Below are 72,089 nucleotides of genomic sequence, written 5' to 3'. Positions count from 1 at the left end.
TTTCCCTCAATTTCTGGTTTCCCCATAGTCCATGATTCTTGTTAACTACCATTTTTTTCGATTTTTCCTGTAACCGCTTCACCTTGGCTTCCCTGCCATTCGTATTTATTTCATTCCTAAGTGACTTAGATTGCTGCATTCCCGTCCTTTCCGAATCGTTTCTATACTTCATTCTTTAGTCGATTGAATGAAGTTTTTTTTTCTGTTAGCCAAGGATGGTTCGAAATCGAGCCCCTCGTACCTCTGTTTTTTATTTGGTCAACAAACCCAAACAGTAAACTCTAATCCTTTTGAATCACAAAATACATTATTGCTACATCGTACTTGTGTTGGTGCTATTGTCAGACAGTAAAATAACGGACCCGCGAAATTACAGACCAATCTGTAACATCGGTTTGCTTCAGAATTCCTAACCATGTTCTTGAGATGCATAAGCTTCTAACCACGAATCAGCATGGTTTTAGGAAGCACCTCTAGTGCGAGCCTCAGCTTGCCACTTTCTGACATCATATCCTGCAAACCATGGATGAAGGGAGACAGGCAAATTCGATATTATTACGCTTCCAAAAACATTAGACGTGGTGTCCCACTCTAGACTGTTAAGGAAGGTACGAGCTATGGAATAGGTTGTCAGATATGTGAGTGGCTCGAAGAATTCTTATGTAATAGAACCCAGTAAGGTGTCCTCGACGGCGAGTATGCATAAGACACAAGGGTATCGTCGGGAGTGCCCAGGGAAGTGTTGTAGAACCCCTGTTATTTTCCATGTACGTAAATGATCTGGCGGAAAAGGTGAGAATCAGTCTGCGGTTGTTTGATGATGATGCTGTTGTCTACGGGAAATGTCGTCGTTGAGTGACTGTAGGAGGATACAATATGATTTATTCAAAATTGTAGTCGCTTGGTAAATGACAGCTTCCTCTAAATATATCGTTCAAATCGCTGTGAGCGCTATGGGACTTAACATCTGAGGTCATCAGCCCCCCAGAACTAAGAACTACTGAAACCTAACTAACCTAAGGACATCACACCCTTCCATGCCCGAGGCAGGATTCGAACCTGCGACCGTAGCGGACACGCGGTTCCAGACTGAAGCGCTTAGAACCGCTGGGCCACAGTGGCCGGCCTCTAAATATAGAAAAAATGTATGTTAATGCTGGTGGGTAGGAAAAAAATCGTAATTTTCGAATACTGCGGTAGTAATGCCCCGCTTAACACAGCGATGCAGATTAAATATCTAGGCCTGACGTTACAAAGCGGTATGAAATGGAAACAGCATGTAAGGATTGTTGTAGGGAGGCTGAATTGTCGACTACGGTTTATTGGGAGGATTTTGGAAAACTGTGCTTCAGCTGTAGGAGAGCGCACACAGGAAAGTAATGCGACCCGTTCTTGAATATTGTTCGTGCCTTTCGAACCCGCACCAGGTCGGATTCAAGAAAGACATTGAAACAATTCAGACGCGGACTGCTACACTGATAGCGGTTGGTGTGAACCACACACAAGTATGACGGAGATGATTCGGGAATTCAAACGGAAATCGTTGTTGGGAAGGCGACGTTATTTTGACGAACATTGTTGAGAAAATTTAGATAACCAGTATTTGAAGCTGACGGCAGAACGATTCCACTGACACCAACGTAATTTCGCGTAAGGAACTCAAAGATAATAGAAATTAGGGCTCCTAGAACGTATACAAGTTGACGGAAAGAAATTGCAACATAAAAATCAATTAATTTAGAGTAATGAAATTTCGGAACTACGTTTGTTTACATATCATATTAAGTGATTAACACTGTAAGATTGCAGGTTAATCAAATGGTGAAATAAGGCATTAGAAATATGAAATACTGGTACATTAACAAACGGTCTAACCACGAGAATGTTGAATGCATGCTTGAAAACAGACATGCATTGTGTTGTACATGTGCCAAATGTCAGTTTGCGGGATGGAGGTCCATGCCTGTTGCAGTTGGTCAGTCGAAACAGGGACGTCTAATGCTACTTGAGAGATTGCGCTCGGGATGTCGCCAGATGATTTTTCATATGTGCTCAGTTGGAGGCAGGTTTGGTGATCGAACAGGTCAAGGCAACATGTCGACACTCTGTAGAACATTTTCGGTTATAACACCGGTATGTGAGCGAGCGTTATCCAGTCGGTGAACACCCCGTGGAATGATGTTTGGTAGCACAACAGGTCGAATCGCCGGACTGACGTAGAAATTTGCACTCAATGTGCGTGAGATAGCCGCGAGAAACTCCCACTGTCAGACGAAATCGCACTGCAAACCATAACTCCAGCTGTGGGTCCAGTGTGTCTAGCTCACAGACAGGCTGGTTGCAGATGGTGAAATGGTATCCTTCTAATCAACACAGCGAGGTCATTGGCATCGAAGTAGAAACGGTTTTTGTCAGGGAACACAACATACCTCCATCCTGCCCTCCCATGATGTCTTTCCATAGTAGCAGGTGGTGGTTGTTAGGGGGCAACGGAATGCACGCTACAGAGCATCTGGTTCGGAGCTGTCCTTGAAGAAAGGGACTTCTGTCATTTCTTTGCGTCGCTGTGGTGCCAAATGTTGCTCAAGTTGCTGCTGCAGATGCAGTGCTATGCCTCGTAGCCATTCGCCCAACACAGTGGTTTTCCCTCTTCGCAGTGGCACGTGACCTTCCAGAGCCCAGTCTTCTTGCAACCGTTCGTCCCGATGACCATCCTTGCCAGGAATAACGCACAGCGGATACATTCCAGCCAAGTCTTCTTGGAGTATCACAGAAGGAACATCCAGCTTCCCGTATCCCTATTACGCAACACCGTTGAAGGCGAGTGAGGTGTTAATATTGGCATCGCAGTACAGACACTCTTGACTATCAACAATTCATCACGTGCTATCTCAAAGGTAACCAACGCTCCCGACCGTTGCAGCTTGTACACTCATGCTCATAAATTAAGGATAATTGCAGAATGTGGTGCCACACAACGTGGCACTACACAAAACTGGCGTTTATAGCATAGGCACATAGGGAACACACACGATGTAGATCTGTAAGTCCACGGCATTGGTTGTAAGTTGAGAAAGCCGCCCCGAAACACATGTGCTACAAAACTCCACTGTTTCCGGCGTATGTGCCCCGACATCAATATGGGATATGATCACCATGCACACTTAGGCAGGCCGCACAACGGGTTGGCATAATCTGGATCAGGTGGTCGAGCAGCCTCTGGGTATAGCCACCCATTCTTGCACCAGTGCCTGTCGGAGCTTATGAAGTATGGTAGGGGTTTGAAGACGTGCAGCGATACGTCGACCGAGAGTATCACAGACGTGCTCGATGGGGCTTAGGTCTGGAGAACAGGCAGGCCACTCGCCTGATATCCTCTGTTTCAAGGTACTCCTCCACGATGGCAGATCGGTGGGGCTGTGCGTTATCATCCATCAGGAGGAAGGTGGGATCCACTGCACCCCAGAAAAAGCGGACATGCTGGTGCAAAATTACGTCCCGATACCCCTGACCTGCTACAGTTCTTCACTCAAAGACATGCAGGGGTGTACGTGAACCAATCATAATTCCACCGCATAGCATCAGACTACGCCCTCCATACCGGCCCCTTTCAAGGACATTAAGGGGTTGGTATCTGGTTCCTGGTTCACGCCAGATGAAACCCTGGTGGGAATCACTGTTCAGGCTATACCTGGACTCGTCCGTGAACATAACCTGGGACCCCTGTTCCAATGACCATGTACTGTATTCTTGACATATGGCATTACGGGCTCTCCTTTGACTAGTGGTCAGTGGAATGCACCTTGCAGATCTCCGAGTGAATAAACCATGTCTGTTCACTCGTATGTAGGCTGTGTGTCTGGAGACAACTGTTCCAGTGGCTGTGGTAAGGTCCCTTCCTCGGGACCAAGGCTACCTACAGTAGTCCGCGGCCGTCTGCGGGCACTGATGGTAAGATATCGTTTTGTGGTGTTGTACACTGTGGACGTTCCGTACTGTAGCGCCTGGACACGTTTCCTTTCTGCTGGAATCGTTGCCATAATCGTGAGTTCAAACTTTGTCACACACAGAGGGCCTGTGCTACGACCTGCTGTGTTTGACCAGTCTCCAGTCGTCCTGGTATTCTATCCCTCATAACGTCATCAATATGTCTTCTTTGAGCCATTTTCAACAGACAGTCCCCATTAGCAGGACTCAAAACGTCTGTACACTTACTCGCTGCACTGTACTCTGACAGGCACCAACACACCTCTGCGTATGTGGACTGCTGCCAGCGCCACCGTGCGACGACCGCAGGTCAAATGCACCGCATGGTCATACCCCGAGGTGATTTAAACCCGCAAACCACCCACCAGAGCGTTGTTTCACCATGTATCAGCATTGTCCTTAATTTATGAGTAATGAGTGTAGTTAAACAATACCTCATCTGCATTCTCACAGTGAAGAGAAATATGAATTGACGTCATCATGCAGAAACACGCCTGCCAACTTTCGTTAACGTCGCACAACTTGGTGTTGCGATTCTCTTTTTATTTCTTTTTTTCCATCAGGTAGGTCTCTAGAAGAGCGTAGCGTAGCGTTCCAAAGGACTGGAAAAGGGCACGGATCATCCCCGTTTTCAAAAAGGTAAATTGAACAGATGTGCAGAACTATAGACCTCTATCTCTAACGTCTATCAGTTGTAGAGTTTTGGAACACGTATTATGTTCGAGTATAATGACTTTTCTGGACACTAGAAATCTACTCTGTAGGAATCATCATGGGTTTCGAAAAAGACGATTGTGTGAAACCCAGCCCGCGCTATTCGTCCACGAGAATCAGAGGGCCATAGCCACGGGTTCCCAGGTGTTTCTTGACTTTCGCAAGGCGTTCGATAAAGTTCCCCACAGTCGTTTAATGAACAAAGTAAGAGCATATGGACTGTCGGACCAATTGTGTCATTGGATTGAAGAGTTCCTAGATAACAGAACGCAGCATTTCATTCTCAATGGAGAGAAGTCTTCCGAAGTAAGAGTGATTTCAGGTGTGCCGCAGGGGAGTGTTATAGGACCGTTGCTATTCACAATATACATAAATGACCTGGTGGATGACATCGGAAGTTCACTGAGGCTTTTTGCGGATGATGCTGTGGTGCGTCGAGAGATTGTAACAATGGAAAATTGTACTGAAATGCAGGAGAATCTGCAATGAATTGACGCATGGTGCAGGAATGGCAGTTGAATCTCAATGTAGACAAGTGTAATGTGCTGCGAATACATAGAATACATAGAAAGAAAGATCCTTTATCATTTAGCTACAATATAGCAGGTCAGCAACTGGAAGCAGTTAATTCCATAAATTATCTGGGAGTAGGCATTAGGAGTGATTTAAAATGGAATGATCATGTAAAGTTGATCGTCGGTAAAGCAGCTGCCAGACTGAGATTCATTAGAAGAATCGTAAGGAAATGCAATCAGAAAACGAAGGGAGTAGGTTACAGTACGCTTGTTCGCCCACTGCTTGAATACTGCTTAGCAGTGTGGGATCCGTACCAGATAGGGTTGATAGAAGAGATAGGGAAGATCCAACGGAGAGCGGCGCGCTTCGTTACAGGATCATTTAGTAGTCGCGAAAGCGTTACGGAGATGATAGATAAACTCCAGTGGAAGACTCTGCAGGAGAGACGCTCAGTAGCTCGGTACAGGCTTTTGTTGAAGTTCCGAGAACAAACCTTCACTGAAGAGTCAAGCAGTATATTGCTCCCTCCTACGTATATCTCAAGAAGAGACTATGAGGATAAAATCAGAGAGATTAGAGACCACACAGAGGCATACCGACAATTCTTCTTTCCACGAACAATGCGAGACTGGAATAGAAGGGAGAAGCGATAGAGGTACTCGAGGTACCCTCCGCTACACACCGTCAGGTGGCTTGCGGAGTATGGATGTAGATGTAGATGTAGACAGTCGCTTTCCCCTCGCTCTATTTGCGAGTGAGGCAGTAAAAGATGTGATTAGCCAGTAGTGTGGTGAGATTTCATCGACAGGATTCCGTTTCCTTTTAGAGTTTAGCACCCGCCTAGCGCTGAAGCCACTGCTCCTGCTGGGAGGGGAGACTAGGCACACTCTGGCGTAGCTCGCACGCTTGTGAAAGCGCCCCTGTGTGGCGCTGCGCAGGGCGCGGGCGGCCGCTGACATTTCCCGTGGCCGGCACCCCCGCGTTTGGCAGCGTTCCACCGCGTCCGGCCGGCCGGCCACCCTGGGCTGCGCTGCGCGAAATGCCCGCCTGCCCGCGGGCCAGCGGCAGGGGTCACACACAGCCCACACTGCACGGCGTCCAGCGTCCAGCGTCCGCCCTACCTCTTACTGCATCTGCACTGGTGGCGGCGGCTGCTGTATAAGGCCACAAGTGCTCGTGAACACCCTCTAATGACCCTCCCTTGGCCACTAGACGAATTATTAAATATCCCTGATAAGAGTAAGAAGAACAAGAAGACAAGCAACCTCGAAAATTTCCGCTAAAAAATTAATTATTACTACTGTTCTACATCTACATCTACATCTACATCCATACTGCGCAAGCCACCTAGTCCATCACCAACATTTTATTGAAGTCGCTCTTATATTCTGTTGAGACTGTCATGGTCTTTATAAATCTCAATGGCTTCTCAATACAAGTGTACAGGATGGAGGTATCGATCGGAAAGTGAAACTTGCCTTTCAGCTGATGAGAACATTCTGATATTTTATGAAGCGATTTAAACTTAGTGTCGCATTCTACTCTGTACGTAAGGCGCCCTGTACGTGTTGATTAATTGGTCACTCTTAATTTCAGTTGTCTTCTTCATCATATCTCGACGGCTGATAGTAATTACATAATCAGTTTACAGCGTGAATCAGCTAAAATTACTGACGCATGTGTTTCCAAGTGAATTCTGCAATTGATATGGTACAGTCGCAAAGTAAACATATATAATGATGGAGTTAAAAGGTGTATTATTGTTGGTTTCTTAAATAGAGCAGTGACAATTTTTATTGTTTAAAAAATGTGAATCCTCTGTTTGCATTTTCATCGAATGAAAACAGCACATTTGCACACCCAAAATACAGCTGCTTTAGCTGAATCACCTTGCGACCTCAGAACGTACGAAGGTTGCCCAGAAAATAATGCACCGCATTTTTTTTTCCTCAGATGGAAACAATGCTACGAATGCGAAATGTTACACTTGGTATGTCGTCAGCTCTGACAGCTGGCAGCGCAGTTGCCAGTATTCGACACGGACGGGCAGCGAGGCAGCAGCGGTCGCGCAGCACTATGTTAACACTGGGGCGTTGCCACCGTAACGTAAACAAAAGCTCACGATCTGATAGGCCGTCGTGGATGCTCGAAGCACGTGCGCCAAGGCCGCGTCAACTACCAGAGCTCTTCTATCATTGTGTAAATTATTCGTATTATTTGAAGTCTGAGCGCGCCAAGTTTTCGTCACTTCCGACAGATAGCGTATATATCGATATGTTTACGAAATGTGTATATATAAACATATAGTTATAAATGTAGCTGTTCGTAGTCGCTAATTATAACAATATGTTTACTTTTGTGCTGTAACATATAGCTATAATCAGCGATGGAAACATATTTGCGAACGCCGACGGTGTGCGGCTGTCTCTCGTTCGATCGTGTAATCAGTCGGAAGTTGCATTGCAGAGGAGAGTAAATGCCTATTCAAAATGTAATTTTTGGATAGCTCAACATGAATTTCCTATGGGACCGTAGTTTATCATGCATTTACCAGTAGAATATGGCGGGGAGAAAATATTTCGCCGCATGCAACTTCCGTCCGATCTCGACAAAAAAATTCGTGACTGTCAACTCTCTATTTGGCAGAAACATAAAGAAAATTAAATAACTTCATAAAGGAGTGAGACATAGATTCTATGCTAAATAAATACTCCATACGCCAGTTCCATTTAACTCTGAATTTATCGCAATTAATAGATGAAGTTACACTGCAATGAAGGATTTAACATGGTTGCCGTTTTAACTGGCACTTCTCTTCTTGTAATGAAAATAACTCCTTTGACGTTTTCACATACACGTCGCACAATAAATCTGCTGCTATGCAGTATTGCACTTTTAGTATTGCACTTTTACTTTACACTAAAACAATATTATTTTTAACAATAATAATACGGCGGCAAGACATGCGCGTCCGACACAAGTTACAAGAGACAAGTGAAAAATAAGTAACTGAGTAACTGTTCATCGAAAACATCTCGTACATGAAAAGAATTTGTAAAAGTGTTCTTCTGTCCATTTTTCACGCCGCGGTTTTCAAAGTCAGTAACTCAGTCCATCTCTGACGGCGCCACGACAATAAACACGTTACATCACAGGTCGTTCACCTTTTACATTTTCACAACATTATTTGCTAACTGTAGCTGTGTCCGAGCGACTGCTCGATTAGTGAATGATTTAAAATGATAAGACAATCACATATGACAGAGCTCTTCTCTCACCGTACGGTCTGGAATTATGTGTTGTTCGTATTATTTGAAGTCTCCTGAGTGAGAGCGCCAAGTTTCTGTCACTTCCGACAGATAGCGTAGCTGCAGGACAGTTTCAAAATGGCGTTTGTAGGTGATGTACGTTACAAGCAACGTGCTGGCATTGAATTTATCATTGTGCGGAAAGAAACTGTGGGGAATATTCACAAACGATTGTGCTAAGTCTGTGGAGCATCTGCTGTCGACAGAAGTACAGTTAGTCGCTGGGCACGGAAGGTGAGGTCCTAAGCAGGCGGTTCGGCGGAGCTCAACGATTTGCAGCAGTTGGTGAGACAATCCCCGGCTGTCACACCTGACACACGCCGCGCGGGATTAACCGAGCGGTTTTGGGCGCTACAGTCATGGATTGTGCTGCTGGTCCCGACGGAGGTTCGAGTCCTCCCTCGGGCATGGGTGTGTGTGTTTGTCCTTGGGATAATTTAGGTTAAGTAGTGTGTAAGCTTAGGGACTGATGACCTTATCAGGTAAGTCCCATAAGATTTCACACGCATTTGAACATTTTTTGTACTTGACACACCTGACGTAGCTCCCTCAGACTTCCACTTGTTTGGGCCATTAAAGGATGCCATTCGTGGAAGATATTTTGAGAAAAATAAGGAGGGGTTTCACACAGTGAAACATTGGCTAGCCACCAGAACAAGGATTGGTGTAATTGTTTTGCGCTCTAGGACAGCTATTGAAATTTTTGGTATATTGCTATGAGACCAAACTGCCGAGGTCATCGGTCCCTAGGCTTACACATTACTTAATCTAACTTAGCTAACTTACGCTAAGGCAACACACACACCCATGCCCGAGGGAGGACTCGAACCTCCGACGGGGGCAACCGGAAGGCCATAGAACGGGATGGAATTCATGTGGAAAAATAGAATGTATAGATAAAACACCACTCTCTCATGTCTGTAATTGTCATTATGTTCAATAAAGAATTGTTGAAGAAAAAAATGTGGTGCATTACTTTCTGGGCAACCCTCGTAATATTCAACGAATACACAACACTGATGCACCATATTTCTCAAAAAGTGAACCATAAAAACTATTCTACTTGCGTGCCACGCAAATTCAAAGTACATCCTGCGGAGCGAATTAAGTAAAGAAATATGGAAGACTGTAAGTTGAATAATGTATGAACGACCCACACAAAATTGAAAGAATCGTAAGAAAGAAGAAACGAACGTTCAAGTTTCTGTAGTAGGCGTCGCACATCAACTCTAGCACGATGTGCGTTCTTAATATCACTAATCTCTTTTGTGAAATCTGTGTTCCACTTTGGTAACAAGAATTCATTGCATTATAAGAACCGGTACATTATGTGTAACCATTCTTCAGAAGTATCTGTTACCTGATTTTATCAGATATATGACGACGCGAAACAGAAGACTACTTGCATTACACAGTACAAAAATCGCCAATTAGGCAATATGCAATTTCCGTCAAGTGACCAATATCTATGGAAAGTTGCTCGAAGAGGTTAATATGTTTCCATACGTCATTGTTTCTTCCTGTTGGGATGCAGTCCGCCACACTGGAACCAACGCGGCATTAACTTTCTCCAGCGATTTCACCTTTGAGTGCGACGCTGATTCGAATGAGATCCTCTAAGCACCTTGTCGTAAGATGTACATTAAAGTTCCATTAGTTGGCTACTAGGCAAACCTGAACCAGTAAGCAGATTAAGACCCACCAGTTGTCCAAATGCGTGATTGATTTACAAACACAACGTATTTCTGGAAGAGTATTATGCCACTATGTATAGCCAAAAACAATTTGAAGAAGTTGTTAGTGGGAAAACGTGTTTATAAATTAATCACACATTTGTCCAACTGATTCATCATACTCTCCGCAGCGACATCGTCACATAGTTACGCTAAGTAAGGCTTCATTTTTTTCCTGGTCAGTCGTTATGAAAAATCTTTATTTCGATTATCAAATTATCATAAACGCTCCATAACCCGTTGTATAGACATAAGACCGTTGAGGCGCGTGTCAAAAACTGTAATTTTATGAAGGATGCTGTGACTCCTTACTGTATATGGATATTAACTTATTTCAACGTTTCGAAGACGTAAGCAGTTTTAAGGATCTTCTGCAAATGGCGTACGATGTTAAATCAGCGGATTTCGTTTGCAGACTTGAAGTTAAATTACATTCTCGAAGCTCCCTCAATTTGGAAGAAGATTACTCAGAAATTGTTCCTCTTCGCGTTCTCAGCAGGTAAGTCGCACAGTATGGCAACAGAGAAATGAGACTTGAAACAATGACTTCTGTTAGCTATAGCTGTTGATTCCCTCACCCTTATGATACCAAAGATTTTAGCGTTTCCTACATGCAATCATTATTGGTCGTTGGATTCAGACAAAGTGCTCTGAAGCAAGAAATTTACGTTCATGGAAATAAATATTCTAGACACGTATAAATCAAAATCGTCAACACAAATACCATAATGAACTACTGAAAGACAGACTAAGGCATCCAAAAGTTACACAGTTGAAAAATATTGTATTGAAATAGAGTACTGATGGCAACATTTTAATTTTGAAAACATTTAGGTTAACGTATGTGACATACCTTTATTTCGACGTTTGTTATTGTAATGTGAGAAAGGAAAAAAATCAGAAATCTGCACCTTCACACAATATACAACTTAAGCATGTGACACAGCAGCAATACTTGATTGTAAAATAATATCGCATATAAGAATTTGGACGACATAAAACATGACACAAAACGTCAGCTTTCATTACTAACAAAAGAATGCAAACAAATTGTTCACATCTTGAATAACTTTTGTGCAGATGTAATGTAATTTTAAGAGCAAAAGCTTTCGTTTAAAAATACAACAGAATTAGGGTAAAAGTAAATCACTCGTGTCTTGAATATCTCTGTGGAAATATAGCAATAAAAGTTAGGGGTCACTTGATTAAAAAATGGAAATTTTTCTACTACTGACGAACTAAAACTATCATTAGGAAAGGAAGACGAAAAGGGATTATTTTATAAAAAAAGCACTATTGAATGTACCCCGAGTAGGGGTATCAGATGAAAGGTGGATATTTTATAAGAAATTATACTTCGATGCCGAAATATTGGACAAGCATGGGCTGCCTTGTGCAAATCATAAGGTCCTGCAGTCACAACCTACTGGACTCATATGGAATTTCAGGCTTGATAGAATGTTATTCACCTATTAAAAACAGTAATATTGATTACATGTGCAACGGGTGTCTTTGAAGTTTACGCAGGAGCTCGGTGCTCGTGTTAACGCAAGAACTGCACCGGAATGCATTTTCGCTCCCGTTTTTTTATCCTTTAATAGGAAGCACGCCATCGGATCTGATTAAACATGTAGAAGCGGAATAATTTTGGCATCATACTGGGTATTTACAAAAGATGGTTACCATAATTACATAGAATGGCAATTTATTAGAATATAAGATTCACCAAGATGTCCACGTAGGCGGGACGAATGATTTTAGGACACAAAACTTCAGTTTACGAACAAAGGTAATACAATTACAATTAAATTGTCCCTTAACACAGATCATAAAGTAACATGCTGTGTTTAGGGAAGTTACAGCAGGTAAGGTTGGCTACAGGTACCTGACGGTTGCGTAGTGGATGGAAACCGGGCAAAGACACTAGGCTTAATTAACACGTAGGCTCATATATACGTTTTCTCATATGCTAATTGCCCTAAACTACTGCAGTTAAACACATTAGAGCGTATACAGTAGGAACACAGGCACTTTACTGTTCAGGTACTGAATCAGCAAAAGTTCATTTTAGTCTATAAATAGAAAATGAGAAAAAATTACTTATGCATGTTGGTAGTCGCTCTTCCCGTAATTTTATCTATTACGAAATGGGTCATGGGGCTATTTCATTGATACAAACTGATCAACAAGCAGCGTAGGCTGCCCACAAAAACTACGTTCACCAAGGTAAAAAAAAAAATAATTATGCGAGATCTTCACAAACAGCAAATTAGAGCCTTGAAGGTACTAGTGTAACCATAAACAATTTAGAATGGAAATAAACTAATCATGGCACACTCACAAAGGACCAAGCCCGATGGTGCTGGATAACATGCTGAAAAATAACGAATAATCCCTATAACTCTCATGAACAAATACGTGTACGAATTACGAACTGAATAACGCAGGGGAGACTAAATACCACAGGCTATCGAGAAACGTAGTTGCATTTCGTCATGGATAAATACACACAATACCCCTGTTTCTGTACGTAAAGTTAAAAGAAAAGTCAGCAAAAAATATCACGAAATGCACTATCGAACTATATTTTTAACTGAAACAGATTAAAATTTACTACATGTTGAAATGAAAGAAGTCGTTAGTAAGAGTCAAATTATACAGGCACCAAGGTGCTCCACGCTGATAGTGATATTGCAACAAGAGCGCCGCTCCGCTCATTTATTCTTCCAATCAGAAGGATAGACTCCAGAGAATGTGGGTTAAATTGGTCCAGTTAAACTCATTCTTCTCTGAAGGTTCATCAACAAAGCGGAAGAGTAACATATGTGTGAGATTTGCGTACCGTAAACATGGTGGAAAATCCTAAACGATGGATCGTATGAGGCGAAAGTGGCCGTACCGCTTCAACATACTTTTACGAAAAAAAATTATGAATCTTTACCGAATAACAGTAATACTTACAGCTAAAACTGCAAGTGAACAACAAAAAACAGAATTTTATGTAGTAGCCGTTGCTACTATGTCACCGATTTCGTCCAAAATAGAGATCATTGAGGAGAACTCCGAACATGCTATTCGAATTTTCATAACTAAGCGGATATATATACTTGTTTAGCCTACTCTTCCGCTACCGAAAAGAAGAGTATCAAAGTAATTTTATATTTTCTTAAAATTATAAGTTCTTGTGAGGCATAGCATTGGTACGATACAAAATTTCATCCATTTGCAAGTATCTTCATCTGTGCACAAATGTTGAAACCTCGCATCTACATCAAACTATTTCTTGTGTTCAGACATAAGTCTCTCTCTCTCTCTCTCTCTCTCTCTCTCTCTCTCTCTCTCTCTCTCTCTCTCTCGCTATATATATATATATATATATATATATATATATATATATATATATATATATATATATATAAATCTTCAATGACAGCCCTCGTTTTTTTACTGCAGATTACGATTATACGGCAAAAGCTATTTACGTTTTGTCTGACGAATGTTCTCTGTTTCGCTGATAGCGCTGTAATTGGAGGAATATAAATGGGTACAGAACAGTAGTTTAAGGCCCTTGAATATCCAATGGCACGCGGGATCCCACCTCCATGATGCGAGGGTAGGACCGGCCAATATATCATAACGTCTAATTGGAAGCCCCATTCGCAACACTGTAGTGATGTGACATTCTGAACAAGGTACTACTCGACGCGCCACCGTGGCCGTGTAGCGAAATACGACGTATCATAGCTGCGTCGGCAGCTCACGTATCGTGCAGACGTAGAAAATGTAGCGCCTCTAGGCATTACAGTACTCACTCATTGTATATTGCCTTCTCACCTTCTCTTCATTTAGACAACAGATAAGCAATCAATCATGAATGTTGTAACCACAGAGGAAAAAATTGAAATTATCCTGATATATCTTTTTATTTGGGTCATCAGTCTTTAGGCTGGTTTCACGTGGCCACCACGAATTCCTCTCCTGTGCCAACCTCTTCATCTTAGAGTAGCAGTCGGCTGCGGTGGGCAAGCGGTTCTAGGCCCTTCAGTCCGAAACTACGCGACTGCTACGGTCGCAGATTCGAATCCTGCCTCGGGCATGGATGTGCGTGATGTCCTTAGGTTAGTTAGGTGTAAGTAGTTCTAAGTCCAGGGGACCGATGACCTCAATTGTTAAGCCCCATTTTTTCAGAGTAGCACTTGCAACCTACGTCCTCAATTACTTGCTGGATGTATCCCAATCTCGGTTTTCCTCTACAGTTTTTTGCCCCCTACAGCTCCCTCTAATACCATGGAAGTCACTCCCTGATGTCTTAACAGATGTTCTATTATCCTGTCCCTTCTCCTTGTCAGTATTTTCCACATATCCCTTTCCTCTCCGATTGTGTACAGAACATCATTTCTTACTTTATCAGTCCATCTCATTTTCAACATTCGCTTGTAGTTCCACATTTTAAATTCTTCGATTCTCTTCTGTTCCCGTTTGCCCACAGTCCATGTTACACTACTATGCAATGCTGTGCTCCGGACGTACATTCTCAGACATTTCTTCCGCAAATTAAGGCCTGTGTTAGATACTAGTAGACTTCTCCATTTTCCCAGTGCTAGTCTGATTTTGATATTCCTCTTGCTCCGTGCGTCACTGATTACTTTGCTGCCTAGGTAGAAGAATTCCTAAACTTCATTCACTTCGTGACCATCAATCCTGATGTTAAGTTTCTCGCTGTTCTCATTTCTGCTGCTTTTCATTACTTACGTCTTATTTATTTACCATCAAAAATAGTCTTGATCACAATTTATTTATTATGGTAACAGGTTTCGACCACTACTGTGGTCATCTTCAGACCTAACTCATTGGTCTAAACGGCAATTTTCTTTTTCATTCTTCTGTACGCTATTCTTGTCAGCAACTTAGATGCATGAGCTATTAACCTGATTGTACGATAATTCTCGTACTTGTTAGCTCTTTCTGTCTTCGCAAATGGGGTGGGTGACATTTTTTCTCAAAGTCAGGCGGTACGGTGCCAGACTCAGGCATTCTACATACCAACGTGAATAGTCGTTTTGATGCCACTTCACTCAGTGATTTTAGAAATTCTGATCCTAATGTTACCGATTCATTCTGCATTATTTGGTCGTAAGTCCTCCAAATCTCTCTTAAATTCTGCTACAGGATCCCCTATCTGTTCTGAATCGACTCCTGTTTCTTCTTCTATCACATCAGACAAATTTTCCCCCTCACAAATGCCTTCCATGTACTCTTTCCACCTATCCACTCCCTTCTCTGCATTTACCGGTGGAATTCCCGTTGCAATGTTAATGTTGCCGCCATTGCTTTTAATATCAGTGAAGGTTATTTGACTTTCTTGTACGCTGAGTCAGTCCTTTCGACAATCGTTTCCTTTTCGATTTCTTCACATTTTTCATGCAGCCGTTTTGTCTTTGCTTCCCTTCACTTCCTATTTATTTCATTCCTCAGTGCCTTGAATATGTGTATTCCTGAATTTCGCTGAACATTTTTCTACTTCATCCTTTCATCAATCAACTAAAGTATTTCTTCTGTTACCCACTGTTTCTTCGCAGTTACGTTCTTTGTACCTATGTATTTCTTTGCAACTTCTGTGACTGCCCTTTTTGGAGATATACACTCCTCTTCACCTGAACTACTCCTTATTGCTGTACCCCTAGCGTTAGAGAATTTCAAGCCTATCTCGTCGATCCTCAGTACTTAGCGTAGTCCATGCCACGTCGTGTTGTGGCACTTCTCCGTGATCGCCCTGGCCCTACACAATATAAGGCAGTTGTCCCAATTACTTCAAATGGTTCAATGGCTCTGAGCACTATGGGACTTAACACCTGAGGTCATCAGTCCCCTAGACTTTAGAACTACTTAAACCTAACTAACCTAAGGACATCACACAAATCCATGCCCGAGGCAGGATTCGAACCTGCGACCGTAGCGGTCGCGCGGTTCCAGACTGAAGCGCCTAGAACCGCTTTGCCACACCGGCCGGCTCAATTTCTTAGGCTCTTCAGTGTATAAGAGCACAGAAGTTACCTGATCATCTAAGTTTTATTTCTTTTAAAATGCATTTTATATTCTATAACGCTGTAACATACACAATGCACTAACACTCAATGATGTGCGGTTCTAATTATGTGCAAACCTAACAACCAAACAAACAACATTATGTTTCTTTCCCTACCAATGCTGCCAATGTTACCGATAATCCTACCACTTACTTCATCATATATGTACTGCACTAAAACTACCGAAACGATGTTTTGATAGAACGCAACTGTACTACACAGTATACATACAAAAAAGCAAAATTTCGTTCCCATTCTTCGTGCTGCTGCATTTTAGTGGCAAGCAGTCTATTTTCCAGTCGTTGTCGAAACATGTTGATTTTGGCTGAAAATTCAAGCAAATTCTCACTTACCGGAATGAAGCACAAAACAGCATTTTTTCCCCTTTTCAGATATCATTGCCAACAGCCATGATAATTTTCGCCACGTCCTCTTTTTCTTTTTCAAGTACTAAGTACCGTGTTGCGTATAATAAATTTCAGGCGCACTGTTCTTCATGTTCGCCTGGGGAGCAGTTAGTGAGAGTCTTTTCTGTCAGCAACGTAGTAGAAGCGCCCGCTTTCCGCCCGTTACAGCGCACTGCGTCGCCAGTGGCACCGTTCCCGTATTGTTCCTCGGAGGCGTGTCGAAGTCGACGACCGCGAGCTACCCGCTAACATCGTTTCGCCAGCCGTAGAACGCACACAATGTTAGCAACTCTAGGTACATTTGGGGGCTTATTTAATGCCAATGTTTTTTTCTTGTTCTACATAAGGTACATCATGGTTCCTCTTCAAATGTATTGGTTTTTTACTACAAACCTCATGAGCGAATAAATATACTGTGAAATGTACTGGTCAGATGTTCATAAATTGTTCGTGAGCACTATACAGGGTGTTACAAAAAGGTACGGCCAAACTTTCAGGAAACATTCCTCGCCCACAAAGAAAGAAAATATGTTATGTGGACATGTGTCCAGAAATGTTTACTTTCCATGGTAGAACTCATTTTATTACTTCTCTTCAAATCACATTAATCATGGAATGGAAACACACAGCAACAGAACGTACCAGCGTGACTTCAAACACTTTGTTACAGGAAATGTTCAAAATGTCCTCCGTTAGCGAGGATACATGCATCAACCCTCCGTCGCATGGAATCCCTGATGCGCTGATGCAGCACTGGAGAATGGCGTATTGTATCACAGCCGTCCACAATACGAGCACGAAGAGTCAATATATTTGGTACCGGGGTTGCGTAGACAAGAGCTTTCAAATGCCCCCATAAATGAAAGTCAAGAGGGTTGAAGTCAGGAGAGCGTGGAGGCCATGGAATTGGTCCACCTCTACCTATCCATCGGTCACCGAATCTGTTGTTGATATGCGTACGAACACTTCGACTGAAATGTGCAGGCGTTCCATCGTGCATGAACCACATGTTGTGTCGTACTTGTAAAGGCACATGTTCTAGCAGCACAGGTAGAGTATCCCGTATGAAATCATGATAACGTGCTCCATTGAGCGTAGGCGGAAGAACATGGGGCCCAATCAAGTTGTGCTTGATGCTAGTACTGTAGAGCAATGAGTCGCATGTCAACACAAGCACCGAAGTCAACATTACCTTCCTTCAAATGGGCCAACTGGCGGTGAAATGAGTAAGTACAGTACATACTGACGAAACTAAAATGAGCTCTAACAAAGAAATTAAGCGTTTCCGGACACATGTCCACATAACATCTTTTCTTTGTTTTTGTGTGAGGAATGTTTCCTGGAAGTTTGGCACTACCTTTTTGTAACACTCTGTATATCATTCTTACAACATTTTTGAGCAATGAAACGTTCTTTCTGAAAAATGACCTACCTTAGAGCATTATTCCATGCAACATTACTGAATGAAATTGCGCGGAATATGTTAACTTGCTGATTAGCCTCTCTCCACGATTTGTAATAATTCGAGGAGTAAACGTGATTGAACTGAGCTGCACTAAGTGTTCAAAAATGTGTTTAAATTCTGGTGTCTGTCGACACCCCATATCTTGAAGTTTCTACCCTAGTGGACTAATATTCTCATTGGTGTAGTACATTATGACGTGCCGATCTGAATGTGTTGAGTGTATTTGAAATTTAAATTGAGGCCATTTCCAGAAAATCACTTACTAATACTTTTAAAAACATTATTTACTATTTCTTCACTTACGTTATGTATGTTTGGAAATATTACGGTACCAGCGTCACGTGCAAGAGGTAATAATTCTGCTTGTTGTATGTTAAACGGCACGTCTTTTATATACGTTAAAACAAGTAAATTCCTCCCTATCAGGAGCTTCTTTCCTGCTTACACTGGCTCAATTATTAAGTACCATTTTTTGCGGTCTTTTGGTCAGATGCGACATTATCCATTGATTTTCTATACCATCGCAGAAAATGCCAGTTTATCTAGGAATATATAGTGATTCACCCAGTCAAACGGCTTAAATACGTGACAGAAAATACCAACCGGGGCTATTTTGTTATTTAATGCTGGTCAAATTTAATGAGTGAACATGTAAATGACGTTCTCTGTTGAACAGCTCATCTTAAACCCAAACTGTGACTTACTAGGGACTTCTTGGCAGGTTTCACTTTCCTTTACGTGCTGTAATCTCTAACTATGTATTACAAAGATGATCCTCCACAAGCCGTTTCTCGCTCTATAGCCTTTTCAAGAGCAAACTGGAATGTGGTTACGGTGTACGATTCTTATTGGGAGTAGGGGTTCAAATTCCAGTCCAGCCATATAGATTATGATTTAGATGGCTTTTGTGAAATGCTATTGGTTAATCCTATAGAGGAATTGAATGAGTGGTGAAAGCTGACCTCGGAGGAAACCAGATCTGTTCCGGAGAAATGTAGGAACACATGAAGCAATACTTACCCTAGACACCTTTGGCTGAAGAAAGACCAGCCTAAATTTACAATTTGAAGATTTAGAGAAATCTTTTTATAATATTAATTGGGTTAGTCTTCAAAATACTGAAGGAACCTGTTACGAACTACAGGTAGCGAAAGCTTATCTAGAACTTTTTTTCAAACCAGACTGCAGTAATAAGACTCGAAGGTCATGAAAGGGACGCACTAGTTGGGAAGGACTCAGGACTGTACCCCATCGCTCACGTTATTCACTCTGAATATTGAGTAATCAGTAAAGGAGGACCAAGAGAAATTTGAAAACGAAAGTAAAATTCAGAGAGAAAAAATAAAAACTTTGAGGTTTGTGGCTGACACTCTAATTCTGGGTGAGAAGTTAAAAGGAAGAGTGGCTCAATTAATCAGTAACGTCTTGAAAATTCTTAGGACTGGTTCTGTAAAGGTAAAACTTGAGTGATAGAGTGCAGAAAAGTCAAGTCAGGTGATGCTGAGGTAATTACATTGTGAATTGAGACATATAATTTATAGAAGAGTTTATTTAGGCAGCAAGATAAACGCCGACAATCGAAATTGAGAGGATTTAAATTGGGAGTGGTAAATCATTTTTAAAAAAGAGAAATTTGCTAACATTGAATACAAATTGAGGTTTTAGCAGTTGTTTCCTGAAAGTGTATGGAGCGTATAAGTAGTAAAGATACAAACAGAAAAGAAGCGCTCGCAATGTTGTGCTATACAAATGTTACATTCTGGCTGTATTGTTAGGTAACTAACGGGGAGGCACTGAATCGAACTGGGAAAAAAAGAGTGTTACTATATAGCTTGACTATAAGAAGAACTCGATTGAGGGGAAAAACATAAGGCACCAAGGAATCGACAATATTGTTAGGGTGGAAAGTGCACGAAATGAAATCCTCAGTGGAAGACCAAGGCTTAATTACAGTGAGCAGGATCATATAGATTTAGTCTGCAACAGTTACGAACCAATTAAGAGGCGTTGTCTATCAGCCATCTGCATCACAGTTTGGTACTTTTCTGTTGCATTTCTGCTTGCTGCAATGCTTTAAGAATTATTCATAACAGAGAATATATTAAGAAAATTTGCTATGGGGATATCGGAATTTCTGTTCTGTGCCAAGAGTGGCTTTTGAATACCTGTGACAAATCTATCATATTCTGCAGTAGGATTACGCTTTTTATCATGCATCCACAATCCTTCAATATCACAGGCCCTTTTCACAGAAAATACGAGTAAAATTATTTAATTTGAACTTGCAGCATGTACAGAAATTCATCAAACGTATACTAGCCATGAATGAAAACTATAGAATAATATACTGTATGGTAATTTTGCTTTACATGTCGGTATACAATGATGCTTAAAGTCTCTGACGGAGTATCTATTTTAAGTTTCTTCTTAATCATACTGTACATGCCTGTCTTCGCGCTATGCAGGGTGATTCAGCTGCCTCTCTCTATGCCGTTTTATGCAACCCGCACTACGTCTGCATCAAAAACTGTATCCAGACAGGCGACAGGCACCAGGCACGTAATCGATATAGGATTCCTCTCAGAGTTGCACATTTTTCAGAAATGTTGCCCTTTGCAGAGTGCCTCACCTTCGGAAACTAAGAAATTAACAGGAGATATCAAAATGGGAAGCACAGAAGTAACACCTACCTGGTATATAACCCAATCCAAGGAATACTATATTACTCGTATCGTTAATGTGCTGAAATAGTTTCGTAAACAATAATTACACAAGTCTAACATGTCATCATATACTTTACGAGTTATTCAGCAAAATTCTGACGCACTTCACATATGCAGAGCTAAATGGCCAACAAAATTTTTGTGTCATATGGGATTGCATAAAACAAACCTGAAGCTCCCTGTGTATTAATCTTTCCATTGAGTTCTATACTGAAGCTATTACCGCTCCTCTTAATTGCATTGTTTACGATGGTGAAGTACTATAAGGTAATGTTTCTGAACCATTTACGAAAGATTAAGTACTATAAAAGGAAAAAATTCTCCAGTCACTCCCGAAACCTGTATGACTACACGTCCAAGTACACTAAGAAAGATTGGAGATACTTGACTAAGTTTGGTAGAGTTAGGCATATCTTGGTTCAAAAGTACTGTATAGCTCATTGGGCAATTCTCACTTTGGTTTTTTACAGGCTGATTCCGTTAGCTAACAGTCACCGAAAGCTCTGAGAAGAAACTTATATCGATTGTGTGTCTGTTGCCGATGTGGATACCGTTCCTGATAGAGGCATAGTGCACGTTGCATAAAACGAAATCGGCAGGACTAGCTAAATCACACTGTATACTGAACGAAACTAAAATGAATTTCATGTGCCGGTCATTCCGTAGGATACGAGATACTTATAGCGGCAGCCGACCATTCTTACCATTTACAGAATTGATCTAGATTACTCACTCATTTCAGAATGTACGTTGTGTTGTTTGCATTGACATGTTATAGCTGTATCCAGCTATGGGCCTCGAATCAAAAATTTCTTTCACCCTGACAATTCAGATGTGAGAAAGATTGTCGGATGCATCTGCTTCTGGCAACTCGACATTCCTTTAGAATTTCTCGCGTTCCAAATGGAAACTAACTTTTGGTAGTTAATTACAATATATGATGCACCCAGAAAACTGAATTTTTCTTGTTTACAACGCAGGTGGCCATCCAGATGACTATGCGTAGCTTGAACGATTACCAACATTCGGACATGCTGACGGGAAGCAAGCAGAATGGTTAAACTGCATTCGGAATGTTGTTGTTGTTGTTGTTGTTGTTGTGGTCCTCAGTCCTGAGACTGGCCTGATGCAGCTCTCCATTCTAATCTATCCTGTGCAAGCTGCTTCATCACCGAGTACCTAGTGCAACCTACATCCTTCTGAATCTGCTAAGTGTATTCATCCCTTGGTCTCCCTCTACGATTTTTACCCTCCACGCTGCCCTCCAATACTAAACTTGATGCCTCACAACATGTCCTACACACCGATCCCTTCTTCTAGTCAAGTTGTGTCACAAACTTCTCTTCTCCCCAATCCTACTCAATACTTCCTCATTAGTTATGTGATCTACCCACCTTATCTTGAACATTCTTCTGTAGCACCACATTTCTAACGCTTCTATTCTCTTCTTGTCCAAACTATTTATCGTCCATGTTTCACTTTCATACATGGCTACACTCCATACAAATACTTTCAGAAACGGCTTCCTGACACTTAAATCTATACTCGATGTTAACAAATTTCTCTTCTTCAGAAACGCTTTCCTTGCCATTGCCAGTCTACATTTTATATCCTCTCTACTTCGACCATCATCAGTTATTTTACTCCCCAAATAGCAAACCTCCTTTACTACTTTAAGTGACTCATTTCCAAATCTAATTCCCTCAGCATCACCCGACTTAATTCGACTACATTCCATTATCCTCGTTTTACTATTGTTGATGTTCAACTTATATCCTCCCTTCAAGACACTGTCCATTCCGTTCAACTGCTCTTCCAAGTCCTATTCGGAATGTGTATGTTTAAAATCATAGTGTGGATACCCATAGCTCTAGTACATCACAGATTCCTCTAAATCAGTCATGCAGAATGTTAGGACGATATTCCTAAGCATACTTCCTAATCCAGTGATATTTTCCAACAAATCTAATTTCGTGCACCTTCTCTGACAGAATTTGGTTGAATATCTAGAATGGATACTATGAAGCAATGTAAGATCAGTAGTGAGTTAGGTTTGTTGAGAGATAATCCAGTGAATCTGTAAATGAAACCTCCTGTAAGACATTAATGAGACTAATCATAGAGTACTCCTTTATAAGGAATAACAGTAGACATCTGGAAAATACAGAGATGCGATGCTGAAACGGTTACACGTCAATCAGTTTAGAGATACGGTGTTCAAGGATGGCTGTGTTGTGAGTAATGTATGTCTCAAGCTGAGGTGACGACAATTAGGTGAGGGACGATTAGCATGCGTAGCGAGACATAGTGACCTTTCTTCTTAATACACCTTATCGTCAACTGTAGAGTATACATGTATATAAAGACGGGGCCTTCCTTAGGTCAGTAGTCTTTTGACTTATTTGATGCGACCCGCCAAATCTCCTTCCCCTGTGCCGATCTCTCCATCTCAGTGCTCATTTACTTGGTATTGGCATTCCAACCCTCACAATCTTTAAGGTGTAAATTCATATTAGAGCACAAAACTGTTGAAAAAGTTAGCATTTTCAGATTTTTCTTCATATCTCGGCGAAGTTGAAACTGAAATAAATGTCTAGGAATGCAGTACGATGTGTGGAATAATGAACAGAACGCTAAGGGGAAAATCTTACAAAATTATGTAATTTCTCTGTGGATTATGTGGAAGAGAAAATTTGACTGTAAACTCTGGAACATATATTAGACTCCAAGCAGTCAAGGTGAGATAGAAATTTACAACCTAAATAAAAATATTCAGAAATACTTTAAAAGAATGAAAAGAACATATAGAAAAAATTGACTATAAATCTATGCGAAAACGACTGCTACAGTACATCCCTAAAGAAAGAAGGAGGGTGGATCAAGAATTTGCAATGAACAACTACTGCAGTGCTTGAGTGGCAAGAACCTCTCTTTTCCTAATAGTAGTTCCTTTGGTATCGCTGAAGTCATTCAGTAATGTCTTGACATAACTCTCTTCTTCTTGTCAATTATATCCATACTTTTTTCCTCCGCTGATGCTGCGGAGAATCTCATTTCATCAGTACACTCAGTTTTCACCCTCACAAACGTTTAGATTCTCTTCTTTTCTGATTTTCAAACAATCACTTCCGTATAAAGTTGTGCTCTTAATGTATATTTTTTGAGATTAGTTGTTTAAGTTATGGGGTAACATTGATTGTAGCAGACTGCTCTTAGCGAGGTAAGTCCCTTAGCTGTGCTGGTCTGCTTGCAATATAAACCTTGCTCATCCTTCATATCTTTTCACCCTGAGTTTTCATACCAGACCTGAAGCTTTCTTTTGCTTCCGTCATCACTGCTTTGATGTACCGATTGAACACTACGGATAAAAGACCTCATCTCTATGTTCAATTCTTTTCAATCCAAGCACTTCGTTCTTCGTCTTCCATTTCCGTTGTCCCCCTTTTCTTGTACATATTGTATGTTACCTGTCTTTCTCGTACTTATTTTTATAATTATTTTGAACATTTTGCACCATTTTACACATATTTCAAGAAACTATTAAAATAAAACTTCCTGGTAGATTAAAACTGTGTGCCCGGCCGAGACTCGAACTCGGGAACTGGCAGAAGTAAAGCTGTGAGTACCGGGCGTGAGTCGTGCTTCGGTAGCTCAGTTGGTAGAGCACTTGCCCGCGAAAGGCAAAGGTCCCGAGTTCGAGTCTCGGCCGGGCACACAGTTTTAATCTGCCAGGAAGTTTCGTATCAGCGCACACTCCGCTGCAGAGTGAAAATCTCATTCTGGAAACATCCCCCAGGCTGTGGCTAAGCCATGTCTCCGCTATATCCTTTCTTTCAGGAGTGCTAGTTCTGCAAGTTTCGCAGGAGAGCTTCTGTAAAGTTTGGAAGGTAGGAGACGAGATACTGGCAGAAGTAAAGCTGTGAGTACCGGGCGTGAGTCGTGCTTCGGTAGCTCAGTTGGTAGAGCACTTGCCCGCGAAAGGCAAAGGTCCCGAGTTCGAGTCTCGGCCGGGCACACAGTTTTAATCTGCCTGGAAGTTTCGTATCAGCGCACACTCCGCTGCAGAGTGAAAATCTCATTCTGGAAACATCCCCCAGGCTGTGGCTAAGCCATGTCTCCGCTATATCCTTTCTTTCAGGAGTGCTAGTTCTGCAAGTTTCGCAGGAGAGCTTCTGTAAAGTTTGGAAGGTAGGAGACGAGATACTGGCAGAAGTAAAGCTGTGAGTACCGGGCGTGAGTCGTGCTTCGGTAGCTCAGTTGGTAGAGCACTTGCCCGCGAAAGGCAAAGGTCCCGAGTTCGAGTCTCGGCCGGGCACACAGTTTTAATCTGCCAGGAAGTTTCGTATCAGCGCACACTCCGCTGCAGAGTGAAAATCTCATTCTGGGAACTATTAAAATTATAACAATGGCAGCGATATGTACTCTAGAACGACTGGAGACATTATTGAACCGACTAGCTACTTTGCGCAGGAACAGCACTTATCCCACTGGGGATACCTCAGGTGGCCACCATCCCCGTCTAACGTTATTCGCCCCCTACTGTGCAATTTTCCCGCCGTAAGTGAATAAGCGTCGGGAGGTGCAGGCCGCCTGCGCTAGCTAATCCCAAGCATCCGCTATCGATATCAGCTTTAAACCCTTTTACCCCTGCCGACTAGGCGATCCCTTGAAGCCTCCCTTTTTTGCCGTCGAGCCACGCACAAGTGATCCGCAACCACCCTCTACGACACAACTGTGTACTACGATGTAAGCGAAAGACTGTACTCCTGCTGGAAGAAACCACCCCAGCTCCTATTTTCCTCGCCGCACCGCTAGATATTAATAACAAGTAGACCTCGATAACGGCACCGCCACCGGGGATAAAATTAAATTTATTATATCTCCGCGCGGCAGAAAGGGAGGCCGGAATTCACTTATAAAATAATTTCCTCCAGTTTTGTCCAACAAGCGCCCCCCGAGGCGCAGCTGAAATCTTTGCTGTCTTCCCTCAGCGCCGAGAGAAAGGAGTAAGACGGGGCGCAGTGTGAAAGAAGGAGCGGGAGCGAAGATGGCGAGGCGGGCGCCAGAACAGGGACAGAGGCTCGGAGTAATTTCTCTATTGTTTTCCGGGTTTACTCCAGCCGCAAAGTCCAGTTAATCTCTGTTGTTACTTCTTGCGCTCTCGGAAACCAGAAGCACCAGTTGAGACTTAGTGCCTTAATGAAGTGTCTCAGTAGCTCCCGTAATCTCGTGGTAGCATCATCTCCTTGGCAGTGAGGCTTTAATGGACAACTCTGCTTAACACCGGAGCTTTCGCCCTCACGATCGCCTAACGGCACGGCGTGTTACGTGCATTCCTGGAATTCTATCTACAGTTACACTTTTTGCGCTTATTTTCGAACCTAACGTTAGCGATGTTCACAATTACCCTCTTCTTCAAGTAGAAAACAGATGTCACTGGCGATGTACTTCTACATGTACATAAACGTATACGGTATACAATAATTAACTACGGAAAATGATACAGATGAAAATATACGACGGCAAAATCAATGACATTCCAGTTAATAAAGATCCGTAAACGAGCCGTTTCTGAGGTCATGGCAACTGTGAGGTTATAAGCCACTACATACATCACTATGAAATATTGACAAAGGTAGTGAAGATGTATTTGAAGTCCTTATCTATTACATGAAATTTCGGGATTGGAGCCGGTTGACGTCGCCATCTTGCTATGATATTTCTGTATCTGTATCTACGTCTACCCACATACTTTGCAAGCAACTGTATGGTGCATGGCGTATGGTACCACGTACCGCTACTAGTCATCTCTCTAATCGCAAATGGAATGAGGGAAAAATGACTACGTACAAGTCTCCTTATGGTAGTTAATTTTCCTTTTCTTACCTGTCAGCCTCACTTTAAATGTTGCTTGGTGGCGACAGAAAGGATCTGTAGTCGACCCCAGATACCGAGCCACTAAATTTCCGAAATAGAGCTTCGTCTTCCTTCCAAGGATTCACATTTGAGTTCACGAAGCATTATGGTAGTACTTGCGTGCTGATCGGACTTAAGGTAACAAATCTAGCAGCACTTCTTTGAGTTACTGCGATGTCCTCCTTCAATCCAACATAGAGGGGATCCCAAACATTCTAACAGAACTCAAGAACGGGTCGTACTTGCATTCTACACGCCGTCTCTTTTATATAGAAGAGCTACGTAAAACGAAACGCAAACTCCGTCCAGGCGGACCCATGCAGTACCGACTGGCCGCCGTGTCATCCTCAGACCACAGGCGTCACCGGATGTGGATATGGACGGGCGTGTGGACAGCACATCACTCTTCCGACCGTATGTCAGTTTCCGAGGCCGGAGCTGCCACTTGTCAATCAAGTAACTCTTCAATTTGCCTCACAAGGGCTGTGTGCACCCCGCTTGCCAACAGCGCTCGGCAGACCGGATGGTCACCCATCCAAATACTAGCCCAGCCCGACAGCGCTTAACAGACGTGATCTGACGGGAACCGGTGTTACCGCTGCGGCAAAGCCGTTGGAATAGAAGAGCTACGCTTCCTCAAAATTCTCCCAGGGTAAAGAAGATAACATTCGCTTTTCTCACTACGAGACTGATGCGATCTTTCCATTAAGTATCGCTTTTCATTACCCTTAGATATTTTATTATTGTGTCTGTGTCAAACAGCACACTAATAATACTGTGCTCGAAAGTTACAATCTTATTTTGTCTACTAATCCACATTAACTTATATTTTTCTACATTTAGAGCATGCTGTCACTCATCACACCAACAAGAATTTCTGTGTAAGTCTTCTTGTATACTCCTACAGTCGCTCCACGACGACACCTTCGCGTACGCCACAGCTTCATCAGGAGACAGACGTAAATTGCTGTCCATCCTGTCCACCATATCATTTACATATATAGAGAACAATATCGGTCCACCGCACTTTCCCGCAGCACTCCTGACGACAGCCTTGCATCTCGTCTACATCTACATCTACATCCATACTCCGCAAGCCACCTGACGGTGTGTGGCGGAGGGTACCCTGAGTACCTCTATCGGTTCTCCCTTCTATTCCAGTCTCGTATTGTACGTGGAAAGAAGGATTGTCGGTATGCTTCTGTGTGGGCTCTAATCTCTCTAATTTTATCCTCATGGTCTCTTCGCGAGATATACGTAGGAGGGAGCAATATACTGCTTGACTCTTCGGTGAAGGTATGTTCTCGAAACTTTAACAAAAGCCCGTACCGAGCTACTGAGCGTCTCTCCTGCAGAGTCTTCCACTGGAGTTTATCTATCATCTCCGTAACGCTTTCGCAATTACTAAATGATCCTGTAACGAAGCGCGCTGCTCTCCGTTGGATCTTCTCTATCTCTTCTATCAACCCTACCTGGTGCGGATCCCACACTGCTGAGCAGTATTCAAGCATTGGGCGAACAAGCGTACTGTAACCTACTTCCTTTGTTGTCGGATTGCATTTCCTTAGGATTCTTCCAATGAATCTCAGTCTGGCATCTGCTTTACCGACGATCAACTTTATATGATCGTTCCATTTTAAATCACTCTTAATGAGTACTCCCAGATAATTTATGGAATTAACTTCTTCCAGTTGCTGACCTGCTATTTTGTAGCTAAATGATAAGGGACCTATCTTTGTCGTTGACGACAACATAATCTGTATTACTACTTAAAAAATCTTCGAGCCACTCACATATCTCGGGACGTAATCCGTATGCTCGGGCCTCCGTCAACAGTCTACAGCGGGGAATCGAGTCAAATATTTTCGAGAATCGAGGAATACGCCTGGTTGCCCTCCATCCATGGTTTTTAGGATATCATGTGAGAAAAGGACAAGTTGAGTCTCGCAAGAGTGATGCTTTCTAAATTCAGTATTATTTCTGGCCAGAAGCTTTTCCTTCTCAAGGAAACATATTACGTTCTAACTCAGAATATGTCAAAAATCTTGCAGCAAACCGATTTTAAACATATTATTCTGTACGAGGGTCCGTTCTTCGCCGCTCGTATGACAGGAGTCACCGGTGCTTTTTTACAGTCCCCTGGGTCTTCGCACCGGCCGGGAAATTCGCGATCGATGCAGGTTAAGCAAGATGCCAGTGCCACAGAGTACTGTCCGTAAACCAGAACTGGGATTCCAACTGCAAGTGGCAACTTATTTTTTTCAGCTAGTTTAGTTGCTTCTCTACGCCAGTGATGCCTATTTTTATGTCCTCCTCCCGGGAATCTGTGTGAATCTGTCTGACAGTCGAAGGAGGTTATTTAGAGAATAGTTGGAACTGGATAATTAGACGGACAGTAAACAAAATATAGCCTACTAGGACCGTGTTTGCATTCTCAAAACACGTTGATGCTGTTGACCACCACAAAAATAAAATTTTAAAACGACGGTATGTTCATTCGATCCTCCTGAATGAACCATGTCTTAAAAGTTAATTTTAAAACTTCAGCTTTCTTTTTGTTGCTTTCTGTTCCCATCCCAGACTCATCGACCTTCGACTGGTTAGAAGCCTTCGAACCGCTTAGTGATTTTACTCGTGATAAGAATTTTCTCGGTTTCTCGGCTGACGACTATTCAGCCATCTTCAGGAGAGTGTTTTATATCGGATATTGCTGGAGCACGTCACTAACTTCGTACGAAAAGCTCGCACGGAGGCGCATGCGCGTAGGTTGCAGCTGCAAGTGTGGCCTGTTCCGAGTTTAGCGCCTTCTCCGTCATATTACTCCATGTATGGCTCAATCGATGCACTGGTAACCTACAGATGTGCGGCTCCGCACTTGCTTGTGATGTAAACTAACCAAAATACGTCATCAGTCTCCAAGGTAAAACATTCATCTGAACATTGCTAAGTTGTTGTCAGAAAAAAGATGTCTACGTCACCCGGCTGCAATCCCGAGATGCCATGTAATACTCACTACATCGAGAAATCGTCAAGAATCACACAAGTCCCTATTTGTGCTCCAATTACGTCTATGGCCCAATGTTTTGAAATGTTGTACATATATTACTTGGCACCGTCACAGGTTTTTGGTAATGTGAGAATATATCTAACGCACAATTATAGTCCTAGATGGATAGATGGCGTACGTCCTGCAGCATGGTCTCTAGGATCACACCTCAACTCAATCTTCTCGAGTTTCTCGTCTGCAGCCGTTTCAGTGGGGAAGTATACTGTATTCAATGGTTGGAGAGGAAAAAAATGTAAGTACAAAAGACACAGAAATAAAAGGATCAGCGTCGAACAGGAGGACGGGCATCAGAAGAAAAAAGTCTCGTGACTACTCAAAACACGACGAAAATTTAGTACAAGGTACAAAGTACATCAAAACCTCTCCACAAGCACGTCTTAGAAAAAACATTTTTCAGACATCGGAATTTCACAGCCAACCGATTGCAGATAACGTTTTGGTACAACTGATCTACGTTTCGACACCTATTAATGGTATCTTCATCAGAATGAAATTTTAATGAACCTTAAAATTACATTGCCAGAAAGCAATAGTCAGAATTTAGAGCAGCTACGCTCAAGTAAAAAATAAAATAAAATACGTTCCGGCCTTGACACGTATGCCTAGCTAGGAACATCTGACGTTCTACTGTGGACAAATTTTTCAATTCTTCGTGCAGCTAGAAAAGGGGACTATACGAACGTTTTATAGGACATCGAGACATATGAAGAAAACAATCCATGTAACATATAAATTTAAAAATATTTATATATATTAAGAACCTCGAAAATATTCTTCAAAGAACATAGGTTTTATTTCTTCCCTGCAGATAATTCATGAGAAATGACACTAGCGACTTTTACATAGAATGAAAATACACTATCATCAGAGATAAAGTTTAACTACAGACTATATGTCTGACATAATAATAACAACTCGGTAATATGACAGTTACACAGTTAAATTATACATATGAAAATAATACGTATCGTAGTACATAAGTAAAGTTAAAGACCCATAAATATAAGTAAGTAGCGTCCATGAAACTGGCAAAATTTATTTTTATAATGACTTCTCGCTCGTGACTAGTACCGGGAAAATAAAGAGACATGAACGAAAATAAAATGTAGCTTTCATGTAATACGTATATAAAAATCTGAAGATGTGGAACACATTTCCGAAAAACATTTAATAACAACTACAGATCCTCTTTCGATACATCTACCGAGCAAGAGCCACTACGGTATTATTCCACGTCAGATATTTACTACTAAAACGACGATGGAATCATTACAGATTTAAGAGAAATTAAAGTCTAGTTGATTGTCAGAAGCTGATCGAAGTCAAAATGAGAGTAGAGAGAGAAATATGAGAAACATGCAATGAATTCGAAAGTAGAAGTTTCTCGACCGACGTGATTAAAATTCCAACGAATTGCTTTTGTTTTTGACCCCATGGCGCCCAAATAGAAGATGACGTAGAGATGACCGAAATACAAAATTCAGTTATGTGTAATTGTTTCACGTGGAGGAAGTGATGATTGTAAATACAAGCCTTGTCGCTGACCCCAGTCCGTTGTTAAATTGTAAACATTTTCTATGTTCATTAGTAATGACGTTTCTGGAGGAGAAAATTTCCTGTTTAAAAACCAACATGGATTCAGTAAACAGAGACCTTGCGAAATGCAGATTTTGCGAAATTCAGCTCGATGGAAACCAAAGCGCCATAACAATCCATCCTTTGCCAAAGTGGTATATGTCAGCGGAATTCCCCATTTGCGGCCCACGTCGTCGATAGAATAATTCCCCTTTTCGTCCCTGCTCATACACTTTCCTTTCCAATTAACGTGCCCGGTGCGCCGCAAGATGGAATTCAGCCTCTTGGGCAGTGGTCATAGTGTTTTAGTTCGTGAGTGTATCAGCCCACTGCTATGGCGATCTTTATCTTTGTACCGCATTGAGGCAGGGTCGGCATGATTACTAACGGATTTGGTATGGTTAGTTTAAGAAGTTGTCCTTCCTGTCGCAACACCAGTACCCCCAGGACGGAAGATGTGCATCGAAACTGTCTGCTTGCATGTGAAAGTGAGTGTAAGCTTACTAAATGCAGGCGAACCTGTAAATGAGGCGAGACTTGGGTGCCAGCCCGGTGTTCACCTAGTGGAATATGGAAAACTGCCTGAAAACCACATCTAGGCTGACTGACATTGGCCCTCGTCGTTAATCCGCCGGGTGGGTTCTATCCCGGGCTGGCCCAACTCATCGTCTCAGAAGCGGCGTTTTAACACACACGGCTATCCGGGTGAGCTAGACCACCAGTGTAGTGATGATTACAATTATCAGACCGACTTCTTTCTCGCAGGTACCTATTCCGCACCTACATCCCCTTACTTCACTGATGATGAGAGAAAGCACATTGCTTACCACACTGCTCTCATTCGCACGGACAACGATTCAAAACCCCATCCAGAGATCTGTAAAAGAAGACAGCCATCTTCTCCTGACGCCTGTCCTTCCAAACTGACCTTTTGTTCTGTTTGTAATGACCTAGTCAACGTCGGGACGCCAATCCTGAATCTTCCAACATCATACGTTCTACAGTTGTTAAGAATCCGCTCCGAGTATTAACAAACCGAGGGATGCAAAAGACACACGAAAAAGTCTGTAGCCAGAACCAGAACAAGAGAGCTCGCTGATGAAACCATGGATAATCTTTCATTCCGCGTAAGGCCAGCGGAATGAGTTCATTTGAATTTTTTGACTATTTACCGCGATAATGGGGACGAGTGAGCCGAGTTGGCGAGCTGATGACCATATGTATGCATATCACGGTGACTGGGCCTTCTAACAACTGCGCTATAGCCACGGTGCGGGGAATTTACTGCCCCGTCTGAGCCCCAATGTAATGATCACTGTGCGGCCCGTAGCTCAGAGCTCTTGAGTGTCGTGGCGTTCTCGGCCGAGCGGGGGCGGAGGGGCGGGGAAGTAATTGCTCAGAATTAGAATAGGAACGGCGCGCCGCCGTTTTGGCTCGAAGGATGCGTGCAATTAACAGGTATGAATAATACATGGCACCAGACGCCGCATCTCAGCTCGCGCGTCTGGCGTGCTTCCGCGGCTGCCTACCGCTCAGGCGCGTCCCAACACCGCTGCTGAATGAAACATCGGATACCGTTCAGCTTCCGAGTAACGTTATTGTTTCTCCTCAGGTACTGAATACAGTTACAGGTTTTATCTCATATTTGAAGGCACGGATCCAAGTGGGAGAAGAGTAGCCTCGAGCTCATGAATACCCCCGCCTCCCTCTCCCCTGTAAAAGCACATGCCAAGTGCAATTTTAAAATTACGAGAGTAGCGTAAACTGTGCTTTGTTTCCGAGAGCAGTTACACCTGTCTTACTGGTGGCAGTGTGCACTGGGTATGGTTTCTGATTATTGTAGGCTTTAATGTGAATAATATGAATGTTTAAATTTGACTCATGCGGCAGATTCATCGATCAGCAAAATAAAAACTAGCCTGAGTAGATCACCAAACTTGCACTTATACCCTGAATTAATCACGGTTCAATTACTATTAGTACACAGACATAAGAACTTATAACTAATTTACAATTATGAATAAGCTCACACTGTGGATTCTATTATTGCTTTTACAGTTACGTTATGTAGCAATGTTTTCGGCATAACTACACTCACAGAGAGAGTGAACCTTTATCGTGAAATAATTCTCAAGAGTTATTTTAATTAATCAACTTAGTAAACGCTAATTCTGAAGTGAAACCTAAGCGATATCTGTCTCAGAAGAGGATATCGTAGATGTTGGGCTCATAAAATCGCCGTTGCTTCTTTTGTAATTTCTAATAGTCAGAGAGTAGGGTGACAATTACTACAGAGATGTTTGGACTAAGCGCGTAAGAACCTCTGGAATGTAACTAGATCGACAGTCAAAGATATTGTAACGGCAGAGAAATTGACTCGAATCAGATTCATATGTTACACTCAAAGAAAAAATAGTACCGTAGCTGAATGCTGTAAATATCAATAAAAATCGCAACGGATGTATTTCGTGTGACCGGAAATTCATCAACAATCTTCGTAAGTTTGAGACTCAGTCATGAAGACTTTCGGCTAATTGAAATACATGTGTGGTGATTTTTACAACATTTTAAAAATCATTTTAGTTAGAACATTTGTAGTTTTACGTGTATGGAGTCCTAAATTTCTCTTCTAACTTCCGGAGAAAAAAGTAGAATATGAGAAGTAAGTTTAGAAACTACAAACTGTGCTAAACACAGGATAGGATAACTTTCAGTTTCTTGCGTGATGGACTGCCTACGTAGCTGGGCTTGGTACCTGGCCACTAGCAGAAAACAGTCCTGTCCAAAACAGCTCCTATTCTAAGACTGACCGCATCTGTTGCCAACTACAAATCTGACATGATCCTTGACTCCACAAGTAGAACGCAAGTAGAACCGCAAAATCACAGGAAGTTGACACGAGAAAGAGAGAGGATAACGCTCCGTATGGTGGAAAGGACCAAGAGCAATTACGTTCCTTCATTGACTTCCTTGCATACCGATAGTCGATAGGCATGTGTTCACAGTGATAGTGCTATGGGAAATGCAGTGAATGGTGAGTAAACAGCTCAATTTTATACAGCTTAAATTGTAAGGTTGTCAAAGGTGTGAGTTTGTTCCTCATGTACTTCTTAAATCAACTGCAAGACACATGTCTCATTCAAATTCTCTGACCAACCCTTTTCAAGTGCTATATTTCTCTGAACAGCGATTTCTTGATAATTCTTTTAAAACGAAATATAATCAGTTAAATAAAAGTTATTATTGGTAATATGTTAAAACACACATACAGTGTTTTCCATTAAACAATGTACTAAATTTACATAAAAACCTTTTATGATTTCTAATAGTTATTAAAATAAGAGTAATCTGTGGCGTTTTGAAATGGGTGGTTATGGAATTTTCTACTTTGTTGTCAGAGGGACGGGGGAAGGGAGGTAGGATGGAAGATTGGGAAAGCCAGTAACAAAAGGAGCTCCCTCTCCCCAAGAACTGAACACTGCATCCTCAAAAGGATATTTACGAACACATATAACACTGCTCAAATATAGGCCTCCCAAACACATTTTCCATTGAGAATGAACGTATTTTCGGATGGACTTGATGTTAAATGTCTCTTTTCATCAGCATATACTCTTTTTGCAAATCCTTGAAGCGTTATCGGTACACGACCACATGCCTGAGAAGAATTTCTTTTAAAAACTTTGGTTCAGGCTCATACGATTAGTATAATGAATGGCAGCACGACAGGTGGAATAATCAGACCGACATACGATTTTGCAGTCAGGATGCATGGGATTACCACGAGATTGTCCCTGCTGTAATGCGAAATCGCACCTCAGACCGTAACTCCAGGCATATGTCCACCGTGACTTGCACGCCCTAACTGGCCTCCTTCTGACCAACATACGGCCATTACGAGCACCGAAGCAGAAACAGCTTTCATCAGGAAACACAACAGACCTCCTCCTTGTCCTCGAATGAGCTCTGGCTTCACACCACTGAAGTCGCAAATGGCGGTGTTTTCGGATCAATAGAAAGCACGCTACATAACTTCTGGCTTGGAGCTGTCCTTAAACTAACCGATTTATTTCAGTCCGTTGTGTCACTGTGGCGCTTACTGCTGCTCAGATTCCTGCTACAAGGTGCAGTACGATGCGTCGGAGCCATACGCCGGACAGCCGGCCGCTGTGGCCGAGCAGTTCTAGGCGCATCAGTCCAGAACGGCGCTGCTGCTACTGCCGCTGGTTTGAATCCTGCCTCGGGCATCCCGATCTATATTTCATATTTAATTAGTGAAAAAATGGCTCTGAGCACTATAGGACTTAACTTTTAAGGTCATCAGTCCCCTAGAACTTAGAACTACTTAAGCCTAACTAACCTAAGGACACACACACATCCATTCCCGAGGCAGGATTCGAACCTGCGACCATAGCGGTCACGCAGACTGAAGCGCAGAACCGCACGGCCACACCGGCCGGCGCGAAAATGGTCCTTGTCGGTACATCAGGATAGAGCAGGAATAGAATCGCTGGAACATTGCAAAACATTCAGATTAATCGAACATCTAAACACGCAAAATGCTGGTACCACCAGGATGTATTCTTTCTCCTCAGCCCTGTGGCAGTAATTGAATTAAGAGTCAGCCGGGAAATACATTTAAATCAATTGCCGACCATTGAGCTAGCGTCACGAATTTTCAAACGTTCACTGCCATGTATGAAGGCGACTGACACCACGAGTGTTAACGTCGATCGAGGGATGTCGTCGTGATCGTACTTAATGACATTGAGCAGTTACACCTGTCAAATGACGGGATCGGCAGTCTATCTAAATTTACGCGTCTAGTCAGTTGACAAGATAGCCAGTCAACATGTTAAAATTCAATGTAATTTTATGTTTCTTTTCATGTAAAAGATATAGATTATTGAACGGAATTTTTGAAACACTCTACGCAACAGTTACGTTTGAAAACGCCGAGAAATCAGTTGAGTGATTTCTGCGGAAGTTCACTTTTAGCCATCTCTACCGGCTGCTGCTGTAACCGTAAATGTGGCAGTAGAGGAGCCCACACGTTTAGCCACACTGGTGAGGCTGAAGCTGTGCGCCGCAGTGGCTACCGCCCACGCACGCACACACGGTTGGGGCAGTGGCAGTAACGACCTAGGCAGCGAGAGTCGCATTTGGTGCGTTATCTGGCCGGTGCGGCGCGGCTCGGCGCGGCAGGGCGCTTTGTTCCGCTAGGGCCCCGCCCATTGTTTTTCTCTGCGCGCCCTCCGAGCTACCTTAAAACGTTTTTTAATGGCACCGACTCACCGGGGAGTCCATTATATGGCGAGAGGTAACGATGACTCTCCTCGCCTGCACACGGCACACCCACAGCTGCATCCAATCTTACCCTACTTCTGAACTGGACTCAATTCACCCATGTGCAGTTGAATTTCACTTTTCGTACGTTGGCCATCAGAGGACGTAACTAAGAATACGTTCCTATTACGTAGTTATGTACACTACTGGCCATTAAAATTGCTACACCACGAAGATGCCGTGCTACAGACGCGAAATTTAACCGACAGGAAGAAGATGCTGTGATGTGTAAATGATTAGCATTTCAGAGCATCCACACAAGGTTGGTGCCGGTGGCGACACCTACAACGTGCTGACATGAGGAAAGTTTCCAACCCATCTCTCATTCACAAACAGCAGCTGACCGGCGTTTCCTGGTGAAACGTTGTTGTGATGCTTCGTGTAAGGAGGAGAAATGCTTACCATCACATTTCCGACTTTGATAAAGGTCGGATTGTAGCCTATCGCGATTGCGGTTTATCGAATCACGACATTGCTGCTCACGTTGGTCGAGATCCAATGACTGTTAGCAGAATGTGGAATAGGTGGGTTCAGGAGGGTAATACGGAACGCCGTGCTGGATCCCAACGGCCTCGTATCGCTAACATTAGAGATGACAGGCATCTTATCAGCATGGTTGTAACGCAACGTGCAGCCACGTCTCGATCCCTGAGTCAACAGATGGGGACGCTTACAAGACAACAACCATCTGCACGAACAGTTCGACGACGTTTGCAGCAGCATGGACTATCAGCTCGGAGACCGTGGCTGCGGTTACCCTTGATGCTGCATCACAGACAGGAGCGCCTGCGATGGTGTACTCAGCGACGAACCTGGGTGCACGAATCGCAAAACGTCATGTTTCCGGATGAATCCAGGTTCTGTTTACAGCATCATGATGGTCACATCCGCGCTTGGCGACATCGCGGTGAACGCACATTGGAAGCGTGTATTCGTCATCGCCATGCTGGCCTATCACCAGGCGTGATGGTATGGGGTGCCATTAGCTACACGTCTCGGTCCCCTCTTGTTCGCATTGACGGTACTTTGAACAGTGGACGTTACATTTCAGATGTGTTACGACCCGTGGCTCTACCCTTAATTCGATCCCTGCGAAACCCTACATTTCAGCAGGATAATGCACGACCACATGTTGCAGGTCCTGTACGGGCCTTTCTGGATATAGAAAATGTTCGACTGTTGCCTTGACCAGCACATTCTCCAGATCTCTCACCAATTGAAAACGTCTGGTCAATGGTACGCGAGCAACTGGCTCGACACAATACGCCAGTCACTACTCTTGATGAACTGCGGTGACGTGTTGAAGCTGCATGGGCAGCAGTACCTGTACACGCCGTCCAAGCTCTCTTTGACTCAATGCCCTAGGTGTATGAAGGCCATTATTATGGCCAGAAGTGGTTGTTCCGGGTACTGATTTCTCAGGATCTATGCACCCAAACTGCGTGAAAATGTTATCACATGTCAGTTCTAGTATAATATATTTGTCCAATGAATACCCGTTTATCATCAACATTTCTTCTTGGTGTAGCAATTTTAATGGCCAGTAGTGTAGATTCAGAAAGCGGACATGCCACTCAAGGTAGTAAGCTCTGTCGTTCTGCCAACAGAAGGGCCATTGATGTTCCACGGACCACTGTGTCATTCATCAGCCAGTTCCATCACCTGTATGCAGTACGGAGGTGCTTGTGGTCAGGACATGGCTCTCCCGTGCATTGTTGGCTTAGGAGACCAGGAGCAGCTGTTACTCAGTCACGTAGCTCCTCATTAACTATCATGTGACTCAGCAGACTCCGTTCCAGCGTTACCACTAAGGAGAAATCCCTGGCTGTAAATCGAATCTGCTTCCTCCAAAGGGCAGCCATCGACACTGACGACTCGACTACAAGGAAAACTGCAAGGGATAAGTAATAAAATGTAGCACCTATAGCCGCCCTTATGACGTCATTTATTTTGTGGCTATCAGTTTCGGTATTTCCGTGCACCATCTTCACGCCTTAGCTGGCTCTAATGGGGTTTAATACCATTCGTATACACGATGCATCAGTGGCCAAAGTGTATAACTGGCTACCTTTAAGAGCAGTGTTGTCTCTCCAACCAACACTATGTTTTCGAGTGAAGCTTTAGGTCTATCAGCTAAAGTACTTCTCCGAATCGAATATTTCTCTCGCTATCTTGATTGTTGTCTCAAGGAGACTGACTATTTGTATGGTTTCCTTTATGTTATTTTCATCCCATTTATATCCTGATTTCACTATCTTTGTTCCGATTTTATGTCATTTGTTTTGTCCGGCCCACTCCTAAACCGCTTGCTCCGATATAACCCGGACGTACCGCTGTCGTAATTGAAGATTCTCAATACCAGTGTTTGGACTAGATTTTGCAGCAGCCTGAAACGTAGAGCATAATAGCAGATCTGTATCTAGCTGCAATAAATATGTAATAGTGTTTACTTTCAAATGAAGCACATAACTCCAAAACTAAGCTCATGCATCGAAAATCTCACTTGAGATAGGTAACGCACTGTTGTTTTCATTCAGAATCTCGTGAGTAATCTTGTTCTTGAACAGTTCATAGTGTAGTGGCACGAATGGTTCTGTCGATTGTGCTAAAGATTAGAAACAGCTATTGCCAGTTGCAATCTGCTGTCCTACACAGCCCGACCTTCTCCCTCAAATATATAGGATGTAACGGGTATATATGCAAATACTTTTAATGTAATACCTTAATATGTGTACACATCTATGTGTTGGTTGTTTTCTCTCTGCGCCGACCAGCCTTCCTACAAACGCGTCACAAACTTTACGACCTGTTGTTTGCCGTATGGTCATACTGCAGCACTAAGTGGACTACGCCTATATGTATGAACTTTGCAGTTCATCCGTTGATTCACCGTCTAAAACCCACATGACGGCGACGGCTCTATGAAAATCTGATGTAATTGCTATTACATATCTCATATACAGGCTCCATACCCACAACAACCAGAATCTACTGACAAAGTATGGATGTTGTTGATTACCACAGTCAATGCTGAATATATTCGAGCATGGCTTTTCTCTAATCATCGATAATGCGTAGTGAAAAATACTTCAAAAATAGCTATTTGTAGATTTTATTTACCTACAGCGCGAATCAAGCAGAATGGCGTTAGAAAAGATTCTTATGTCTAATGAAACAAGAGACCGCTCGCATTCTTTAAACGTATACAAAATTTTTTAGTCTTGCTCACAGCAGCTTTTTTAATGACAATCTGCACAGCTAATTCGTTATTTGCCATTATATTTCTACACAAGTGGCAGCTGCCTTTATGTACCGAAACCTGTGATAAAAGGAGATGTACCAATCAAGGATATTACTATATTCGAGATGTAAGTTGACAAAGTTGCATATGAGGCAATCAGTGTTAAAGACTACAGGTGCTGGTCACTTATTTGTAAAAGATTACTAGTGTTAACGTTGGTAAGGACACTGACCTAGCACTTCAGCACTCTACTTACGATCATCACTCGTTTGTCTTCTGAAACAGAAGTCTATGACACCTGTTCTAGCATCTAGTTTTCATAGCACTTCATTCAACTGTACGCTTATGTAGTGGTGTAACCCATTTACGGCAAAAGAATTGAAACTAATATTTAAATAATACTGACTGAAGTAGAATTGCGTTCGGTATACAGTCTACTTCACAACTAAAAGTATGGAAGAACTGAGTTACGGAATGCGACATTCGTCGATAAACAGTTATCAAACAGTAAACATCAAAACATGTGTTACCGAAATATCTGACGAACAGTGTTCAGCACTTATCTACTCTCGGAAATTTATTTTACAGTTGTGTTTCATTCACTACGGTAAAAACAGTGTAGCTTGCAGATGCTACAGTGTACTGTATACTGTGACGTAGTCTATTGTAAGTACATGGTCCATCTTAAGAATCGATTAAATCTTATAGCACTATATTAGGTTCTCATATTGAGTCTACCTAAATAATGCCTAGAAGTAGTCATCCGTTACTTCCAAACACTTTTTGTAACATTGCAGTAACTGCTTCAGATTCTCTGAACCGAAGTTTTTGCCTGGGAAGAGAACCAGTCGACAGCAGTGGTCCTGTACTCATCTTCAAAGCGTTTTTCACAAAGCCTTAGAAAGACCTAGAGAATGGATGATCGAAAAGTTCTCAACGCAAATACTGAATCTTGCCTTTGATGTGGACGGTGAAGTGTGAATACGCGTTATCGTGAAGGAAAGCTATACTGCTAAACCAACGTTTCCGTTGAGGTAGGACGCGCACATTTCTTCGCCCGTGAGAGTTTGCTTCGACAGCGGTTCAAAAACTGTCCTCTGCTTTTCATCTTTGCTCTTCGTGCTGTCGGTAATCGTTAGCATGCATACCTTGCACAAAGTTTACAGTATTCGAGCTATTTCCTTATAGTCGTGTAGATCATGGTGTGTCCAGCCTAAAGAAATTTAGCCCTCATAGCGTCAATCACAATTGTCGCTTCGATCGCAGTCTTTTCTCCACCATTTGCACGATTTCATTGGCGAGCCTAAAACTCCCCTCATCAAGGTTACTTTGAACGTGTAATAGCGAACACCACCCCCTGTTTTTCCAGCCCAACCTATGATGTTGATATTTGGTTGTGGTGAGAGACTGATCTGTAGCGTAGGCAGAGGACTAGGTGAGGGTAGTGGGTGATAACAGGGTTGTGAGTTACTGAAGGCAACAAATGTGAAGTTTTGGTAGCAGTTGTGGTAAAAGTTTGATCTTTAGCACAGCACGATGTCTACGTTTGCGCCACATTTAACATACGGTTCGTTATAAAAACTGAAACTGCAAAATATATTCAGAAAAGCTGTATTACAATATATACAAATCTCTGACGAGTGACTTGAGGCATATTGTGTAACTACACAGTACATCGACTACGAAACAAGGAAAGCGGCCGTTACGTATCTTCAATCGTGTAACCTTCCTTCGCTCATTACTTCCGCCCATAAACTAGTCACAATTCCTGATTAATTTGAGCAGCTGTAGATACTTTTGAAAGCAAAAATCGAATTGTGTGATTCATGTTGCAATTGAGAGGAGCAACGATGTTCGTGATATCTACGTCTCCAGATTTTCCTTCTTGTTATCGCTGAGTGTAAGATCTTCTAGGTACTTAAAAAACTCTCCAATTCTGTTCCTCACAATCGACGTTTCGACCACTCTCCAGCAAGGTCCTTCAGGATTTTGTGGTGCCCACGGTTAGTTAGACAGTCTTCTCACATTCGATGTTTTGATATTCTTTAGAATCTTGTGCTGTCTTCGGTTAGTTCAGTGCTCTACAGGAAGTCGACTACTGGCTCAGTACAAACAATTCTTTGGTTTCGTAAACTTTCTTGCAGCTTTATTTGAGTTTCATCGTTTAAATAAATCAAGAGGTACTTGTTTTTCGAACAATCATCGGTTTTACTAAAACCATTGCTCCTTCAAGTCAAACTAACGAAAGATTACAAGGACTGTTACATTTTTGCAGTTTGCATTACAGTACGTAATTTTTCCCGTAAACGGTGTTATCACTAAGTTTCGCCTCAGTTTTCGTTTCGGCTGTTTTTTGTTAGAGTCGGCAAGATAGCCTTGTTATTTAAGAATTAAAACTGAATATTTGGTCCTAATCTTTTCGAGAAGTACAGTATTGTACCGTTCGTCAAGTAGGAAGGAAATAAAGGTAGGAAGATTAGGTTTTAATGTCCCGCAAAGCAAGATCATTAGGAGACGGAGAACAAGTTCGAACTGGGGAAGGATAAGAAAAGGAAATCGGCCATAACCGTTCAAGGGAAACATCCCAGCATTCGTCTCAAGGTATTAACATGGAAACTCCAAAACTGAATGAGCTGACGAGGATTTGAAACAGTGATCTCCTGAATTTGTTTTACCACGTGCTTACACACTGGTTAGATGAACTGTCACAGTTGTCAGCGTTAATGAAGTCTGTTCATTTTAATTGAGAAATTTTCCGGACAGAAGACTCAACTTTTGTGGGAATCACGTTAAGGCTTGTATTATTTATCATGTTTATGCTTTGACAGGTTAGGACCTATGTTACCTAGTAATTGCACCGATGATGGCTATGTAATAGTCCAAAGATAGATCGGCTCCAATAAATGGAGGATTTTGCGACTGATTGCTGTCCTTTAAATTTAAATACTCAACGGTCGCTGCGCACACAATAATCTAATTAATTCCATCTTAGTTATGAAGAGAGTTGTTAGTGGTGCGCTGGACTGGCTTTGGAAGGGTGTAGTGTTCACCCTGTTGTCTGCTCCATCTGATTTTGACTTTTCCAACTGTCTCTGTCTGTCATAACACGAAGAATCCGTAATTTATTTTTCAACTCTGTATTTAACATTTATTCCGCTAATGATGGTACATTAAATTATCGGTTGTATGCTTCACCTAGACGAGCACCTTTAGGTAAGACATTTTATAACTACTGTCGAAGAATGTCCAACACTAATAGTGCCAGCGAACGCAGTCAACACAATTTAAAAGCAAACTTGTACAGCTTTTGCAAGGAGGTAGGAAAAAAAAATCCAACATTACGATCTGCGACGCTACTGCGGGAATGTAGTTTAGTTTCAATCACACAGACCTCGAGCAACATGCAAATATGATTTCAAACATTGGTGCAGTCACGAAGATAAAAACAAATCTTGTTTCATAGCGTTTGCGCTATTATTTTCAAAAGCAAAGAACTTTACTATGTAATCGCTGTTGCCAGCTACGGAACTCTAAAGTTTCACAAAGAGCAAATACGACGGTGCTCCCTAAGCTTAATTCTTGCTGGAAGACTTCGGAACTCGCAGTGTTGCTGTATTACGAAGTTGCAAAGCCTGTGGATTAAACGACAAATTGAGTGTTCATCCGAGATAACAGAAGCCATGCTCCCTTTCGCTTATTTCGCTATGTTGGAGAACCATTTCAAAGTAAACGAGGTGGGTGTTGGGCCTCGAAGAAGTAGATGGCGGGCAATTAACGCACCTCAAACTGCGAAGAAATTATTGAGGAATCATACTTAACGACCAGTTTTTGTGCAAGTGACTATGCAGATACATGGTTAATATCAGAGAGTACGCCTAAAAGGAATGACACTCCAGAATCCAAGTACCTGTCAGCAATATTTTAAGGACCTTAGGACTACACGTTTAAAAATCATTTATACTACCAAAGGCCATATCAGTTTCATCGTATTCAAGGCCCGAAAGTCAAAAATACTTTTCTTTCACCCAGAGAGAATAAATAATTTCGCATCCAAATTCACAGAGCAGTCACAGCGTCGCTTGAATGGGACTGGTAGGTTTGCTTGAGAAATAGAGATGATAATCATGCCAGAAAAATATAATGATGTCCATGATGCACGCCATAAAATGATAAGACACTATATCCATCTGGAAAGAAATCAATGTTCTTAATTTGTACTGACCACTGCTTCACGTTGGTGCTAAGATCAAATTAGTGGTCGTAAGTTGAAACGATAGTCTGTCATAAGTTGACAGCTAATTATTTTTCATCTCTACTACTCTGAATGTTCTGAACTTTACGTTTGTCTTGTATATGCCCTTATGTCTGTGGCCGGACGTCCTTCTGCACGTTACGTAACTTTAATCTAAGTGGAGCATTCTGGTATACTTCACCTATCTGTGAATCGGCTAAAGTCAGGTCAGTATGTTTTCATCCTTAAATCTATGTGTATCTGGGACGGTCCCGATACCCACTTCCAGGTAAGCAGATGAAAGAAACATTAAGCCTGGCCAGCTTACTGCAGAAAATCTCGTTAATCTGTCACACGAATCCAATTTTGTCTCATACGCTAGCATGATCAAACATGTGCTTTAGCAGCAGCTCCGTTAAAAGATACCTTTCCAGAGCCATAGGCTTACGCCGTTTCCTACATTTCTAGTACTATATACTCATATAATGCTTTGACGACTAGGTTAGTACGTTTCACAGCGGAGTTCCATGAAATTTGTTATATCAGATAATAAAGGACTCCTGCTGGATTAAAATGTTTTATTTTTCGGTTTACATACAGCCATAACCATGCAGTATTTTAGAAACGTCAGAATTTCCCGCCTGAGCTGTTATTAAATGTATTTATATATTTATTTGCAGTATCTATTTCGGCTACTCTGTCATTATCCAGTAACAGTATAAAGTGCGTCAGTGTATGTTCATTCCTCTTAAGAAGACATCGTACTCATGTCAACAATATTTACTGTCTTCCCGTCATGCTCATTACTAAACAGGAAATCATTACAAAACAGGAAATCATAAAACAGGAAATCATTACAAAATAGGAAATCATTACAAAACAGGAAATCATTACAAAACAGGAAATCATTCTCATTTCTAAAACAATTTTAACTTGTTTTAAAATTTTTCATGCGGATCTTACTGCATGAAATACTGTATATTGTTATTAAATTTATCCATAACGTTTACAATAGAATCTGTTGGCAGGTGATGTTTGAAGTGATCGCTGTCTCAGGTAGTAACCTACGGACAGCAGTCTTTGAATGCTGGCCCCTAAGGTGGGAATGTTCCCACAAGTCGGTCAGGAGCCTGAAGATGGTGTATTACATCGCCGAAACTGGTAACCCAAAAAAAATAACAATTTGGAAATTTAGACTGCTGAAAGGTCTTTTATTTGACAATCACAACCAGCCACATCATGTCAGATACATAAAGCCTGCTGTCCTAATTACCGGCGTTAAAAACAAGAAGTGGTCGTCTTCTATATCCTGCGACAATTCACGCTACCACGGTGGGTGTTAAGCCCGCATGACTACTACGAAATCAGTCTGACTATATGCGCTCTCACTGGAGCCTCCACCCACGGATATGCCCACAGCGATGATCTGCGCGCAGTGGAGACTTGTCTGAAAGATCTGATGCCACTCCCGTGTCCAGTGTTGTGTTGGGTGCAGCACTGTCGGATCACCTCACCCTACTGCCCCGTCACGGGAATCCACAGCAGTTGTTGCCGTGGTGACTGAGGTTCTCCGGACATCCGCACAGTGTCCCTTTCAGATCTAGCCTTCTACAAAGGCCAAGGTTTCTTTCTACAAAGAAATCCATATCGTAACTCGAGGGTTCGTGGAGCATCAGCGCGATTCTACAAGCAGAGCCAACAATACGTCAGTCTTCTCGCACGCTAGTCGCGTGGGACCGCTACGATCCCGCGTGGTGTTGCGACCCTCCTGATCTCGTGGGTTCTGTATCCTCATGACAGTCGTGGAAAGTCCTCAGCAGCGAGCAGCAGTGACACTCAACCGATAAACCACAGTCGCTCACGAGGCTTACCAAGGTCTTCTTGCAAACAACCTGTCGCGTAATGTTTCCTTACATGTGGAATGTAGATGGATTTACCTTTACCTAGTTTCTGTGTTGCATTGTATTGCTAACTATTTGCATAGCCAAGCACGCAGTACACTTCATGCCAGTCTGACCTTCGCTGTCTTTTGATCTACATCCGTACTGTGAAAAAAAAATGCGTATATGTTCCACATGTCGCTGACAATCCTTACAAAATGATGAAAGGAAAAAAGTTCATTCATCGACTAATACGTTTTCACTTTTCATGCAGTAAGACTGCCGCATTAGGCTTAATGTTTTAATTTATTACTTCTTTACTATTAACTGTACTCCTGACGCTTTTTTCAGACAGTGTTCACATATACGAGTGAAGTCACCAGTAATATTCTATAATTGAACTACATTTAGCTCAGAAAATATGACACCATAAACTATGAGGTGCGTGAAAAACTGCTGCATCATTCATGGCGTTTTAATTTATTACTTATTTATACTTATTTACTACTAACTCTTTAAGCAACACATTTCACAGACAGTATTCGCATATACTACAGGAAGTACGTGAAAATTGTAACACTGTACAGCGCATAGTTCAGAAGATACCATGCAAAAACATTAAGATGCGGGAAAATGAAACTGCAAGGCGAAATTGGCTACAGATAAGAGTGAAATGTATTAAATATATGTGACTTATCTAACGTGTGTACGTGGGCAAAGCCACAGAGATAAAGCTCATGCAGAACTCCTGGAATCTGGTTCACGTGTTGGTTACGACATTGGAAAAAGTACTGTGGGGTAAGAACCATCAATGTTCTATGGGGGTTGAGCTTGATAACGTAAAGGAGGGAGGAGGAGATTGACAGACACCAAGGACGAAGAAAGAGTGGACACATAATGGGCATGGGTGTAGCGATGACTTAAAATCTTTATAACAGGCTCTTACTTTTGAATAAGGAAGGACTACGACCAAGTTTGCACATATAATAAATTTTATTGTAGTGTAGTTCCTCAGCACATGTTCACATTCCTTGGTACTCAAAAGAATATACTGTACAATTTACATTCATTACACTCTTTATCCTTTAGCAAACAAATTTTTAAATAATTACGATCACTATCAAATTATCTTTAAACCATTGCAGAAACACCAAAAATTTAAGCAAAGGCTTTCGAAGTGAACTCAGAAAGAAACTCGCCTCACAACCACGCTAAAGTTTGCCTTAAATAAAATATACTAAAAAACTCAACGTTAAAAAGGCACGAGCATAATTGTATTTTAAAAAATATTCACCCAATTAATAAAATTATTGCAGGTTCTACATTATGTTAGCAAATCTTGAACAAAGCAACACTTTTGCAATCTTAATTACCACACATTTAAGCATAAGCTACTTATACAATTATAGCTCAATAAAAGTGCTAAATTATAGGAAGAAAATACAATTTAGAATTTTACAGTCCTGCTCTGAACACATGCCCTTCTTGCTCTCCGAACGGACCCACACAATCATCGTAATTCTCCGGGCCAAGGTACATAAACACTGAAACCAGAACAAGAAAGCCTTCTAGAACTCACAGAAATCTGCTATTAGAAACATTTCTGCTTACGGCCTTGTACATGCGCTGCAGTCTTTAACATGCAAATTAAACTCAATAAAGCAGTGGCCATACAATTAAGAAAACAATACGGCAACTTTATTACGAGTAAAAAACCTTAACAATTACACATCTCTCTTTCACTAATGAAAAGAACATTCACTGATATACCCATACTAAAACCAAAATGCCTCTTTTGCAACCAGTTAGCACGTCCCGGCTTAGTCGAATATTAATTAACGACAAGTAATGAGCAGCACCAGTATCATAATCTGGATCTGAACTGAGAAAGTTTTTATACGATGAACGAGCCTGCGCAGTTCTTTAATTTTTGCGATAAACACAGTCGTCGTTGGAATGATGCTCACTAGGAAGAGTATCGGTAAGACTGAAACTCCAGCAGATAGAAACGGAGCCCCATAACCGACGGCTGAGGGCCGGAGAGCAGATCAACGTCCGGTGTTAACGGCGAGGCAGTCGAGCAGTCACTCGCCTCTCTCGCACACAGAGCACGACAGTTGCGCCCCCCGGTCGCTCAGCTCCGTCCGCCTCTCTGCTTGCCTCGGACATGCGCTATATACCCAGCCACCGTGAGACAAAATCGATACTGGCTAGCTTACATAGTCTTTGAACCAGAGGAGATAGGTTCTACTACCTCGATGTGATCAATGGGGACATGGACAGACAGAGGAGGGGGGAAGGGAAATGAACAGGGGAGAGGAGGAGATGGGAGAGAGAGAGAGAGAGAGAGAGAGAGAGAGAGAGAGAGAGAGAGAGAGAGAGAGAGAGAGAGAGTGAGAGAGGAGGGGGGAAGAGATGGACAGGGGGAGGAAGAGATATGCCGAGAGAGGAGGGACAAGTAGATGAACAACGAGATGGAGAGCAGAAAATGGACAGAGAAAGGGCACAGTATGAGAGAAAAGAGGAGTTTATGAACCGGGAGAGAGGGATGGAGGATATGGGTAGAGACGGGGTGAAAGGCGAGATGGATAGCGAGAGACGGAAGGAGGAGATGAACAAATACTGTAAATATATAGTCAAGAAACGCCGGGTAGTCAGTTAGGTGCCAACGAAATCTTTATTTCAGTGTTGTGTGGCTTAGAGGTCCTCTACAGTGGTGGCTGCGTCGCCGTGCAAGGCGTCCGCAAACAGCGAAGTGCCGAGAGGCGGCGTGAAAGCGGGGAGCACGGAATGGCGACAAAATGCCACGACAGAGGGACCGTAATAGGAGCTCAGAATTACAATTACGATTAATTACCGGCGTAATTAGGAGGGAGCGTGCCGCGCCGAAAGCGACGGCGGTGGCCGCTCTGCGGCGTCGGCGGCGACATCGGCGTCGTCGTCACCGCCGCCATCGCCCCGTCGTGCGGTGTCGCTTCTTCCAGCCGGGCCCACTTTTATGTCGGCAATTCTCCACAAACCAGAGCCGCCCTCCCTCCTTTCCCTCCACCCCTTTGCCGCTCCTGCTAAGAGCTGCTGGCTGAAACGCCGAAGCCACGGGCGGCAGGGCGCCGCCCACGCGCCCCTCCCTCGCCGGCGCAGCTTTCGCCACTCATAAAGTCACTTGACGAGCCGGGCCTTTGCGCGGCCAGAAGGCAGTGTTCTCGGCTGCCCGACCTGCCGAGCGGCGGAATTAGCGCCCTTGCTGTTCTCGCCTCCGTGCGCTAGCGGCGCAGGCTTTCAGCCGTAGCGCAAGGCGTGGCAGAAATCGAACAGGTGTTACGCACAACAGAAAGCAAAGTTCATGGCTAGACATGAAAACATACAGAAAGGAGGTGTTTGGCTTAATTTTAACGGAATAATTGAAAGTGAATGCAAGTGCTGACATAAGCTCGTTTTTCTTGGAATAATGCTATTTCAATCATATTGTAACAAATAAGCCCTCGGTCACAAATATTAAGTCAGAACTGACCTGGTTTCGACGCTACTATGAGCGTCGTCTTCAGAATTCGACTAACTGTACTAAAACATTAGGTATGTAGCACATTAATAAAATTAAAATATGTACTGACTCGAAAAGATGCAGTACTTACAAGTCACATATTAAAAAAGATCTAAGCCGGAAAGGCGACGTCATGAACACTTGTGAGATGGCGAGCCGCTAAGGGCAGTCTTGTTGCAATCCTTGTTCACAGTACGAGCAGCCCTTAGCCATAACGAAAATGAGATGGAAGACATGAGACGACATTCCACAGAATGATTGCAATCCTTGGGAGAGCCAGTCATGACAGAACTGTTCCAGTGGTCGTGCAAACATATGTGGCACAAAGAAGAAACTCTCAGAGCAGAATGCAATAAATCCAGTTACACAGACGGCATGTGCTGACAGGTGTGAAACTACTGAACCCTGTTTACTAAATCACAGTTGCAAAATATTACTATAGAATATTTATTTACAAAATAATGGAAAACCTGACAGAAGTCGACCTCTGAGAGGATCAGATTGGATTCCAGAGAAATGTAAGAACAGATGCAATAGTGACTCTCTGACATTCTGAAGGTAGCAGAGATAAAATGCAGAAAGCGAGAGATCCTTTATAACTTGTAAAGAAGCCAGACTGCAGCTGTAAGAGCCGAAGAAGATCAAACAGAAGCATTAACTGAGAAGGAAATGATATAGGTTTGTAGCTTACCCCCGATGTTACACAATCTGTACATTGAACAAGCAGTAAAGGAAACAAAAGACAAATTGGAAACAGAATTAAAGCTGAGGGATAAAATAAAAGGAATTTGAGGTTTTCCGATAAGATTTTAATTCTGTCAGTCGCAGAGGACTTGGAGGGCAGTTGAATTAAACGGATACTGCCTTGAAAAAAGATTAGAACATGGATAGCAACAAAAGTAAAACAAGGTAATGGAATGCAATTGAATTAAATCAGGCAATGCCGAGGGATTTAGATTAGGAAATGAGACATAAAGGGTAGTAGATGAGCTATCCTACTCTGGCAACAAAATAACGGCTGAACACTGCAAAAGGAAGCACATAAAGTGATTATTTGTAATAACAGGAATAGCAATTCTGGAAAAGAGGAATTTGTTAATTTTTTATTAATATAAGTATTAGGAAATCTTTGCTGAAGTTATTTGTCAGGAGCTTAGACATTCCCGGAAGTAAAACGTGAACGATAAATATTTCAGATAAGAAGAGAACAAAAGAATTAGAAATGTGCTACAGAAGAATGCTGAACATTAGATGAGAAGACGGAATAACTAGTAGGGAGTTAGTACGTCGAATTCAATAAAAAAGAAACTTATTGCACAACTTGACTAAAAAGGTGATCGGTTGACAGGACACATCATGAGGCGTCCAGGATAGTCAATTTGATAATGAGGTAAATGTTTTATGAGAAGACCTAGGCATGAATACAGTATCAGATTGAAACCGCTGTTGGTTTCAGTAGGAATTAAGACATGCCGAGGCGTTCACTGGGAGAGTGGTGTGGAAAGTTGCATCAGGTCATTCTTCGGAGTGAAGATAACAACGATAGCAATACGGGGATTGTCAAACTAATTTTAAGAGAGGACCTGACCCTGTAAATATGAGGATATCTAAGTTCGTTTTGTTTGAAAGGTTGCTGTCTGAATATGTTAACAAATACTGATTAAACCTCCGGTGTAGAGTAACAGAATAATGAAATTAACCTACTGGGTAACTGATATATTGGCAGCCACTCAAAAATAATACACAACAAAAAGATTATGAAACTGTTCTTTGGTAGCTCTCGTTTTCTTTACCCACAGATAACTAGCACGAATATCTATCGGTTATACACTCCTGAAAATTGAAATAAGAACACCGTGAATTCATTGTCCCAGGAAGGGGAAACTTTATTGACACATTCCTGGAGTCAGATACATCACATGATCACACTGACAGAACCACAGGCACATAGACACAGGCAACAGAGCATGCACAATGTCGGCACTAGTACAGTGTATATCCACTTTTCGCAGCGATGCAGGCTGCTATTCTCCCATGGAGACGATCGTAGAGATGCTGGATGTAGTCCTGTGGAACGGCTTGCCATGCCATTTCCACCTGGCGCCTCAGTTGGACCAGCGTTCGTGCTGGACGTGCAGACCGCGTGAGACGACGCTTCATCCAGTCCCAAACATGCTCAATGGCGGACAGATCCGGAGATCTTGCTGCCCAGGGTAGTTGACTTACACCTTCTGGAGCACGTTGGGTGGCACGGGATACATGCGGACGTGCATTGTCCTGTTGGAACAGCAAGTTCCCTTGCCGGTCTAGGAATGGTAGAACGATGGGTTCGATGACGGTTTGGATGTACCGTGCACTATTCAGTGTCCCCTCGACGATCACCAGACGTGTACGGCCAGTGTAGGAGATCGCTCCCCACACCATGATGCCGGCTGTTGGCCCTGTGTGCCTCGGTCGTATGCAGTCCTGATTGTGGCGCTCACCTGCACGGCGCCAAACACGCATACGACCATCATTGGCACCAAGGCAGAAGCGACTCTCATCGCTGAAGACGACACGTCTCCATTCGTCCCTCCATTAACGCCTGTCGCGACACCACTGGAGGCGGGCTGCACGATGTTGGGGCGTGAGCGGAAGACGGCCTAACGGTGTGCGGGACCGTAGCCCAGCTTCATGGAGACGGTTGCGAATGGTCCTCGCCGATACCCCAGGACCAACAGTGTCCCTAACTTGCTGGGAAGTGGCGGTGCGGTCCCCTACGGCACTGCTTAGGATCCTACAGTCTTGGCGTGCATCCGTGCGTCGCTGCGGTCCGGTCCCAGGTCGACGGGCACGTGCACCTTCCGCCGACCATTGGCGACAACATCGATGTACTGTGGAGACCTCACGCCCCACGTGTTGAGCAATTCGGCGGTACGTCCACCCGGCCTCCCGCATGCCCACTATACGCCCTCGCTCAAAGTCCGTCACCTGCACATACAGTTCACGTCCACGCTGCCGCGGCATGCTACCAGTGTTAAAGACTGCGATGGAGCTCCGTATGCCACGGCAAACTGGCTGACACTGACGGCGGCGGTGCACAAATGCTGCGCAGCTAGCGCCATTCGACGGCCAACACCGCGGTTCCTGGTGTGTCCGCTGTGCCGTGCGTGTGATCATTGCTTGTACAGCCCTCTCGCAGTGTCCGGAGCAAGTATGGTGGGTCTGACACACCGGTGTCAATGTGTTCTTTTTTCCATTCCCAGGAGTGTACATTACTACAACAATGCTGCTTCCTACAAAAATATTAATTAGTACACGTAACACAACATAAACAATACAGTATCTACCTATCTAGAAAGTTTTAAATAAGAACTTGTGTTAATTTAATAGGGGTCGATTTTTAGACCTCGTCGACCCCCAAAATCAGTTTTCGTTTATGTTGATCCCTAGGAAACCGATATCGACCCTAAAGGGCCGATATCGACCACTTAAGGAATCCCTGGTTCATATGGTTCAAAATGTCACTGACGGTGGTGTTACTCAGTTGACATCCAATAGCTCGTCCACATTCGGAAGTGACTGCGCTCTCTTGAGCGAACCGTTCCGTGCCGTTGTGAATTCAGATGGCTTCTTGCCTCGTTGTGACGTAGGTTAAGCAGTCTATACTGCTGTTCATACAGCTGGCTATGGATTTTGTTTCTTCTCTTTTCCCTTTTTCTTCTCGGTGTCACTGATTTTTGCACTTCGTTGCCCTTCTTTCGCTGCTGGTGCGTGTTCGCTACCCACGCAGCAGGTCCGACCAGCGTGTGGCCGGCCGGTAGTGGACTGACAAGTTGCTTCTCTCGTTGCCTCGTAGAATCTCGTCGCTAGTTGCCGGATGCGCTGTTTAAGCGGCACTGTTATACTGTCGGAACCGCCTCTCGCGACATCAATTCCGCTTTACATAGGAGCGTCCGGACATTTTGATCAGGTAGTGGACACTGACGTGTATTCCGACGAAGGTTGCATGGGGGCTTAATTAAAAATATTATATGCGATAATTTTAGTAGCTGTGTGACCGATTATGAAGTCTCGTAACCGGTTGGCCCTAACTAATATTAGCACGCGATCTGACTGCATAAAATTAAAATAAAGAATGACAAGGAATTTCCGTTAACACAATTAATTAATTAAGTCCCCTGTAACTATAAAAGATACGAAACAACAAAGCACAAGTGTAACTGTTCTGTGTGTGATAGTGTGACTCAACGTACATGTATCTGGCTCGGTTATTTCTCAAAGGGACAAAATATTTTAAACACCATTTACAGTGAACTAATTGAAAAACCAGAAATACTATAATTGCACATATAAACCAGAATTGCAAATCTACTACATGAACACGAGCCAGATGCTTTGTTGACTGTACCTGTGCCCAAGAGGCATTGTCATTAAAGAAAAGTGTAATACATTTTACCTCATTATATATTGACGAAAATTTTTCATTACACCAGCATCATAAATCAAAAGCCCATCTCCTTTCTCAAATACACTGTGATAATGGCAAAATCTTCCATTCATACATTACAGCAACCGAACAGCATCTACTCTCTCGTCCAACAGAACAACTACTGCACTCGACATCCTCTGATCTACTACTGCACCAGTGGAGGCGGCGGAATAATAATCTTTGGCGCAAACTCTGGCGCTGTGACTCAGTGTGCCGTCTTTCAAGGTTTCACCTCATTGCGTTACAATGTTATCATCTAGCGCTCATCACGGTCTCTTGATATGGTTTAATAGACCACGATGAGGACTAGATGAAGATTTGACGTGTCACTTTCGTAACAAGATACTGGTTCTGATGATGACTGTCAAAACTTGTTAGCTCTCTTAAATCCAGCAAACAAGATCAAGGAGAGGAGAACTGGTTCTCTCTCCCCATCAAGGCATGTGTGTATAAATGAGTGGTGATTTTCTGATTTAATATCGGTTATGAATATCTCAAAAAGTTTGATTGATATCGGTCAGGTGGTATATGGTGCAACACTTTCCTTTATACCAGTGTATCGTACGCACTGTGCGACAAACGCTCTGTTATTCTGTCGGCTGTGAGCGGAAGCAGAGAAGGTGGGAGAGCGAACGCCGCCTGGAGGCGGTGGAGGTGAGAACTGGCGTGCAACATTTACGAGTTGTCCCGGCGGGCAGCTGAGCGCGCCCGCTCGCTCTCCTTGACACTTTGTCACGCGCCGGCAGTCTGCTCACGTCCCCAGCCCAGCTTCCGCGGCTGAGACGCAAACCCAAACCAGGACCCGGACCCAGACCCAGACCCTGAGACGTCAATGGGTTAATGGCCGGGGCGCTCCACCTGACGTCGCATGATGGAACGCCACCCGACCCCGGCCGTATTGTGTTCTCCAAGGGGCGGAGGGGCGGGGGGGGGGGGGGGGGGTTCGGGGAAGGGCGGCAACGCCGGCCAAGTGGGAACATCTCCTGCCGCCCCTGCCTCCGCCCCCTACCGTGGCGTCTGCCAACAAAATAACCGCAAGATTGAATCCCGCACGCCGCCTCGGCTGCCTTCTCCCCCAGCGTGGCCCTCGCTTGCCTCTAAATCTTTCCGTTGTGGGCATAAAAACTTAATCTCCCGCCCACGCGCCGCGATCGACGCTGTAGCTTATCCACATACTCACTGCGACGTATTCGTGGAACAGGGCGATTCACCGCAACAGGGAGATTCTCTGATAAATCAGCAGTTCATTGAAAATTGGCACTGACTGTTACCTGAATTACAACATTCTTCTTTAAAGAGGTACTCGTAGTAGAGCATCTAACGTCTGAATGTGGTGCTCATTCTTTGGTTAAGACGTTTGAGCGGAGCTAAAACAAGACTCTACAAATCACACAAGGATTTTAGTAAGAATTTTCGTAGCCAAACGAATCGTGAGAAATGTGCATCAAGTTGCCAACATGAGGTCTAGTTTTACAAAAAGTGATTCATTTCTTCAGACTAATCACGATGAGTAAGAGAAACGTAAGTAGTAATGTAAGGGATAATTTTCGTCCACATTTGTAAAGCATAACGAATAATGAGAAACGAAGAAATCGTTTATTAAATTGGCGAGCATGACATCCAATTTTGCGAAAAAATAGTAATGATAGTGGTTAAGAAAAATTAGCCATTTGAGAGAATAAAACGCAATAGATTTTTGTCTGAATTTTCATAGTCAAGTGAAGAGAAAGAAATGAATAACAAACTGGGCAGCGTGAGATGTAATTTTGCAAAAAATTATTTAACTGCGTGAAAATAATCATGTTAACTGAGAAAAACTTACTTAAAAATTCACGGAAACAATTACATGTTTCACGAACAATTGCTTCTAGCTAAGCGACGTTTTAAATAGTTCGTCTCTTCAGTATCTAGCTGTATTGCTCATAAAAAGTTATACTGATGTCAACAGGCATGAAAAAGACTTTCTAAAAATTACAAATAGGACCTTAGTCCGAATTCTCATAACCAAACTAAGGGTGGGAGATGCACTAATGGGGTATCAAAGTGACCAACAAGAGATCTAGTTTAGCAAACAAAGTATTAAGTGCTTGTATAAGGGGTAATTGAGAAAAGGTTAACACACAATATGTTTTTGCCCAAATTGTCGTAGCCAAACAAAATGTCGAAAATGGAAAAAGGGATATAAAACTGGCCACTGTCATTCAGTTACTTTGAAGTAACCAGGTTAATAGCAATGTATATTAAAATATACTATTCATTCTCGAAATTTAAAAGTTAAAAAGTTTAACAGCTTTGTGAAATGACTTGTCTAAAACTGAGAAATAAAATTGATCAGAGAAACTTTTGATGCGCCTTTGAATGACTCTCAAAACATTATACAGCAAGGCCACACTACAGTAGACTGCACGGTCTACATAATCCACCAAACAAATATCCTCTAACACTCTGTAAGAATTCTGAGTTAAACATTGAGTTTTAAGTTCTCCGTTGGCACATTATTTGATGTACATGATTTCGACCATTATTCAAAAGCACTTCTAATGTCTCCCTAATATATTTTATTTCTTAGTTTCAGACAAATCTTACCCTCGAGAAGAAGGCAATGAAATATAAAAGAAATGAAGTAGAACTGATTTGCCGACTCACCAAAATCACATATAACAAACGGCTACTCTCATGGAGTGCAAAAATAAAGCGCTATAACACGTGAACCGAAGTGGAAGTCCTATACGAAACTGAAACACTGTCGGTCACCAACCGTGGCCCAATTGAAAGGCTAGAGACCGAAGAACGGAAAACATTAAGAAAAACTGTAGGCTCAAAATTCCATACCAGCAAGTTAATCCATGTCTGAAATGAAATCCATTTCCAAATAACCGAAACATTCCCAGACACAATGAGGAAAACAATTATTGATTTTAGTGGACACATCCTGAGAATGAACACAAAGAGACTTACCAAAGTAGTTTTTTGACAACCAAAGCGGTTGGTTTAAGGAAACGACGGAGAAAGAGGAAATCACTGGAAATATGCTCACAGGTAAAACTGAAAAAAACATGTTTCCAGTCAGAATCAAAACCAGACTACATAAATCTTTAACAAAAAAAGAAAGCAATAACCAAATAAGACAATAATGTTTACTAAAATTTTTTGCTTCGAATAAACGTTCTTATCATAAGGCTCAATATTGAGCAATTTTCCTAGGTCCCCCTACATTCATCAGTTCTATAAAGCCGACGTAGGAAGAAATATCCATCTAATAATCAAAAATAATATAAAAAAAAGCGTAGAAGAACTTGTAGCAAACATCGGTTTCCCCTGTGACTTCGTTTCTAACAATTTCTGCGTCCCCTCTTTTATGATAAACGATAAATGTTACTTGTACTGTTCATTTGTCAGAACAAGAAATAATAATGGAGTACACGTTGCTACTGGATAAGAAGGCTGCGCGTAATTCGGTAGAGGTTTCACCTTTGCTCGATGTGCGGAACAAAAAATGTTGAATTACTTCTACTTTATTGTGTGAACTATCACCTCATTGGAAAAATGTTACTGTCTAGCCTTCAACACACGTTTTACAGACCTTTAATAATTCACGGGCGGCTACTGTTTTTTATTATTAATGAATTTCTTGTCGATGCTCTGTTGATGCTTTATTATTTCATTACGCACCGTCTTTTCATAAAGTACTTAGGTTTCGTGCTTTTATAATAATGCCCATGAAGTGCAACCACCCCAATCCTGTTCTACATTGTAAACCAGTTTCCAGCAGTACATTTTTATGAACGTTACTGCATACTGAAACCGCGAATACAACAACAACGACTGCAGAGTATCTCCAGTTTCGATACACAGCACAGGTCCAGACAAAATAGAGAATTTCTACTAATGCTGGAAATGCGGATAACAGAGACGCTTAAAAATTACGAATACGTACTGCAGTCGGTGGTCATTAAATACCAATTTAATGCGAAAACATTAAGCAATTTGACGCTTTACATGTTGCTTTCCTTTTTATTATTGATCTGGCCGGAACCCGGCCTTCGAGTTCTTAGCAGTGTAAATAATTTTGGAATTTAAGTAAATACTGGGTCAAGCTCCAAAAATCCTATTTAGAAATTATTAACGAAACGTGTACAGTGGTTATACATAAGCAGTGTAAGTGTTGCTATTCTACGTCATTAGGTTTAAGAACGAAATGATACAAAATTTGGAGAAAATGGTACATGTACGCTATGACTAACATAAATAACCATACAAGTGCCATCATACCCATTTCCACTCATTTCACAGGGTTCTCGTAAACCACTTATTGTCTTCTTTTGCTAATGGAATCATATTAGCTAAATCTCTTCATGGTGTAGTATTTCCAGTTGCACGTATTGAATATCAGAAGGCTTCACGTTCCTCTTCAAGAGGTAATGTTTCTTGAACTCTTCTATTGCGTTGAATTCTGACAGAACTTGCCGTCCATCTTATCCACTTTGCTTTTGAAATATGTACATTGATGAAACCGATACTTTTCACGAGCTTGCTTACAGTCGTAAAAATCTCTTTCTTGTGTAACAGTCACTGTGAATAATGTTGTGCGCGTAGATTCAGTGATGAGTCTAACTAAATCTTTCGGAACTTCAGCCTCTTTCGTTTCCCAGAGTGAGCAAAATTACGATCGCAAGATATTCAAGAATGTTCTTTCACCAAATACTTGTTTTCTCTTTCCGTAAAGTAACCATTTTCTGTTAGGTAAGTGGATGATTCCATGCAAGCAGTTAACTTCAACTTCATAATCAGAACGCTGACGCTCGTCGTTTGTAAATTCATTTCAATAACAAATTAAAAGCAAGAAAATACTTTATCATTACTTGCGTTTATTCCGACCGTATAACAAATTTAATATGACAGGCAGGGTCTACCTGGTGCTTGCGAGACTGTCTTTTCTAGTATATTCCTCTCCTCCGCTGCCTAGTTTCTTCCATTCACTATGAGCTCTACTTTCAACTCTCTTCCTCCGCTTTGGTTCAGCTTTCCTTTCCCTTTTGCAATACTGTGTATTATTTACATGTAATAATTACTTCATCAATGTAGTATTGTTGCAGACAAACTGCAGAGCTGCTGCAGTGACCAATAGTTCACATAAGTACACGCCAAAACACCAACAGAGAGCTGGCGTATGATTCATGACTAGAATATCCGTTTTGGTCTTCGACGCGAGTGCCATCTGTGACCTAGTAGTCAGGCAGAAGCAGGATAAGGCAATGATTGTGGATGGGGTCGTAATCAGCTACCATTGGCTACAGTAAACTGTAGTGATTAATAAAAAAGAAAAAGAAAAAGAGAAGCAAATAAAAGAAAAGGTTGAAAATGGTGGGAAGAAATGGTGAATAAAAAGGGGGTTTTAAAATCGTAAATGACCGTGAAAAAGGGAAAGAATGGAAAGCAAATCGGACTTCGTGCTACAGAAAAGCTATCGGACTTCGTCATTCGGAAAGCTATTGTTAGGGTGGTCCTCGTGGCGTTTTTGAGCAAAAGTTAAACCAATTTCCACTACAAAAATTATTGAAAAGAAACAAAGAATAACAAAATGTAATTGACAGGGGGAAGTGGCGTAGATAAGAGTTCATCCTTTACTAGGTTAACTTGTCTTCTTTCGTGTGGCGTCCGGGTCTTCAAAAATCTCCTTCATTTCTGCGTGAACAGCCTGCTCCGAAATCTTGCAATCGTCCACGAATCACTAATTTATACCAATTAAAATCATCTTGATACTGTAAGCAATTTAATTTACTTTGCTACTTCCATCCTCCGAATTTCTTAACAACTTCCACAATATGTCTACACATTAAAATCAGATCAAGACTAGCTAATAATAATTTTTTTTTACGTCTTCATCAGATCACGTCTGCCTTAAGCTTTGGCTATCAAGAGACAATAATGAAACGGATAGAAAAACAAAAAAGGTTACAATTTTAGTATTTTCTCTGCCGTCGAGCGCTCATACCGCCGCGACGGTATAATTTTTATCTGAGGGAACGAGTGTAGCGCGGCGAAATTCAAAGTCCCGCTACAAAACACATACAATTGATTTGAGGAAATAATTTTCAACAATCATTTTAAAGGAATTTACTACACTGACGGCTGAAGGCCTTACTAAGAAGGAATTACAAATTATTTGTCGGCTGAAGGCCACAAGCAATGTGAGAAACAATTAATGTCTGAAGGCCTGATTAATAAAGAATTCAACTGAGGAAGGCAATTACATGTTAAAACATTAACGCTAATTTTAAACAATTATGACAACTTGACCAAGTAAGACGGAGTTATCCACAGACAGTGCTCCACGGATCGACCTGAGGAAGGTCACTACAGCTGGGCAAGCGGTGAGACTGGCAGCCAAGAGTTATGTTCACCTAAGGAGGGAAACTCAAACCAGAGATGGTTTAAGCGCCGATCAACCCTCTTACTAAATCCACCTAACGGCAGATAACCAGCACAACGATGGAATAATTCAGGTAAGGGCGAAGTGACAGATAGCGCTGTATCTCCAGAATCTGATGTTTAAAACACCAAAATGCAGAAAGAACCACTATAACCAAGGTAGAAAAGGAAAAATAGTTATCCATACCCCAATCAAGGAAGCTATCAAATTACGTGCCATGCCAAACAGCTTCGGCAAGATGAGGCAAAGTACACTGCCGCAAGTTACACTAACCTCCAGGGCAGGTAACGGGGGGTTAGCGGCCACTACACAGTAAGATAGCGCTGGTTGCACTTCACCATTAACAATACCAAATTCATACTATTATCAAGCAGTAGAAGGCGGCTAATACCTTCCACCAACCTGGCAGATTCCACTTGTTGCGACTGGTCTCACCGACCCCGGGAGCAGCAACACGCAAACAACAACGAGATCTCAAACAGTGGAGGTTTAACTACTGGATAAGGTTCACTCAACTTGAAACATCCTGGGTTCGGTCGCTGGCTACAGCCCCTCGATGCGACAGTGCCTGCACGCAGCCAGCAGCTTTGGCCTGACCTCGTGCTGTGGACCTCCTCGCTGCTCCGTCCGAAGCCGAACTGGCTGGCACATACGACGACCCGGAAATACAAGGGGTCGCACCAAAGATAGTTCCACAGTGCTGGCTATCGATAACCGCTGCTGCTGCCACTCGCGGACAAACAATACTAGCAAACTCAGTGTCGCCATTAACACAAGAAGGAAACGAAACGCCACTACCGTTATTACAAGACGCATAGTTTTGAACGGCAAGAACACGAACGGCACACGGCTCGCCTTCTTTAGACAACTGTAAACACTGTTTCCCGCTGTTCCGACGCCTGATTCAGAATGTATTTTATTGGCCATGGTATTTACAGTGGGATTTCACAAAAAAAACCAAATTTTTCTCTTTCGGCGATGGACTTGTTATCTACTTACGTGCCACAATTGTCTTATGTTTCTACGTACACTATATCAAAAATGTTGGTGTATAGAAGACCAACTTCCTCCTTTCCTCCGGTGAAGGGAAGAAGCTAGTTTTCTCGTTCACACTTGATTCTGTCTCTCTCTCTCTCTCTCTCTCTCTCTCTCTCTCTCTCTCTCTCTCTCTCTCTCTCTCTCTAAATCTGGATGTATAGAGAATAAATATTTTATTTTCTAAATTAGAACAATAGACCATTTTACATTCATTTAGTTTTGAAAATAATGTCCTCAAGGTGGCGGTCGTTAGCCTCAAGGTGGCGGTCGTTAGCATCAATACATTGTTGTAGACGATCCCTAAAGTTTCGAGAAGTTCTTGCACATATATCGCTGGGTATGGCATTCACTTCGTCAATGATCCGCTCTTTTAACGATGGTAGGGTGTGAGGGCTGCTTTTGAAAACTTTTTGCTTCAGATATCCCCCAAAGAAAGTAGTTACAAATGCTCTAATCCAGCGACCGCGCAGGCCACCCGATATCACCCCTTAAAGAGACGAGGCGTCCCGGAAACATTTCTCTCGAAACATCAAGTAAAAATCGACATATGTGAGCAGTAGCTCCAATCTGTTGAAACCACAACTCCTCCAGTCCATGTTCTTCAACGATCTCATCAATTTTGGTTTGCAGAAAATTTTGCAGCATTGAAACGTAACGTGTGGGATTCATTGTCATGGTCACTCCTTCCTCCTCAAAAATGTACGAGCCTACCACGCCAAATTGTGATATAGCGCACCACACTGTCACTTTAGAAGAATGTTGCTGTCTGTCATTAATAATTCGGGGGTTCAAATGGTTCTAAGCACTATGGGACTTAACATCTGAGGTCATCAGTCCCCTAGACTTAGAGATACGTAAACCTAACTAACTTAAGGACATCACATACATCCACGCTCGAGGCATGATTCCAACCTGCGACCGTAGTAGTAGGGCGGTTCCAGACTGAAGTTCCTAGAACCGCTCGGCCACGGCGGCCGACTTCGGGGGTTATTTTCAGCGCAGTAGCGATACTTCTGTTTATTCACGCACCTTGTAAAGGAACTGAAAATATTGTGATTTAATCGCAGAGGTGCTGAAAAATTGTTCCAGTGACACACCAGAGAAATATCTGGTAAACTTTTTATCTTTGAGAGACATAGGAACAATTTCGCCCTTCGTTTTTTATTTCTGGTATGAACGACTATGTTTTGTTCTGATGGGCTGGTGGGATGTCGTACTGTCTAATTACTAGTGTGTGTGTGTGTGTGGTAAATGAATGAGTTAAAAGACGCAAGATGTGTTTTATATTATTTTCATCGCACAACAAGCCTTATTCCTATGCCTATGGAGTATTTATGTTAAGCAGAGAAGGCGAGTTTTAGATGGAACCGAAGATCTTCAAAACGGCGCTGCTCAACAATAGAGGTACGTGATTGTGCTCTCTACTTCCCTTTCGTGGCCGCTAAAATTACTTCCGATTCATTTTGCCGAGACATTCAGAACCTGCAATCTTCTTTTTCTTATAAAAATACTAGTCCGATGCAAAAGAAAGACTCTTAGATTTAAATAATTGCCATTCTTTTACCCAGGCCACGGGGAATGATAGAACGTACGTGCCTCTACTCTGAATGTACGTTCGCAATCTCCGAGTGTGTTACGACGAAATTATTTCACAATGAAAATTTCTCATCAGACCGCAACCACTCGCACGCGAATGTACGTACCCTCTGAATGTATCTAGTCAGTCACGCGCGTTGTTCAAAAGCTTTACTATTAATATTCAGTGGATTACATTTCCGAAATTAATTTTTGTTTATGCTGCAAATCGTACTTCACGCGAAGTACTTATTACGTAAGTTTCAGGCTCAATTTAATAAAAAAAAAAGATTCCGAATAATAGAAATAAAGAATAACAATCAAACAAATCAAACCTAAATAAACAGAAAGAGGGAGCGTTACAACCTACTAAAATGAAAATGTGCCTCGTCAGTACTGAAGAAGCTACATTCGGAGGGATCTGAGCAAGGATTAAATCGCACAAATTTTGACGGTTGGTCGGGCGTAATTCTTGATCAATGATTATTTTGAAAGGATGGAACTTCTAATCGCATTGCAGAATCCTTCTAAAACTGCGGTCTGAAACTCCAATGCAACAGCTTATCGTCGAGCAGAACGTTGCGGCGGTTGTTGAACTGCTGTTTTCACTCGCTGCAAATTTTCGGGCGTTCTGATGGATCTGCGTCGGCCGTCTGTATCCATTCTTAGTGTGCTACCACTTTCCTCCAATTGCCGAATGCAGGACCGAAATGTGTTTGCATTATTGACAGCATTGTTGCGTGGAATGTTGAACTGTCGCCGGAAAGCTTGTTGAGTAGCGATCACAGATCTGTTGCTTTCATAATAAGCGCGAACGCCAAAACCACGTTGTGCACCGGTCCAGGTCTTGATGGCTACTGAAATGAGATCAATGACTGAACAAAGACAGACCATTTGCAACTGCCTACCCCCACCACAGCCAGAGCGGTAATCGATAGAAACTGCTAAGTTGGTTCTGCCACACACTGTATATTCACAACCATGTCAAGAGTAGATCTCTTTGCACCGGCAACACTGCCTCCGGCACTGTAATCTGTCAGTGACACAGCTATTTCATTCTATCAAGCAACAGACATTTACAAGATGAATCAGCATTGAATGGTTGTGAATTCCGAGGTGTAGGGATCTATAATGATCATCACTTTTTCTGTCAGCTCCTGACAAAGTGACGGAACACTTAACTCGTAGCCGACGAAATGTGTTATCAACTTCTTGCAAGACTCGTCTGTATGTTTCTTGACACGATTTCAGTACCGCGGCGTTTCTACGTTGCTCTCTGACCAGGGATAATACTGTGTTTCTCAAAGTAAACACTAGTGTCTGGTGCAGCAAGAACTTACGAAACGGCAATAAACAGCGTGCAAAAACAATGGGTCAGAACTCCATGTATACCGTCTATTCCAGTAGTTCCCAACGCTTCTTGGACGATGAACCCTGAGTGCAATTATACATAGGCTACTATCCGTCCCTCTCCCCTCCCCCTGCCGTCTGCTGCCCCTCCCTCCCCCACAGTAACGCCAACTTATCCAACTAAACTGTAGAGTGAAAGTCTTTTTAGGAACGCTTTTATTTTCAAATGATGAAACATAATATTTAGTTTCTCGTGTGCGTGTGTGTTAGAATGATTGACGAAAGAATTCGTGGTTCATCGCAAGTGCTACCCACAACTAACTATTCACAGTGAGGGTAGACATATCTTACAAAACACACTTCCCCCGACTTACTCCTCTCCATTGCGGCACTTGCTTGATCTGAACACTGCAACCCCATTTAAAAATCAACCAAGTTACTATGCAAGCACCATACTTACCGTTCGTAAATCACTAGACTACTGCACTCCCCACTTCTGAACTTGCGGAAATTGGAAGACTTCAGGCTGTTAATGCTTTGTATCTGACCACAACCAGTAATAATAATAATAATAATAATAATGATCCAGACGAGAAACACCCGAAACACAGTGGTTACTTTTGTAGATTTTAAAAAGGCCTACGACTCAATAGACAGATTAGCGCTCCGCAAGACGCTGGAAGAGTTCAGCATTGACAGAAAGACAAGAGCAATCATTCGGGAAACATTAACTGACACAGTCTCCAAGGTTAAATTTATGGGGGATATCTCGGAACCATTTGAAATCCAAACTGGAGTGCGACTGGGTGACGGACTTTCACCACTACTCTTTAACATCATCCTTGAAAAAATTATCAGGACATGGGAAAAAGAAGCCAAAGGAATCGAAAGTGGCATTAGAAAAGACAATAGATTCAATGTAAAGTGTTTAGCTTTTGCGGATGACCTTGTAATCCTCACAAATAATAGAAAAGAAGCCACTAACGCCATAGAGAAGTTACACGAAATTGCACAAAGAACTGGCCTGCAAATCTCATATGAGAAAACCCAGTACATGAAAGAGTGCCACAAGACAAATTGCCTATTGTGACAACCCATGGGAAAATCGTACAAGTACCACATTGTAAGTACCTGGGAGAAATCATCGAGCGATCAGGGATCAACCTAAAGGCCAATGAAGAAAGAATAAAAAAACTACAGAAAGCATATAAACTCACGTGGAACTATTGTAACAAAAAGTCCATATCCATTAACGCAAAACTGAGGCACTACAACACTGTCGTACTTCCGGAGGCACTGTATGCATCTGAAACAACACAAATAGGTGGTCAAACTAAAATCAAAGAAGTAGAGAAATCAGAAATGAAAATTCTCAGGAAAATTTTTGGCCCGATACAAGAGCAAGGAATCTGGAAGAAGAGACCAACATCAGAATTATATAAATACACAGACAAGATTACGGATACAATAAGGAAAAGAAGAATGCAGTTCTACGGACATATCCACAGGATGAATGAAAACAGAATTTCAAAGCGAATACTTAAAGTCATCAACTCAGGCAGGGGAAAAACAAAATGGATAAAAGAAGTTGAAGAGGACCTCAGACAAGCACACATAACAGTAAACGATGCAGAAAATAGAATTGAATTCAGGAACACCATCAAAAAACATAAATTTGACATCACAACACAGAAGAGACCAGGATGCAAATGGACAGCGGAGCGAAAGAAAGAACACAGTGAACACATGAAGAAAATTTGGGCTCAGAAGAAACATAAACAATCGTCATAAAAGAATTCAAGTTGAAACGCTCTCTTAAATGGGAATAAACGAAAATAATAATAATAATAATAATAATAATAATAATAATAATAATAATACGTACAGCAATATAGTAGCCCTTATGTAGTTACTGCTGTGTTGTCCTGTCAATTAATTCATTTATCTGTCTCGAAGCCAGTAATTAAGCAGTTTCTGGACTACTGCAGTGCTATCTACAACTTGGAGAAGACATTTTCCTGAGATATTTAGCATTTGTTACATTTATGTCTCACTTTTATCATCAGCGGTGTACAGGACAAAGCACAACATGTGTGTGTCGAGGGTAGACTGTATGAGGTAACCTCCAACACATTAATGCTACTAACTGAGAAAAAAGATTGACTACATGTAATCGATGTAAGTGCCAACGGAATTGTGATAACAGTAATAACCTTTTGAAAATATTTGAGTTCCGAGACGGAAACAGAATCTTTTTGCTTCCGTGGGCATCCACAACCGCAAAGTATTTAATAAAATAATTCATTGCTCATTGTAGGCTGTGTTGTGGTTTCTTAAAATCGTGCTTTCATGTAATTTCAGCCCTGAACCATTATCAAGCACATTTGCAACGTCATGTATTACATATCGTATGATGAGCACTTACGTAATACATCATATATCAAATGCGCTGGATAATGGCTCAGTGCCTAAATGAGCTTACAGCACTGGTTTAATAAAGTACAGTAGAGCCTACAACGGAAAATGTATTTTTTATGAAACAGAACCGAATCGTTTAGCTTTTACCCCTCAGAAAATTTGATTTTAGCTCCAAGTTCGGAATCACTGATGTATTCGATACTACAGGCCGCAGTTGGTAATACTGCTGATAAACTTTGACCATATAGCAAATTGTCAGACTAACAAATTGGCTGTTGAGACAAATGACGCAATAAACACTCAACAAACTTCTTTAGAGCTACGGCGACTCTCTGTAAAACACATTCGTCTTATCATATGGTACGTTATTTATTTGAGTAATTTAAGATTTCTATTGAGTGTCAGCCAAACATCCGCGTTAGTGGATTTCTGTAATACCCTAAATATGTCACCCCGTTTGGTCGATGTGGCAGTTGCTCCATCGCTATCAACGAGCCGATCCGATAATGTACGTGCATGCGGGAGCTAATAACCTTGCTTTTGAGCGTCCAGACATGAAATCCATCGGAAGCTGGAGCCTAATGAATTACGTCACGCGAACAGGCCATCAGACATCAAAGGTATCCGGATGATTTGCATGATTCGACATTTGGCACACCATCCGCTTCAAAACCTCTGCCAAGGGCAGGGCGGGAAAGACAGGACATAAAAACCCACAATACACACATATTTCTAAAGCAGCCGTAGCGACCGGTAATTCTTCTGTTGTTGTTATTGGCATCATACGTATTATAGAAACTGCAGAGCATCAACAATCAAAAGCCCTCAGCAAACAAATCTTCTAACAGCCCTTAACGTGAACGAAATACAAACTAAAATTTTCCTAGTACTGGCGAGCACAGGTTCTGCGTTGGTTGAAAATCTTAAGAGCGTTCATGAGCAATAAATCCGAAGAGAGCTTTAGATGACCAATACTGCTATAGTGGTAAAGTATATTAATGTTGTGCAACATTAAGTAAACACCTTGATCGCTGATAAGACGAGGACGTTATACCCGTTAGTTACTAGGACAAGAAAAGGTACGAGTTGGAGTGATTCATAAATCTTATTTTTCTCTATAAATATTAACTGGTTCAAATGGCTCTGAGCACTATGGGACTCAACTGCTGTGGTCATCAGTCCCCTAGAACTTAGAACTACTTAAACCTAACTAACCTAAGGGCATCACACACATCCATGCCCGAGGCAGGAAGCGAAACTGCGACCGTAGCAGTCGCAGGGTTCCGGACTGCGCGCCTAGAACCTCGAGACCACCGCGGCCGGCTAAATATTAACTGCCTAGTAGTTTCTTTTACTAGTATTATGAATTCAGAACCCTTACAGTATTTTTAGTATTTCATCCTCTTTCGTTGTTCCTTATCTCTCCTTTGTTGAATGGTGGTAACTGCCATTTCTATATTCTAAATGGCATTTACAAGAGTTACCGGTAGTTGCTTTAGATAGTGTTTTCATAAGCGTGATTTCTAAAAATCGTCATACTTATTTAAAATTATCCACAACTTATGTTAGAAATTTCATTTTCTTCTCCTATGGCTGAATTCGCGTTAAGTTCGTAGGCTAAGCGGTATGTCAGCACATGGGGAGAATGTTGTGCACAGAGGTGATGAAAGTCAAGAGACAGCGATACTGCAATATGCACATATACAGATGGCGGTAGTATGGCTCACACTATCTAACATTTGTACTCTGGTGATTCATGTGAAAAAGTATCCGACGTGGTTATGGTCACAAGACAGTAATTAATACACTCCTGGAAATGGAAAAAAGAACACATTGACACCGGTGTGTCAGACCCACCATACTTGCTCCGGACACTGCGAGAGGGCTGTACAAGCAATGATCACACGCACGGCACAGCGGACACACCAGGAACCGCGGTGTTGGCCGTCGAATGGCGCTAGCTGCGCAGCATTTGTGCACCGCCGCCGTCAGTGTCAGCCAGTTTGCCGTGGCATACGGAGCTCCATCGCAGTCTTTAACACTGGTAGCATGCCGCGACAGCGTGGACGTGAACCGTATGTACAGTTGACGGACTTTGAGCGAGGGCGTATAGTGGGCATGCGGGAGGCCGGGTGGACGTACCGCCGAATTGCTCAACACGTGGGGCGTGAGGTCTCCACAGTACATCGATGTTGTCGCCAGTGGTCGGCGGAAGGTGCACGTGCCCGTCGACCTGGGACCGGACCGCAGCGACGCACGGATGCACGCCAAGACCGTAGGATCCTACGCAGTGCCGTAGGGGACCGCACCGCCACTTCCCAGCAAATTAGGGACACTGTTGCTCCTGGGGTATCGGCGAGGACTATTCGCAACCGTCTCCATGAAGCTGGGCTACGGTCCAGCACACCGTTAGGCCATCTTCCGCTCACGCCCCAACATCGTGCAGCCCGCCTCCAGTGGTGTCGCGACAGGCATGAATGGAGGGACGAATGGAGACGTGTCGTCTTCGGCGATGAGAGTCGCTTCTGCCTTGGTGCCAATGATGGTCGTATGCGTGTTTGGCGCCGTGCAGGTGAGCGCCACAATCAGGACTGCATACGACCGAGGCACACAGGGCCAACACCCGGCATCATGGAGTGGGGAGCGATCTCCTACACTGGTCGTACACCTCTGGTGATCGTCGAGGGGACACTGAATAGTGCACGGTACATCCAAACCGTCATCGAACCCATCGTTCTACAATTCCTAGACCGGCAAGGGAAATTGCTGTTCCAACAGGACAATGCACGTCCGCATGTATCCCGTGCCACCCAACGTGCTCTAGAAGGTGTAAGTCAACTACCCTGGCCAGCAAGATCTCCGGATCTGTCCCCCATTGTGCATGTTTGGGACTGGATGAAGCGTCGTCTCACGCGGTCTGCACGTCCAGAACGAACGCTGGTCCAACTGAGGCGCCAGGTGGAAATGGCATGGCAAGCCGTTCCACAGGACTACATCCAGCATCTCTACGATCGTCTCCATGGGAGAATAGCAGCCTGCATTGCTGCGAAAGGTGGATATACACTGTACTAGTGCCGACATTGTGCATGCTCTGTTGCCTGTGTCTATGTGCCTGTGGTTCTGTCAGTGTGATCATGTGATGTATCTGACCCCAGGAATGTGTCAATAAAGTTTCCCCTTCCTGGGACAATGAATTCACGGTGTTCTTATTTCAATTTCCAGGAGTGTAGATTTTGAATTCGGAGTAGTAATTGGAGCTAGGTGCGTGGGACATTCAGTTTCGGAAACAGTTCGGAAACTCAGTTTTCCGAGATCCACAGTACCAAGAATGTGCCGAGAAAAGTATATTTCAGACATTACCTCTCGCCACGGACGATGAAGTGGCCGACGGTCTTCATTTAACGACCGAGCGCAGCAGCGTATGCGTTATCAGTGGTAAAAGATGAGCAACACTTCGTGAAATAACCGTAGAAATCAATGTGTGACGTAAGACGATCGTATTGATTAGGACAGTGCGGCGAAATTTGGCCTTAGTGGGCTGTGGCAGCCGCAGACGACCGATACGAGTGCCTTCACTAACAGCACGATATCGGCTGCAACGGCTCTCCTGGATCCGTGACTACGTCGGCCGGACACTAGCCAACTGGGAAACAGTGGCCTGGTCAGGTGAGTCACGATTTCAGTGGGTAAGAGCTGATGGTCGGGTTCGAGTGTGGCGTAGACACCCACGGAGCCATGGACCAAAATTGTCAACAAGGTACTGTGTAAGCTGATGGCGGCTCCATAATGTTTTTGGCTCTTTCATTGACTGGAAATGGTTGTATTCGGATACCTGAAGACTTATTTGCAGCCATTCATGGACTTCATGTTCCCGATCAATGCCGGAATTTTTGTGAATGAAAATGGGCCCCGTCACAGGGCCACAGTTGAAAGCGATTGGTTTGAAGAACATTTTGGCCGACTGGAGTGGTCGAGCGGTTCTAGGCGCTACAGTCTGGAAACGCGCGACCGCTACGGTCGCAGGTTCGAATCCTGCCTCTGGCATGGATGTGTGTGATGTCCTTAGGTTAGTTAGGTTTAAGTAGTTCTAAGTTCTAAGGGACTGATGACCTCAGATGTTAAGTCCCATAATGCTCAGAGCCATTTGAACCATTTTTGAAGAACATTTTGGACAATTGGAGCGAATGATGTGGCCAAGCAGACTGCCCGACGTGAAACCCATCGAACATTTATTGGACATAATGGAGAGCTCATTTCGAGCACAACATCCTGCAGCGGCAATATAACCGAGTGGCACATTTCTTAACAAAATGCTGCAAACACAAAATTATTAGAGGAGACTGAACTCGCTGATTCTTAACGAGGCGCCTTCTTTGTCACTTGTATTGGCTGCAGCTTGTTTTTGCAACACCCGAAGGTGGAATGGCTTTTCCCTCTACCTAAATCTGAGCTAACTTAGGATGTCAGTTAGACGGGGACCTATTGTGTAACATAGACACCAAAGCATGGTGCAATTCGGCATTTCTTACAATCAAAAACATTGGAAGGGATCAACGTAATGCGGTTCGAATGAAAGTAAAAGTACCGGAAGATAAATATCGATACCTCAGGGTATCGATATCTCTCGATGCTTTTATTAGTATTTTACCTTCAGACAAGTATACTTATATAAAAATAATAAAATAGATTCTATCGGCTCCAATCTCTCCATCTTTGTTTTTAAAATCTGCCTGTATTAGACAGACGTATGTCCCTTGTTTTAAGCAGAATCATACGAGGGTTAAGCCAAGTAACATTTCTGTTTACATTACAGACTACAATTTTTAGAAATTTAGAACTTGAGATATGAAATTACAAAACAGATTAGCAGAAAAACAAGTGAATAGTAACCAAAATACATCAAGGTAAATATTACCTAATCTTCGCTGTCTTTCTCCGTACATTCACTCAAGAAAAACAATTTCTCCAGACATTTCGCTGATTATCTGTTACGTAAATAAACGCATGAAATTACAAAACAGATTAGCAGAAAAACAAGTGAATAGTAACCAAAATACATCAAGGTAAA

At 42.6% G+C, this 72,089-nt stretch overlaps 3 non-coding genes across 3 annotated transcripts; all 3 read left to right on the top strand.

Moving 5' to 3' along the window:
* The first annotated feature begins 24,578 nt into the window (after window positions 1-24,578).
* On the top strand, window positions 24,579-24,653 carry Trnas-cga (transfer RNA serine (anticodon CGA)). The gene has a single exon. It is a non-coding gene; the product is annotated as a tRNA-Ser (tRNA).
* Window positions 24,654-24,879: 226 nt separating this feature from the next.
* Window positions 24,880-24,954, top strand: Trnas-cga (transfer RNA serine (anticodon CGA)). The gene has a single exon. It is a non-coding gene; the product is annotated as a tRNA-Ser (tRNA).
* A 226-nt stretch (window positions 24,955-25,180) lies between these two features.
* Window positions 25,181-25,255, top strand: Trnas-cga (transfer RNA serine (anticodon CGA)). The gene has a single exon. It is a non-coding gene; the product is annotated as a tRNA-Ser (tRNA).
* Window positions 25,256-72,089: the final 46,834 nt, after the last annotated feature.

The sequence above is a fragment of the Schistocerca gregaria genome, chromosome 2, assembly GCF_023897955.1.
Source record: "Schistocerca gregaria isolate iqSchGreg1 chromosome 2, iqSchGreg1.2, whole genome shotgun sequence".
In the NCBI taxonomy this organism is placed as follows: Eukaryota; Metazoa; Arthropoda; class Insecta; order Orthoptera; family Acrididae; genus Schistocerca; species Schistocerca gregaria.
Note: the sequence above shows the minus strand (reverse complement) of the source record. Positions and strands in the feature narration are given on the sequence as shown.